The 72,089-nt window shown below is 44.8% G+C and overlaps 2 protein-coding genes and 1 long non-coding RNA gene across 8 annotated transcripts in view; all 3 read left to right on the top strand.

Annotated features, from left to right (window-relative positions):
• The window catches only part of LOC143299059 (protein furry-like), a 119,819-nt gene extending 106,018 nt beyond the window's left edge, over positions 1-13,801 (top strand). For all 6 annotated transcript variants that reach the window (XM_076612159.1, XM_076612158.1, XM_076612157.1 and 3 more), the window contains 4 exons: positions 1,717-1,827; positions 7,882-8,081; positions 8,559-8,656; positions 8,929-13,801. In XM_076612159.1, the coding sequence (XP_076468274.1) occupies positions 1,717-1,827; positions 7,882-8,081; positions 8,559-8,656; positions 8,929-9,188 (669 nt within the window). In that variant the 3' untranslated portion in view covers positions 9,189-13,801. The remainder of the gene's footprint in view (positions 1-1,716; positions 1,828-7,881; positions 8,082-8,558; positions 8,657-8,928) is intronic.
• A 6,752-nt stretch (positions 13,802-20,553) lies between these two features.
• LOC143298700 (ATP-dependent DNA helicase Q5-like) lies at positions 20,554-50,328 on the top strand. Its single transcript, XM_076611596.1, has 14 exons — positions 20,554-20,705; positions 22,096-22,559; positions 24,149-24,337; positions 25,524-25,741; positions 27,165-27,327; positions 28,516-28,598; positions 29,522-29,743; positions 30,299-30,431; positions 38,153-38,266; positions 41,009-42,111; positions 45,392-45,443; positions 46,045-46,377; positions 48,080-48,152; positions 49,834-50,328. Exons 1-14 carry the CDS (start codon positions 20,588-20,590, stop codon positions 49,923-49,925), a joined length of 3,357 nt encoding a protein of 1,118 aa, XP_076467711.1. The 5' UTR covers positions 20,554-20,587; the 3' UTR covers positions 49,926-50,328.
• Positions 42,840-45,230, top strand: LOC143298699 (uncharacterized). Its single transcript, XR_013057429.1, has 2 exons — positions 42,840-43,767; positions 44,287-45,230. It is a non-coding gene; the product is annotated as an uncharacterized LOC143298699 (long non-coding RNA).
• Positions 50,329-72,089: the final 21,761 nt, after the last annotated feature.

The following is a 72,089-nucleotide window of genomic DNA, read 5'->3' as shown; positions in this document are numbered from 1 at the left end:
CTGTGTTCATGTCTCCCTGTGTGTGTGTGTGTGTGTGTCCAGTGTTCATGTCTCCCTGTGTGTGTGTGTGTGTGTCCAGTGTTCATGTCTCCCTGTGTGTGTGTGTCCTGTGTTCGTGTCTCCCTGTGTGTGTGTGTCCAGTGTTCATGTCTCCCTGTGTGTGTGTGTGTGTGTGTGTCCAGTGTTCATGTCTCCCTGTGTGTGTGTGTGTCCAGTGTTCATGTCTCCCTGTGTGTGTCCTGTGTTCATGTCTCCCTGTGTGTGTGTGTCCTGTGTTCATGTCTCCCTGTGTGTGTGTGTGTGTGTGTGTGTCCAGTGTTCATGTCTCCCTGTGTGTGTGTGTGTGTCCAGTGTTCATGTCTCCCTGTGTGTGTGTGTGTGTCCAGTGTTCATGTCTCCCTGTGTGTGTGTGTGTGTCCAGTGTTCATGTCTCCCTGTGTGTGTCCTGTGTTCATGTCTCCCTGTGTGTGTCCAGTGTTCATGTCTCCCTGTGTGTGTGTGTCCAGTGTTCATGTCTCCCTGTGTGTGTGTGTGTGTGTCCAGTGTTCATGTCTCCCTGTGTGTGTGTGTGTGTGTCCAGTGTTCATGTCTCCCTGTGTGTGTGTGTGTCCAGTGTTCGTGTCTCCCTGTGTGTGTGTGTCCAGTGTTCATGTCTCCCTGTGTGTGTGTGTCCAGTGTTCATGTCTCCCTGTGTGTGTGTGTGTCCAGTGTTCATGTCTCCCTGTGTGTGTGTGTGTCCAGTGTTCATGTCTCCCTGTGTGTGTGTGTGTCCAGTGTTCGTGTCTCCCTGTGTGTGTGTGTGTGTGTGTCCAGTGTTCATGTCTCCCTCTGTGTGTGTGTCCAGTGTTCATGTCTCCCTGTGTGTGTGTGTGTGTGTGTCCAGTGTTCATGTCTCCCTGTGTGTGTGTGTGTGTCCAGTGTTCATGTCTCCCTGTGTGTGTGTGTGTCCAGTGTTCGTGTCTCCCTCTGTGTGTGTGTCCAGTGTTCGTGTCTCCCTCTGTGTGTGTGTCCAGTGTTCGTGTCTCCCTCTGTGTGTGTGTCCAGTGTTCATATCTCCCTGTGTGTGTCCAGTGTTCATGTCTCTGTTTGTGTCCAGTGTTCACATCTCCCTGTGTGTGTCCAGTGTTCATATCTGTCTGTGTCCAGTGTTCATATCTCTCTGTGTGTCCAGTGTTCATGTCTCCCTGTGTGTGTCCAGTGTTCATATCTCTCTGTGTCCAGTGTTCATATCTCTCTGTGTGTCCAGTGTTCATGTCTCCTTGTGTGTGTCCAGTGTTCATATCTGTTGTGTGTGATATTGACATGTTCTTATGCCTTGATCAGTGGGTTTTTCTCACAAGAGTGATTGCTTATTACTGTGAATAATACAATACAAAAATTAGGGTTTCATGTTTGATTTCATGTCAAGAAATTAACAGAATGACTTTCGCAGTACTGACATGAACACTTCTTCTACTTCTTTGAATGTGGGCTGCAACTCCCATGTTCAGTCATATGTGCAAGTGAGTTTTTACATGTATGACCATTTTCACACCACTATTTTGGTAGCCATACTCCATTTTGGAGGGCATGAAAGCTTACTATCGTACAGAACACATAAAAAAAATTGAGAGCTTTGTGTATAATCTCATATTTGGAGTGTGATAGAAATTCCTTCAGCAGTGCGGACATGACAGGCCTGTTAAACTCTGTGTACTGCTGTGTGCTGTCTGCCAGAAACTGGACGTGTGTCGACGACTCTACAAGTTGATCTTCCAGCTGGTGTTGCTGTTCGAGTCCTACCTCAAGCTGCTGGAAGTCTTCCAAACAGTGACCTCCTTTGCTCAGGTAGTGTTCTGCTTAGGCAGTGTGGGTGTCAGTCAGTCAGTACATCTGTCTTGATTTTCTTTGAAAAATTACTCATCGGTCAATACACAGCATGTGGGAGTAGTAGTATATTAGTAATTATTACTTTTGTAGAGCAGAGCAGCTGTGGTGACTTGTGGTAGATGTTGGAGTATTATGTCGCAGACAGTTATATCTGTCTTTTCTGATTGGCTATTTTTTTGCTTTGTATGCATATTTTATATAATTTTGTTAATTATGTATAAAAGTGTTGTTGGTAAGGTTATGTTTTTTCAATCCTTTGTTGAACAGTTGACGGAATGATGAATGTCAGAGGCATGATGTAGGTTTATGTGCATGAATATGACTGTGCTTGTTCCTGATTTTCTCCCCCCCCCCCCCCAACCCCCCTCCATTGTTTTTGCTTTGTTTGTTTGTTTGTTTTCCTTCAGGTTCTATTGGATTGGTGGTTACAGTTTTTCAGCCTAGATATGACCCAGCTTGGTCAGCTGGGTTTTAAGCAAGCAGGAAAGTACTCCACAGTGGTGTGTGGGTGCAGGACATGATGCAAGAAGTTTGTGTCAGTATCAGTATCAGTATCTTTAGCTCAAGGAGGCGTCACTGCGTTCGGTCAAATCCATATACGCTACACCACATCTGTCAGGTCAGGTCTCTACCTGCCACAGGTACCATGTAACCCTGTGCTACCTGTCACATGTGGGCAGATGGAGCTCGACAGCCTGGGAAGGCAGTCCATCTAAGACAAGGAAAAGTCTGAAGTAAAACCCATGAAGTGCTAAGGAATGCAGGACAGTCTCGACATGCATTGACCCTGGGTCCATGGCCATGTCCCGACTTTCAGTAGCCGCGCCCCCGTGCCTCCGAGGAAGGTTTTTGAGCCAGAGGCTAGGACAAGGACAGTCTGATATAAAACCTACGACCTGAGGACCTCACTGTCACCGTCCCAGCTTGCTAGGCTATGGCAGATGAACCACGGGTGTAAAGGGTGGGGCCAGTACTGCGCACACTGCACTCCACCTAAAAATTCCATTGCGCAGGCTTGAAGGACATGTCCACGTCCGCGCCACCAACTATTCCAAGTCCTGCAGCGATGGGAAAGGGGCGAAAACGGCAGATGGAAGATGTCACTGGAAGCCGCAGTTCCAATCCTGCATGCAGGCGGTTCAGGATATTGGTCGCCTGATTGTTGACCCGGAGGTGACAGCATCACTCGGCAGCACCCTGAACGACCAAGCAGCCTTTTCTAGGGACAGCACTGCTTGCTCCACACGGAGAGGGGCCTAGAAAAGGTGGTCCAAACAAATGCTCATCTCCATACCCCCCAGTTGGCTAGCCGCGGTCAACGGGCATCTCTAAACGCGGTCGAACAACAATAGAGAAGAAAAGGCCGGCACCTGCCTCACAATTAGGTGCAAAAGGACTAAAGGTAGCATGCTGGAACATCCGAACCATGCGTGACTCTGCAGACAGCAACCACCCAGAAAGGCGTTCCGCTCTAGTCGCACACGAACTTCAGAGACTGAACATTGACATTGCTGCCGTCAGCGAAGTCCGCTTTGCAGGGGAAGGCAGCCTCCAGGAACACGGCGCTGGGTACACCCTCTACTGGTCAGGCAAGCCAGAGACCGAGAGACGCCTTTATGGCGTAGGCTTTATGGTCAGGAGCACCATTGCCTCCAAGCTTGAAAACCTGCCAACAGGACACTCAGACCGAATTATGTCCATGCGCCTCCCACTACGGAACAAACAGCATGCCACTCTGTTCAGCGTGTACGCTCCAACCCTCCAAGCGGACCCCACAGAAAAGGTCAAGTTTTACACTGATCTGCGCAACCTCGTTCAGAACACCCCTGCTGATGACAAGGTCATCATCCTTGGCGACTTCAATGCCAGAGTTGGCCAAGATTCAGAAGCCTGGAAAGGAGTCCTTGGTAATTGCAACGACAATGGGCGCCTTCTTCTCGAGTTCTGTGCAGAACAGCAATTTACCATCACCAACACCATTTTCCAGCAGAAGGACAGCCTGAAGACAACGTGGATGCATCCTCGGTCCAAACATTGGCACCTCATTGATTACATCCTGATGCGCCAGAGAGACGTACGAGACGTCCTACACACCCGAGTGATGCCCAGCGCGGAGTGTCATACTGACCACCGCCTCGTCCGCAGCAAGCTCAGGCTCCACTTCAAGCCCAAACCAAAGAAAGGAGGAGCTCCTAGGAAGAAATTCCAGGTCGGCAACTTTCAGTCAGCTGAAGTGAAAGCTGAATTCCAGGCGAAGCTTCAGGACAAACTTGAAGACCCCATTGCCTCCAAGACCCCAGTTGCCCCACAGACCCCTCTCCAGAAGCACTATGGGCACAGCTGAAATCAGCCATCCTGCAGTCCTCTGAAGAAGTCCTAGGGTTCTCGTCGAAAAAGAACAAGGACTGGTTTGACGAAAACAACCAGGAGATCCAAGAATTGCTGGCGAAGAAGAGATCAGCCCACCAGGCTCACCTTGCACAACCGTCTTGTCCGGTGAAGAAAGCAACCTTCCGGCTCATATGCAGCAACCTCCAGCGCAAGCTTCGTGAGATTCAAAATGGGTGGTGGACCAACCTGGCAGAGAGGGCTCAGCTTTGTGCAGACACTGGTGACTACCGGGGCTTATACGAAGCCTTGAAGGCGGTATACGGTCCCTCATACCAGGTCCAGAGTCCTTTGCGCAGCGCAGACAGCCAGGCGCTCTTCACAGACAAGACGTCGATCCTGAACAGGTGGTCGGAACATTTCCAGGCCCTCTTCAGCGCCAACCGCACGGTTCAAGACTCGGCAATTCTCCGCATCCCACAACAGCCAGTGAAATTACAACTGGACGAGCTACCAACCCTAGAAGAGACTGTCAAGGCCATTGAACAGCTGAAATGTGGCAAGGCAGCAGGGGTTGACGGAATTCCGCCGGAGGCGTGGAAGAATGGAGGCTCAGCACTACACTCCAAACTCCACAACCTCTTTGTCTGCTGCTGGGAGCAAGGCAAACTACCACAGGACCTCCGTGACGCAGTCATCATCACCCTGTATAAAAACAAGGGAGAAAAGTCGGACTGCTCCAACTACAGGGGGATAACTCTGCTCTCCATCGCAGGCAAGATCCTCGCCAGAGTCCTCCTAAATCGGCTGGTGCCTACTGTCGCCGAAGAACATCTCCCAGAGAGTCAGTGTGGCTTTAGAGCCAACAGAGGCACCACTGACATGGTCTTCGTTCTCAGACAGCTACAAGAAAAATGTCGGGAACAGAACAAAGGACTGTATGCGACATTCGTCGATCTCACGAAAGCTTTCGACACCGTGAGCAGAAAAGGTCTGTGGGAGATCATGAAACGTCTAGGATGCCCCCCTAAATTCCTCAGCATGGTCATCCAACTACATGAGGAACAGCGTGGACAGGTCAGACACAGCAACGACCTTTCGGAGCCCTTCCCAATTGGAAATGGAGTGAAACAAGGTTGTGTCCTCGCGCCGACCCTCTTCACGATCTTCTTCAGCATGATGCTCCAACAGGCCACTGAAGATCTTGGCGACGACGACGGTATCTTCATCAGATACCGCACTGATGGCAGCCTATTCAACCTGAGGCGGCTACAGGCCCACACCAAGACACTGGAGCAACTCATCAGAGAGCTTCTGTTTGCCGACGATGCTGCCCTCGTCGCCCATACAGAAGCGGCCCTGCAGCGTATAACGTCCTGCTTCGCAGAGGCTGCGCAGCTCTTCGGCCTAGAAGTCAGTCTGAAAAAGACGGAAGTTCTCCACCAGCCTGCCCCACGGGAAGAATTCCACGCTCCTCACATCAACATCGGTGAGACAGAGCTGAAGTCGGTCCACCAGTTCAGCTACCTAGGCTGCACCATCTCGTCTGACGCCAAGATCGACAAGGAGATCGACAACAGACTTGCAAAGGCAAACAGCGCATTCGGCAGGCTGTACAAGAGAGTATGGAACAACAAACACCTGAAGAAAGACACAAAGATCAGCGTGTACAGAGCTGTTGTACTGCCCACCCTGTTGTATGGCTCCGAAACCTGGGTCACCTACCGGCACCACATACGACTGCTTGATCGCTTTCACCAGCGCTGCCTTCGCACCATCCTCAGCATCCACTGGAGTGACTACATCACAAATGTCGAAGTCCTGGAGCAGGCAAAGACTATCAGCATCGAGGCAGTGCTGCTAAAGACCCAGCTACGTTGGGCAGGGCACGTGTCCAGGATGGAGGACCACCGCCTGCCCAAGATCGCGCTGTATGGCGAACTGTCCACTGGCCACCGTGACAGAGGAGCACCCAAGAAGAGATACAAAGACTCCTTGAAGAAAGCTCTCGGTGCCTGTCACATTGACCATCGCCAGTGGTCCGCAGTAGCCGCTGATCGAGAGACCTGGCGACGCACCATCCACCAAGCTGTCTCCTCCTTCGAAAACAACCGCAGGGCCAGCCTTGAGGACAAACGCAGAAGGAGGAAGAACCACGACGCTGCAGCCGCGAACCCAGACCAGACTTTCCCTTGCAACCGCTGCGGCCGACTCTGCTTTTCCCGCATTGGCCTTGTCAGCCATGAGCGTGCCTGCATCAGACGTGGACAACGCCCTTCCTAGATCTTCGTCAGCGAAGCCAGGCCATGATGATGACACCACATCTGCCAAGCAGATGCCTGACCAGCAGCGTAACCCAATGCGCTTAGTCAGGCCTTGAAAAATAAATAAATAAAAAATAAAATAAAATAAAATAAATAGATAAATAAATAGTATTAAAAAAAAAAAAAAAAAAAAAGATAAATACATAAAAATACTACTACTACTAATAATAATATTTATAAGGCGCAAAATCTTGATGAAGTCAACTCTAAGCACACACACACACACACACACACACACACACACACACACACACACACACACACACAAATCACACACACACACACACACACACACACACACACACACACACACAAAAATCAATCAAACCCAGACTCAATCCACCTCCCGGTAGCAGAGGAAGCCCAGGCAATACCAGCAGTTGTGCAGGTCGTTGAGGAACCAGGAGTAGGTCTGGATCCGGGTCTGGACCCGCTGCGTGGCATTGTGGGCCTGTGTGAACATGGAGTAGGTGACCTGCTGGTCCGTGTTGCTCAGCTCTTGCTTCAGCAGCGCCGCCGTGCACACCTGGTACTCCTGCACGAAGCGCAGTTTGTGTCAGCCTGATGTTGTAGTGACGGTGATTACAGGTGACAGACATGTCATCTTCTCTCAAGGCCTGGCTAAGCATGTTGGGTTATGCTGCTGGCCAGGCATCTGCTTAGCAGATGTTGTGTGGCATGTATGTATTTGTCTGAACGAAGAGACTCCTCCTTGAGAAACTGAACTGAACGTACATACCAAGACAGGTGAAAATAGTATCAGCCTGACATTGTAGTGACAGTGATTGCAGGTGACGGACATAGGACAGGTGAAGGTATTATGATGGTGATTGCAGGTGACGGACATACCAGTACAGGTGTAATCAATATCTGATGTTGTAGTGACAGTGGTTGCAGGTTACAGACAAACCAGGACAGGTGTAGTTAATATCTGTCTGACATTGTAGTGATGGTGGCTGCAGGTGACGGACATATCAGGGCAGGTGATGTCATAAACAGCCTGACCTAGTGCCGGTGATAGGAGGTGGCAGACATATCAGGGCATGTGACAGCAGTATGATGGTGATTGCAGGTAACAGACATGTCAGGGCAGGTGATGGCAGTATGACTGTGATTGCAGGTGACAGACATGTCGGGGCAGGTGACAGCAGTATGATGGTGATTGCAGGTGACAGACTTGTCAGGGCAGGTGAAAGCAGTATGATGGTGATTGCAGGTGACAGATATGTCGGGGCAGGTGACAGCAGTATGACGGTGATTGCAGGTGACAGACATGTCAGGGCAGGTGATGGCAGTATGACGGTGATTGCAGGTGACAGACATGTCAGGGCAGGTGATGGCAGTATGACGGTGATTGCAGGTGACAGACATGTCGGGGCAGGTGACAGCAGCGCGGCAGGAGCTGTGCCAGGCCATGGCAGAGCTGGAGTCAGGCCAGGCGTCGCCCTTCAACGTGGACAGCAGCAAGGCGGTCAGCAAGGAGGAGGCGGTGGCCAGCCTGACGGAGTACCTCCACTCCCAGCAGCAGCTCAAGGCCATCCAGATCCTCCGCTCCTTCAGGTCAGGGCTTGCTCCACTCCCTGTGCAGCTGTCGCATGGAGCAGTGAAACGTTCGCATACCATCCACTGTGAAATGATTATGATAATTATCATCATCATCATCATAATCATAATAGTAATGTATTCAAAGTTGTTGGGTTTTTTCTGTATTATTTTTTATTTGTAGTATCATATAAAATGTTGCTTAAATGTGAGGCCAGATGTGCTGTAAGTGTTCAGCTATGAGCAGTTTAGCTTAACATGTTTTAGGCATTACACAGTTCCTGACCTTTACTTGGACTTATTTCCATTTGGTAATTTCAAGATAGTGAAAATGAAATAGTAAACTGAACTGACAGAGCTTTCCATCTTGGGTGTAGTTGGGGAAAGTGATTAAGTTACGAACTTGTTGGACATGCTTTTAATTTACATTTTGTAACAATCAGGTTCATATGCTTTTTGCAGTGTGAATAGTTCTGTTATGTTCAATGTCTGCAGGTCGATGTGGCAAAACGACATCTTCGGCATGACGGCGGAAGACGACGTCGTCACTTTGCTCAACATCTACAGCAGTAGCATGGCTGAGAAAAAGCAGGGTGAGATTCTTTTACATTTATGCTTGTGTTGGATGACTCATCAGTCCTCATCCATCGTCCTGGAACAGTCTTCACTCCAGCTGCACATGTATGCACAATCCCAAATTCAGGATGATGCAGAGATACAATTTGCTGTGTATTTTTGAAGAGGTTTTGAATTGTGCATGTGTGTTTGTGTGACAAAAGGGAGATAGCGTGTGTGTGTTTTTCCTGTATGTTCATGTCACAGATGTGTTCATGTGTGTCACATTGATCCCTCTGTGTGGTTTCAGGCCTGTTCGCGCTGACCCGTGCGGACATTGACCTGGGCTACCTCTACGCCCAGATGATGGACATCAACAATCACATCAGTCATGCCAGTGCCGCCGCCACCGCTTCAGCCGCCGCTAGCGCCACCAAGGAATGCGGTGGAGGGGATGAGGGGGCAGAGGGTGGAGGGAACAAGGGGGGAGGGGGAGGCAGTGGGGGGAGCCCCGGGCCCAGTCGTGGTGGTCAGCTGGTCATCAAGACGTCAGACTCCAGTGTGCTGTAGTTGTGAACCAGCAGCTGTCTTGTAGGAACTCTAGTACTGTCATTCAGCTCTTTCTTCCTTTCTGATTTTTTTCTTTTGTAAATTGAAAAGACTGGAAAGTAAAAGGAATGTAATAAAAAATTTTTTTTAAAACAACGAAAAATCCATCTACACACAGTAAAAGCCAACAGAAAAGAAAAGGAGAGTGAGAAAGACAGACACACAGAAACCTTCCACCCTCATCACAACAAACAAGTGTTCAGTACCTCACGTCAAGGTTTTTGTAGACCTTAGTTCATTGCAGGATGGCTGCCTTCGAATCACAGTACCTGGAAAACACTGTTCACTTCACAGTGCGTCACAAGACTGAACATTTCTCAGAAACCTTGTTGACTGTGTAAATTATTGTATCTTTATCTTGAAGGAGTGTGAGACCATAGTATTTGCTTTTACGTCATATTCCTAAATCTCCACATGTATTTTGCACATGACTAACAGTTGTCTTTAGTGGTTTGTTTCCGTTTGTATTCATCTGTTTTGCTACATGTTTCTGAGTTTGTTGATTTTTTTTTTTTTTTTTTTTTTTTTTTTGTTTTTTTGACAAACTTGACAAAGGGAATATTGTGTTGTCAGTCAGTTCTAAGATTTTATTTTAGGAATGTTTTTTGTTGTTGTTGTTGTTTTCTTTTTTGCTTGACAGTTCTTGAACAAACTTAATGTGTGATCATACAAACGTATTTAAAAAAAATCTTTTTGTTAGTTGGCCTGATGCTGTGGTCATTATCACCACCATATATACGAAACAGATGATAGCTGTAACAAAATGTCAGGTCTTCCCTCACTGGAATTGGGTTTGGAAGACACAGTGTTTGATGTGTTTTTATTTCACAGTGTTTGAGTTCATGGCAATAGTTGCTACATAATGCTTGTGTCCCACTCCACTCCACAGTTTTGAGGAAAGTGACGCCTCACAGAGGACAGACTTGCTGTGCACTTCGACTAGGACATATACTGTGATGTTGGTTAGAAGCTTTGTGTACCTACAGTCCATCACTGTCTTCTCCTGGTCTGAACCTTCAGTGGTTGTTTTCCACACATTTTCATTGGCCTATTAAACTATTTGTGATGCAGTTTCAAAATTAATGGGTATTAAAATTATTTTTGTGAGAGGATTGAAGATTTATCTAGTTATATATATTTTTTCTCCCACCGACAACATTTAGGAATTGAATCAGATATTTTACAGGTGGATGAATGGAAGTGGTATTTACTTTGTAATGATGTTCTAATGCTCAGTTCTGAAAACAGCATTGCATAATTGTTAATATCTTCTCATCATCATAATTTGTGTTTTTAATCACATTTTTTGAGAACTTGTACAGTTAAGTAATGTTATGCATTTTGTGCTCTTTCTCTCACTGTCTGCAACTGCACATGTGTTGGTATGAGCGTGTGCTTGTGTATGTATGTGTTCATGCACATCTTTGTTTGTGTAACATCTAAGTGCTAGATATTGGGGTATAGCAGGGTGTTACAAATTGTAGAAATATACAGTGTTGACTTGCAGTGTTTCATTGTTACACCTTATCATCAGTCATGTTTATCTCCAAATAAACCACTATCTCATTCTTCTGACTGGATAGTAAGTTGTGGCTCAGTTCATTACACATGACAGAAATTTTGTTTACAGTTGTAACAGTTGAACATTAAAAAAAATTTGTGTTGGTTTACTGCTATTTGATACGCTTGCTACATATAGCTTGTTTACTTTGATAATCTGGTCATTCCTAAATGTTTAGCATTTTTTGCTGTGCTTTTACTATATTTGTAGAATAATTCAAGTTTGTATTTGACATATTTTGCCTTTTTCTGTTTCTCCGAATCTCCAAAGAAAGTTTGCTTAAAACCGGTCTTCCACACTTGCTTAAAGAATTAACAAGTAAATAAAATTGCAAGTAATTAGAGATATTGCATCACAATCATTTTTGATTTGAAAATATAAACTGCAAGAGCTGCCATAATATGAAATGAGCATGTTACCTTGTAGAATGTGTAAATATCTGTTCTCATCAGCCAAGCATTGCACCATAGTGTAAATATTCACTGCACTGCTAGCTGCTAGTCTGGGTCTGACAAGAGTCATGAGGCTGACTGTTGTGTAAGATGGCTGTTGATGTGTTCAGCTGTGTGCATGCCAGCTGTGGTACGGTCTGTTGGTCAGTTCGACAACTGTCCACTTGCATGGTGTGACCTCTTTCCTGCTGGTCTCTTCACGGAGTCTCTATTTCTGCCCTCCACTCATTTTCCTCACTGTAAGGAAGAACTGTTTTGTGGGGGAGTGCAGAGGGTGAAAAGTAACTGATTTGTTGAATTTTAATTCTACTCGGCATGAATAGACAGCGGACGTTTTCATTAACATGCAGTGTGTTTTGAGACCAGATAAAATCTGTTTGCCATCATTTCTTTTCCTTGCTGCACAGTTCATGCTGAGAGTTTCTTGGGTCCATTTTGTGTTGTCTTTGGTGTCCACTTGAGTACACAGAACTGCTTGTAAAATCTTTTGAGTATGTTACATGGTTTTTGTTGCTGTAGGTACCATGACTCTAAATACTCCAGTGCACAAACAAGAACAACAAAACAAAGAACAATAGATGGAAAAGGACAGAAATGACAGCTGTTCTGGCCATGGAGACTTATAGAGAAGGCCATGACAAGCATTCCATTCCTCCAGTGCCATCCCCTCTTGATATCTTCAGATCTAAGTGAGTGGCATTTATCCAGGGCATAGATCATTCATCTTTCCTCAACAACGTACGCTGCCTTTTCATTTTACAGGTGATCTGGGGAAGCTAGGGATTGCAAACTTCTCAGAAAATCCTGGCATTATACTTCTGTTATTACTGAGTAGGGTAATACATTCTGAAAGGTATTTGTCAACATTTTTCCCCCCTCTTCCTCTGTGTGTGTTGGCTGCAACTCACATGTTGGCTTTTGTTTTTTTAGTGGCTTGTTATGTGTATGACTGTCTTTATTATGTAGGCAGCCATACTCCAGTTTAGGAATTACTGCATGTTGGGTATGTTTGTCTTTCTGTTACTCGGATAACTATAGCATGGATGATGGGATCTCCAGCATGTGTATTTGATCTTGCACACCCAGCACAGGAGTTCAACACCAGCAGATGTAATGTGCACATTTCACCTGGAAGCTTGGAGGAAAAGAAAGAAAAAAACACAGAAACACACACACACACGCGCGCACGCGCACACACACACACACACACACACACACACACACACACACACCTCAGAATGGAATTCCTGTACACAAACCATAGGGTCATCACTGGTCACTGTATTATTATGACCGTGATAATGTGGTGTGTGGTAGACTACTACTTGAGGACATACTATCAGCTGTGACAGTAAAACTATCATCAGTCCTTCCCATGACCAGTCACCTTGACTCTTAGCCATTTTGAATAGCCCAGTGTTTGCTTCTCTTTTTTTTTTTTTCTTTTTTTTAACATTTCCAGGGTTTTTCTGTCATGCTCCAAGGTAAAATTTCAGCTTTAAAAAAAAAGAAGAAGAAAGTTTTTTAATGGAATTACTCTTGATATTCACCCCAGGCGAGAAAATCAATACATCCTTTTCTACATGTAAGTTTTGTTAATGTATTGCCATGAATGATGTGATTTGGTTTTTCCTGTTTTGTTGGGCATGAATGGGATACAAATTTATTGTCCATGTGGTTTACACACATACATGGAAAAAATATGTACTATATTTTTCAGGTTATTATCTGCCATATTTCATTGCTGCATTATCGCAGCAGCTTAAACAGAGTTATACTTGCCTTTAAATGCTATAACTTAAAAAAAAACAAACGCCAGCCAGAGTTATACTCGTCTTTAAATGCCACAACATTTCTTTAGAAAGCCAGCAATTGCAGAAACAGTCAACAGATGTGATTTCAGCTCACAACCCACAGACTATGATGTCTGCTGCTCATCAGGTGCTGGTTCTATCAGTGTCATGTGAGATCCAGGTTTGTTCAACACTGGCAGTAAGTGAATGCAGTACCAATAGAATTATTGCGATGAAATTACAGACTGCACTGAAACGCGATCCTGTGTTATTTTCATCAAGTTATTTGTATATAAACTGTATAAAGTAGGAGTGTTCTTTTGTTGTTTAAGGGGCATGGGGGACAGTTTTCTTGGTTTTCTTTTGGTGGAGCTTGAATGAGGGGAGAGCAGTCTGTTATTTTGAAGGTCATGCATGTCATCATAGTACATTATTTATCTAAACAAACTTTATTCTGTTGACTGCGCAGAATTTTGATGATGAAAAGATCATAATTTGAAGCACTGTAGCTGTACAAAGAGACAGTGCATACAGTATTACAATGATTCCAGATAGTGTGTGTACATAGACTGACTTGAGGTATTGTGTATACATGTGTTTGTGTGTGTACTGATGCGTGGTCTCATTGGTAAAGCTGGAGAGGATAGTGGATCATTGATTGTGCTAAGTTCTTCCCCGGTAATGTAAATCTCTTTGCTGCTTCAGAGTGCTTCTTCCATTATGCTTTGTCCTGTGAACATTTGTGCAATAAACTAGCAGGCATTTTCACTTCTTGTGTTTTCTGAGAGAAAGTGTGTGTGTTAGAGAGAGAGAATTATCATATAAACTAAACAACTGCTTTCTGTTTGTGATGAAGTCAGGACTTCACATCTATGACATGAGTGCCACTTCTCATTCCAGCAAGAGAGAGAGATCATTATTATAAATAAAACATCTGCATCAAAGAAATATGTCAACAAAATAAAAGTGCACTTCACCATTAAAATGGAACATGAAAAACACATTTATTGTGTGATTACCGCTTTTTCTTCTTCATCACAACCCTGTGAAGGATCACTGGGGTGCCACATTGAAGAACTGTTCATCAGATTCATTTAACTCATTGACAGTGTGCCAAACTCAAAGCCTGGGTCTCTTTGCAAGACCTTCAAGACTCGTGAGTTATAAACCATTTTCAGGGGGATCCAGGCTTTGAGTGCCACAATCCTCACTATAACTGAAAATTCCATTGGGACTGCCAGCACTAGAACTGTAGTGGAATGAGCCCAGGGGTGGGGGTGGGAGGGGTGGGGGGGAGGGTTTAGGGATGAGTGGCATGAGGGTGATAGCACTGAAATAGCACACAAAATAGTGCAACAAAAAATTCACCTATTAACTCTCTCCATACGAACGGCGAAAGAGACGACGTTAACAGCGTTTCACCCCAATTACCATCATCAAAATATTGCAAGCGGAAGGCTCTTATACTGAAGAGGTGAATGTTGACAAACAATTCTGATGACGGAAGCTAAAGGTTGGGTCATTCAGACACCCACTGGACATCCGAGGGGTCTGTGGAGAGGAGAAGAGAGGACTGGCCGTACTGAGTGAGTTAATACTGCCAAAGGACTCCTACACTGAGTCTCCCTGATCTTGCTGACATGTGATACATGTGAGGAAATCTGTTCATGTGAGCTTTGTTTTGTTGTTATATTTTTATGAAGAAATGATGCACTGTATTCAGATTACAGTGTGTCCCAGCTGCTGTCATCGAAGGTTTATTTTCCAACCCCTCATATATGTTTTTTTTAATGATGATCTTAAGTCTTCTTTCTTCGCACAATGGAAAATTCATGTAAAAACTGAACAATGCAAAAACTCAACATTTTCATTTACATTCACCACCATCGATTGCTGTATCCACACCAACCAACCACACTCCCTGTGATGAATATCTGCACCCACAATAAAGAAAAAAAAAAAAAAAATTATAAAAGAGACAAGGCCTTCAAGACTTGTATGATACCCACTTAACCCAATGCAGAAATTCTGAAATAGTTTGAATGATGTGTCAAAGCTTGCAGATTGGTCCAAATACGCCACACATCATCTGCATAGATTTTATTATTTTAAAAGCAAAAACAAAAAAGGCAAAAGGCAGATGACTGATCTATGGCTACGCATAAACCAAATGTGCTGGCCGGGCCTTGAGGAAAAAAGAAAAAGCCAAGTAGAGCAGATAATTTTAAGAAATCAGTCACCAGAACATGGTGTACTGTTTCTCACGGAAAAATCTGTCATCTCTCAGTCTGGACTGCTGCACAGCAGCAATGTCCACATTCACCCTGTGGAACAACATTTTATGGGGTCCATGCATCAGTCTGTTGAAGATCATCAGAGAAACCATGACATAGACAACTCACTGCATCATACATGATTTGGGATGCAATCCAAAGAGCAAAGGCAGAGAAAAAGAACCTTGACGTGGTATGGCTTGATCTGGCAAATGCGTATGGGTCAGTTCCTCATGAGATGATCCAACTGGCTCTCGAGATACACAATGTACCAACGAACACCAGGGAAATGCTGAAGAAGTACTTCCATGGCTTCTCAGTGCGGTTCACCACCAAGGAATACACGACAGATTGGATCAATCTGGAAGTGAGCATAGCCATGGGCTGTGCAATTTCTCCAATCCTGTTAGTGCTGGCAATGGAGGTGATCTTGAAGACTTCAATGAAGGGAACGGATCGAGCCGACCTCGGTAACGGACACCAGGTACCTCCTTTGAAAGCCTTCATGGATGACACAACAGTCCTTTCAACAAATGAGGATGACACCCGTGAAATATTGAAGCGGCTGAACGAGCTAGCAGCCTCAGCCAGGATGAACTCCAAACCAAAGAAATCACGGAGCCTCTCTCTGCGTAAAGGAAAGGTAGCTGAAACGGTAACACTCACTGTAGCCAACCAAGCCATTCCAACGGTGTCAGATGAACCAGTCAAGAACATTGGAAGATCGTATGATGAATCCCTGAAAAACACAAAAAGAGGAAAGGAAACCAAGCAGACAGCAAAAGAAGGCCTGCATATCATAGACCAGTGTGGCCTTCCTGGCAAATTTAAAGTGTGGTGCCTACAGTCCATGTTGATACCAAAGCTCCTGTGGCCTCTCCTGATATATGATATCAGCTGTCGCACAGTCGAGTCGATTGAGGCAAAGATCAACAAGTACACACGCAAATGGCTCTTCTGAAGGCAACTGCCCATGGTATTACAGGCAAGGTTCTGGGGTGGATAGACGCTTTCCTGAGGAACAGGCGCCAACGAGTAGTCGTCAACGGCTCATACTCCAGGGAGGCAAACGTCTCAAGTGGCATTCCTCAGGGGAGCGTGCTTGGTCCCCTCCTCTTCGTCATCTTCATCAACGACCTACCACAAGGCATCAGTTCATCCGTAAAAATGTTTGCGGATGACACAAAAGTGTACACAAGAAGTGACGAGGAGGGTGCCACAGAGCTCCTGCAAGATGACCTGGGCAAACTGGAAGACTGGTCACAAAAATGGCTGCTGAAGTTCCACCCACAAAAATGCAGTGTACTCAAGCTGGGTAACAGAAAGTCAGAGGCGAAGTACCACATGACAAGAAAGAGCGGGGATGGAAAGGATTGCACTGTTGTATTGACAGAAAGCGAAACAGAAAAAGATCTTGGGGTCGTCATTGACAACAAGCTCAAATTTAAGCAGCATATCGCTCAGTGCACATCCAAAGCAAACCGAACATTAGGAGTGATACGGAGATCCTTCGACCACCTGACAGAGGAGACATTTGTCATGCTTTTCAGAAGCATGGTGCGACCAATCCTGGAGTATGGACATGCAGTCTGGCAGCCTTACCAGAAAACCCTCAGCGCCGAACTGGAAGACGTTCAGAGAAGGGCAACACGATTGCTGGCGTCAATGAAGGACAAACCGTACCCAGAAAGACTGAGGGCCCTTCATCTACCATCACTGGAACACAGGCGTCTCAGAGGGGACATGATTGAGGTCTACAAATACCTGCACGCCTTCTACAATGTAGACAATCCCAAATTCGAGCTTGCCGACAATAGCAGAAGAGACCTCCGAGGCAACCCCTTCAAGCTGACGAAATCCAGATTTCGCCTGGATATCAGAGGCAACTTCTTCTCAAACAGGGTAGTTGCCGGATGGAACAGCTTGCCAGACAGTGTTGTCACCGCCCCTTCCCTGAACTCCTTCAAGACAAGGCTAGACAAATATTGGGAGAACCATCCAGCTATGTTCTCCCCTTCCTGTCTAGAGTAATGGACTCACAAACCAGTGACCAAACCACAAATGCGTGAAGTCGTAGGAACAACGAACAGGCAAATAAGCCTCAATCGTTGATCAAGTCAAGTCAAGTCAAGTGTCCCACCTGGTCTTACTGACGTTGCACTCTACTGTCGCCAAGCAAAGCTGAGGCTACCCATTAAGTCCCCTATCGAAAAATACAAGTTAGGGAAGGCAAGACTTCTCAGCGTGCTCGAAGACTCATGTGACAGTATTGTGAGATCCAACCAACCGATTTGTATGTATTTGCATTTGTACTTCTTTTTTATCACAACAGATTTCTCTGTGTGAAATTCGGGCTGCTCTCCCCAGGGAGAGCGTGTCGCTACACTACAGCGCCACCCATTTTTTGTGTGTGTTTTTTTCTTGCGTTCAGTTTTATTTGTTTTTCCTTTTGCAGTGGATTTTTCTACATAATTTGCCAGGAACAACCCTTTTGTTGCAGTAGGTTCTTTTACGTGCGCTAAGTGCATGCTGCACACGGGACCTCGGTTTATCGTCTCATCCGAATGATTAGCGTCCATACCACCACTCAAGGTCTCGTGGAGGGGGAGAAAATATCGGCGGCTGAGCCGTGATTCGAACCAGCGCGCTCAGAATCTCTCGCTTCCTAGGCAGACGCGTTACCTCTAGGCCATCACTCCACCAACCCAAGCTGAAGACTGATAGAAAATGGAAAGTCAGGAGGCAGTCAGTGCAGCGAAAGAAAGCCATAAGGCGAAGGGAATAATAGGACACACCCAAACCAACAGACAGGGCCTGGGATCGACAAAGATGGAATGGTTGTCCAAGGCAAGGGGGAAAGCAAAAAGAGACATGATCATACAGGAAATCAAGCAGGAAGAGGATGATAAAAGAGTCCAAAAGGCAGTCCAGCAAGGCCAGCAGGGGCAGCGGACAACATGGGAAAATGCATTCCAAAGGAGCCTCGATCAGCTGGACTCGGAGCGACATGTCACGTGGAACATGGCCCCTTTGAGGATCAGCTTCAGTTTCAGTAGCTCAAGGAGGCGTCACTGCGTTCGGACAAATCCATATACGCTACATCACATCTGCCAAGCAGATGCCTGACCAGCAGCGTAACCCAACGCGCTTAGTCAGGCCTCAGTTTAGAAAAAAAAACAACTGAATAAATAATAGATAAATGCATTAAACTACTACCACTACTAATAATATGTATGAGGCGCAAAAACTTGATGAAGTCAACTACTAGTATAAGCGTACATAAATAAGTAAATAGCTGTGTACGACCTCCTTCCCTCGAATACTTGGTGAAATGGGGGAAAGCAGATGACCGTGCGTGCCCAATCTGCCATGGCAAACAAACAGCGGAACATGTCCTCAGCTCATGCAAAGTGGCGTTGAGCCAAGGACTGTACACATGGAGTTACAACCAAGTGCTAAAAGAAATTGCACACGTTGTGAGCACTGTCTAAGGAGCGAGCACTGTCTAAGGAGCACCAACTCCACCAGAAGTTCCAGTAGAGTTCCGCTCGGCAGAAGGCAATACAGTCTGGCCAGGAACAGCATCCAAAGTTTCCAAAGATGGAAACGTGGGCTGTTTGATGGTGCCGAAGATTGGGAAGCACAGCTGATCTACCAGAGGGGAAGAAATTAACACCCAGAAATCATCAGCAAGAGCAGCATGAGACCTGACATAGTACTCCACTCCAAGGCAACGAAACAAACGATTCTGATTGAGCTCACTGTGCTATACGAAAGCAGAATGGAGAAAGCCCACATCTACAAGACCGAGAAGTATGCTAGTCTAGCCAGCAGCCTGAGAGAATCTGGCTTCCAAACAAAAGTCCTCGCCATAGAGATTTGTGGGCGCATCTGCCTACAGCCTCATGAAACAGCTGTCGATTTCTGGCAGAGAGAGGACATGGGCTCTCAAGGCAATGGCAGAAGCAGCAGAAAAGGGGGGCTTCTTCTCTGAAAACCTTGTTGTACTGCCCAGCTCTCCCTAGAGTTTCTTATCATTGTTCTCCATGTTGTAATCACCGTGGGTGATCATTCCGTGACGTCACTCCTCCGGCTTTCCACCCCGTCTGTAACCGTGTGTGTGTGTGTGAGCCGTGTTCAAGTTTGCATAATCATGGGTTGAAAGAATGGAACTCACGCCGGCACACAAACACACGTCACACACACACACACATTCAGAAGATGAACTCAGCACATGATATGTTTATTTCGATATGTCAGTTGCTTGAGAGAGAGAGAGTGAGAGAACATGTATTCATCAAGTGAACCTTGTTGGTTCGATATGAGCAGGGCCATTGCATTGTTGTCAGAACACGCGCGCGCGCATTTGCATGGGGGAGAGAAAGAGAGAGAAAAAAATCAAAAACAAAAAAAAACCCATTAGTTAATTCAGCACGTCAATCTTGTTAGTTTGATTTTAGTACCGGCCATAGCACTGTTGTCAGTACACACACACAAGACACACACCCACACACTATAATTATAATTTATGGGGACTGTAATCTTTAGTTTGAAGATAGGTAGGCTATAGACTTAAGTATGATGAGTGTCCTCGGGAAAGGCAATTTACTCGGCCGATTTTCCTCTCTCCACTCAGGTATGAATGAGTACTTGTGATGTCCGTAGAGGAAGCTTTAAACAATGGAAGGAGAGGACTGGGCTCCGCTTTCCAATGTCGCCGAGCTCCGACACAATGGATATACTGATGCCACTGGCACGACGGCTGCGTGAAAAGCTATAGAAATGAAATTTAACCTTTAATTTTCAGGACTTATCATGCACATCAGCCGGGTCTGAGGCAAGGTTGCAGACGCCTGCAGTGTTGGAAAAATTGACGCACATGTAAAATCAAATGCTCTTTACTGTATGGTTCCAGTCTTCCATTCAAACCCCAACAGATAGGTAGAAGCTGCCGTGAAGATAACCACAGTTGGGACTTCTTTGGCTTTGTGGGGATTATTGTTCCAGAGTCGTATTACGGATATGAAAAACCACATGTTATTGATGTACACGTGTATGGTTTTATTGCTCAGATGACGTGAGCACGTAAATGGTACACAACTGGTGCCGTGTTTGACCCGAGGCATGTTTCTCTGCATGCGGTTTCCCTTTGGACTTTGGCTGTCGTCTGCTTTCAAAGGGAGATCACTAAAAACGAACTCTTCAAGTAGAAAAATCAGTGTGCCACACGTGTGAACACACCAAACAGAAGAAAAACAAACTGGTTCAGCAGTTTCTGAAAATGGACGAAGAAAACAATGAGCCGATAGCACAGGCTCTTCTTACACTCCATAATGTGTTCGGACACAGTGCCTTCAAGTCGGACTTGCAGAGACAGGCTGTGGAAGCGATTGTATCAGGTTTGTTACGTGGCCAGTCATTCAGTCATTATCACTGCCTTCTGACGCTTTCTCTCTCTTGTTACATCACATGTAGCATGCTGCACGGGTTTAAGTTAGATTTGACATGAAGACTTGATAGGCCACAAGTTTATGTTTCTAGCTGAATCTCACCCAGCCTGTCTGTGGTAAGAATCACCCGTTTCCATTTGAATTTTATTTTTTAATAGGTCCACATTCACGTTCTCTGTCTCCGCGATCTGACTTTTTCAAGTTTTTGTCTCACTCTTGTCACTCTCAGCCTAGGCCTATCTCTGTCTCGATCTTGCTCACACACACACACACACACACACACACCACACACACACACACACACACACACACACACACACCGGCAGAATGCAGTCCAGACTTATGAAAGTTAGCAAGATTCACAGTGCTCCAGAATATGCACCATGGCCAAGTCCAGGTGAAACACAACAAACTGCAGCCAGCTACGTGGTGCCGACATGTCGAGCAGCTTGGGCTAATCCAGAGCAGGATAGACTACTGGTGCTTCTCCATCTTCCTAATCACCATCAGTGACTGGAACACCCTCAACATGGATGAAACAGCTTCCATCAGCACCACTCTTGCCAGCATCCTGTTGTCAGGCATGAAAAGTAGAGATTAACTGCCAGATTCCCCTCTTCCCCCCTCCCACCCCTTCCAGTCCCTCAGTCCATCCATTCCTATCCATCCCCACTTCCCCACCCATGCCTACCCAGGCAAAAGCCCTTTTTTTTTTTGCTGTTGGAATTGTGATATGTAGGCCTGACAGAGCGTTAGGCTATGTGAGTCCATTCTAGGATTCCCATGCCAACACCTGAGATACATTTCCTATTTGTAAACATGCTCGCATGGTAGTGGCGAGAGAGCGAGTGACAAGGGCGAAATTCATGTGCAAAGAAATGGATGTGAAACAGAAAGTAGATTTTATCTTTACCTCATGCAAAGTTGATCTGAAGGCTACCTAGCCTTGACTTGCCACTCTTGCCGCAAGGTGGAAAAAAGAAACACACCTTCCATGCTTGTATCATGAGAACCTCACATAAAAAGCATGTAACTAAAGACACACCTCAGCATTGACTTTTAAAAAGGTCCAGAGACATGCTGTAAAATGGGTTGTCCAGTAAATGTTATTGGTGGTTAAGTACACTGAAAACTTTCTTGCTGTTTTATCTCGCTTTAAAAAGAGGATTTTCATTCACTCCAGTTGATCTCTTTTGTTTTGTTTTTTTAGTCATTCAATTAATGTGCACATACTTCTGCCAAGTTGTAGTGTATACTAGTTTTTCTTCTCCATTACTTTCATTGTCACTGAAATATCAGTTTGAACATGCAGTTGTATGAATTCACATTACATTTTCAGGGAGGCAGGATGTGTATGTTTCCATGCCAACGGGTGCCGGGAAGTCCCTGTGCTACCAGCTGCCAGCAGTCATGCACCGGGGAATCACAGTGGTTGTGTCCCCTCTCATCGCTCTCATGCACGATCAGCTGGAGCACCTGTCGGAGATTGGCATCAAGGCAGACACCATCAACTCCAAGATGTCTGCGGAGGAGCGGAGGAGAGTGGTGGGGGACCTGCACTCCGCCTCTCCCCAGACCAAACTGCTGTACATCACTCCGGAACAGGCAGCCACAGACTTCTTCAAGGGTCTGACGGAGTCCCTGGTGGAGAGGAGGCTGCTGGGGTACTTTGTGGTGGATGAGGCACACTGCGTGTCCCAGTGGGGGCATGATTTCCGTCCTGACTACCTCAAGTTGGGCTGGCTGCGGCTGAAGATGCCAAACATTCCCTGCATTGCCTTGACTGCCACTGCCACAGCACAGGTAAAGATAAGAACAAAAAACCTTCTAATGTCTGAAGTTGAGTAAATTTGTATGGTATATTATGTAATCTAAATCTCTGTAAACGTTTGTGGTTATCTGTCAGTCAGCTTTTCTGTTTGTGTGTGTGTGTACATATGACCAATGATATGTGTATGTGTGTCTGTCTGTCTGTATAAGATAAGATAATTTAAGGTAAAATAGAATAACTTTATTATCTCCAACTGGAGAAATTTGGTCAGGTGCATTATCACAACATAGACAAGTAAACAACATGGGGACCATAACTGTAAAAGTCAACAACAGCTTTTACGAATATTACGAAGATACAAATGTAAAAAAAAATATCACATACACCGTTTCATACATACATCTACACACTGCAGGTAATAACTAGTATTCTTAATGTAAAAACAGAAAGAATTAAGAAACATTATTTGAATATAATTATAAACATAGCCCACTATACTGCACATTGATTATAATAGACAGATAAGATAAAAATAAAGATAAATTGCGGAAAACCGCAACCAGATAATCAGCACACACCCGCACCCACCCACCCCCCACCCACCCCACATATGCAGATTACTTGATTAAAGAGTAATAAACATATGTTCTCAAATAAAAGCATTTCACATATTCGCTTTTAAAAACATTGCAGTTAATTATTACATCGTAATTATCAACAGAAATATATTTAGAATATGGACGTTAGCATTAGACATATTCCATTGTACATTCATCCTGCATATTGCACATTATTCATCCTACATATTGCACATTCATTATAACCAATTGTCACGTTTTTAAGCTCAGTAAACACACACACACACACACACACACACACACACACACACACACACACACACACCACAACTAGAACAAGATACAACCTATCATGCACGGACTTTCACACGTCTCACATGAGACACACACACACACAGTTCTCAAGAATTTGAAAGGTGGATTGAACGTGGAATAAAAGTCTTCAGGGCTCTGGATTTCAACTTAAAAGTTCTGTAGTTCTGAAATTATAAAATGCTTAGACGTTATATTCACTTAGTTACGTACTTTATGCACGATGTGTTATAACTTGCTGAGCAGTGAATTCCCTTACAGACTCTTATTCACACTCTTTCCATTGCTCCTTTTTTTCTCTCTCCTTCCCTCCATGTTATAGTGTATAGAGAATGTTTTTGCACACAATTAGGGTAATCTCTTAAGAACACCTGATCAGTGCATCATATTTATGTGTGTGTATTTGTTCCTTTTAAAAAAATTTCATAAAAGATAATAACAGCAGATGTGGTGTAGCATGTATGGATCACTCCACACGCTTTGATACCTTGAAACTGAAAACTGAAACTCCTTTCCTCCATTTCTCTCTGTCGTTTTTTGTTTTTGTTTGTTTTGTTTTGTTTGTTTGTTTGTTTTTTGTTTTCCTTTTCACTGACATGAAGTATATGGACTCTAGAGGACTTTTTTTTTTTGTAAATAATGATAATTCATGCACTGTTTATATATCTTATTGATTAAACATTAAATTGCTATTTCATTCCTTAAGGTAACATTTGTCTCTGTGCATACAGGTGGTGAAAGACATCTACAAACAACTACGCATGAAAGAGCCAGTGTTGAAGTTCAGCTCGTCCAGTTTCCGCAGTAACCTGTACTACGAAGTGTGCCTGAAGGAGACATGTGGTGACCCCTATGGGGATCTAGCCAGCTTTGCTATCAAGGCTCTGTCCGGTGTGCCTGATTCACCTGATGATTGTTGGGTAAGGTCATGACCCCTACGGGGATTTTTCCAGCTTTGCTGTCCAGATCCCGGTTGGTGTGTGTCGTGTTTGTCGAGAGGAAAGTGACAGAATGGTTAAAACGCTTACCTGCTAGTGCTGTGTCCGTGAGGGTCTCGGTTCAATTCCTGCTCTCTCCCTGTCTCCCAAGTTTGACTGGAAAATCAAACTGAGTATCTAGTCATTTAAACAGGTCCTGCGTGCAGCATGCACTTGGCGAAGTGAAAAAGAACCCATGGCAACAAAAGTGTTATCTGGTGAAGTTCTGTAGGAGAAATCCACTTGTGGTTATGCTGCTCTTGACGACGCCTCCTTGAAAAACTGAAACTGGGTGTGCCTTCTTCACACAGTGATATGGAAAGGCACACTGAAATGTCATATTGTCACACGGTGGTATGGAAAGGCACACTGAAATGTCATATTGTCACACGGTGGTATGGAAAGGCACACTGAAATGTCATATCGTCACACAGTGATATGGAAAGGCACACTGAAATGTCATATCGTCACACAGTGCTATGGAAAGGCACATTGAAATGTCATATCGTCACACAGTGGTATGGAAAGGCACACTGAAATGTCATATCGTCACACAGTGGTATGGAAAGGCACACTGAAATGTCATATCGTCACACAGTGGTATGGAAAGGCACACTGAAATGTCATATCGTCACACGGTGGTATGGAAAGGCACACTGAAATGTCATATCGTCACACAGTAGAAAGATTCATTCAGGAATAATGAAAAAAAAAAGATGGTTTTGTTTGGTTGGTAATGTCTTGAGTTTTAGATTTGACTTGGTGGAGTTTTGATTTTAAGATTTTGAAATGTCATCTCATATAATGCATGAAAGGGACATGTAAATGCAGGTGTATTGTTTTAAAACTTGATTTATAAATAAAGTTTCCCTGAATAGTTGGACTTGCTTTGCAGCTAATGTATTTTTCTACAGGTGATTTGATTTTGGTTTAACGTGTGCAAACAAGTGAATCTAATCAACAAGTGAGTGAGTGTTTCAGTTGTGTGTGCGTATGTTTGTGTGTGTATGTGTGTGTGTGTATGTTTGTGTGTGCGTGTGTGTGTATGTCAGTGGTAAACTACAACTAATGCTTGCTGCTGTCAAGTAACAGTGTGACATGAGATGACACAGGGGATGTTGTGTCACAGGCTAACCACGGCTCCGGTATTGTGTACTGTCGTACACGTGATGGCTGTCACGAGATTGCCAGCCAGCTGAGCAGGAAAGGCGTGCCGTGCAAGGCGTACCACGCGGGCCTCAAGCCGGCGGAGCGCACAGAGGTGCAGGAGGACTGGACGACAGGGAGGACTCCGGTCATCGCCGCCACTGTCAGCTTTGGCATGGGAGTGGACAAACCCGACGTCAGGTCAGTTTCACCTTTTCTTCTTTTTCCTGTTTTGTTATTGGAAGTTAACAGTATTAACAGTTGTTGAGCAAATACTGAAATTTTATATGTAGACTTGTTTATTTTCTCTTTCTCAGATTATTTTCCTGATCACCAGTGTGTAGAATTGATGCTTTGTCATACACCTACAGCCAGTAGAACCAACCAAGGCTGACTCCAGGCCCTGTTGTGTGTTTGTGTATATTGTTACAGTACTTACTGGGTATGATATTGTCTGTGGTATCTGTGGGTTCCAAGGCTGCACTGACAGTTTCTCACTTTCTTTACTTTGTGATTTTATATAGTGGTTGGTGGTTTTGTATATATGTGAATGTGTTCAGATGTCTACATGGATTAAAGGAAACATGTATGATAGTCAGTTGTGTCTGACAATGACCACCAGGACAGCAGAGGAGGCATCAGCTGTTCTGACTATCTCGGCTAGAATTTGATTATTGTGGGGAGTGTCTTTCCCTAGTTACATTCTCACTCTCTCGGCCAAGGGGGTTTTGGATAGTCGGTGTTGGGATGGTTCCCAAAGGCTGACTGGCCCCCAAGACCGACTGGCCCCCAAGGCTGCATCACTAAGAGCCAGAGCAATCTGGCCTCCTAATTTCAGAGTCATAGTTCTTAACAAAAGACTAAGCTGTAAATGGCTTACCATTGCAGTGGATAAACCATTGGCCATACAGCTCTCACTTTGCTGTTGGCCCAACTGAAAGCTTATTTCAATCTGTGATATAAGTACATGACTGCTTTTATAAAAACGAAAATCATGGATGATTATGATGCTGTGGAAATGCATTTTGTTTTGGACTGCATGCCAGTGCTTTACTTCTCCTGTTGTAGCCCTCTTCACCATGCTGAGAGGAGGTCATGCTGAAGTAAATCATTTGGGGACAGTTGTTCCGCAGTGGAGTGGGGGCCCAGTGGCAACACGTCCACCAAGGGAGCAAGCGAATCTGAGGGCACGGGATCGAATCCCACACTTGCTAGAATTTCTTCCCCTCTGCTAGACCTTGAATGGTGGTCTGGACGCTAGTCATTCAGATGAGTCGATAAACCGAGGTCCCTTGTGCAGCATGTATTTAGCACATGTAAAAGAAACCACTGCAACAAAAGATTGTCCCTGGCAAATTCTGTTGAAAAAATCAACTTTGACAGGGAAACAGATACACTTACAGAAAGAGGAAAAAAGGGTGGCACTGCACTATGGTGATATGCTTTACCTGAGAAAAGCTGAATTTGACACAGACATTAAATAATAAAATTTTGTTGTGACAAAAAGCAATACAACACAATACAACACAAGACAATACAATACAAGACAAGACCAGACAATACCGTACCACAGCACAGCACAGCACAATAGAATACAGTACAGCTGTTGGTGTGTTGTGGACAGGTTTGTGGCCCACTGGACATTGCCCAAATCCATGGCTGCCTACTACCAGGAGTCAGGGCGTGCTGGCCGGGACGGTCTGCCCTCCCACTGCAGGCTGTACTATTCGAGACAGGAGAAGAGCACTGTGTCTTTTCTGCTGGCAACAGAAGCCAAGAGATCAAAGGTGTGTAAAGGAAAGAAGTGTCTGCTGTTGGTGATCAGTGTGTTGTAGATTGTTTGGTTTTAGTTTGTTTGGTCAGATGTGTGAAGAGTGTGTTGTGAATTAGGGTTGATTGGTTTTAGTTTGATGTGTGAAGAGTGTGTTGTGAATTAGGGTTGTTTGGTTTCAGTTTGATGTGTGAAGAGTGTGTTGTGAATTAAGGTTGTTTGGTTTCAGTTTGATGTGTGAAGAGTGTGTTATGAATTAGGGTTGTTTGGTTTTAGTTTGATGTGTGAAGAGTGTGTTGTGAATTAGGGTTGTTTGGTTTTAGTTTGTTTGGTGTGATGCGTGAAGAGTGTGTTGTGAATTAAGGTTGTTTGGTTTTAGTTTGCTTGGTATGAATTCTGATGTGTTGTGCTGGAAGAATCTGGTGAAGAGTTCTTCAGGACAGCACCCCAGTGACTCAGAGCTAAGGGTGATGAAAAAGATGTTAAAAGGGTGATGAAAAAGATGTGAAAATTTTGGATCATAGTAGCTTTCTGTTATTGTATTCTGTTTGTGAAAGTTTTGATGGTGTGGACAGTTTGAGCTGGCCCAGCTGAACAGCTTTCCTTTTGCTTTACGTTTGCAAGGTCTTCAAAGGTCTTCTGTTTGCATCTTCGGTGTGTGTTCATTGTTCATTTTCTCAAGGCCTGACTAAGAGTGTTGGGTTAGGCTGCTGGTCAGGCATCTGCTTGGCAGATGTGGTGTAGCGTATATATGGATTTGACCAAACGCAGTGACGCCCCCTTGAGCTACTGATACTGATACTTATTGTAATGGTTGGTTATAGTTATTTTCATCTGAACTGAAGTTTGGAACACAATTTGTGGACATTGACGTGAGAAGTTAGTGACAATAGCAGTGTTGTGATTTGAAAATATTGATGACACACAGATGCGCGTTGTACATCCAGACATGATCATGTATGCTTGTTATTTTACACAGACACACATACACACACACATAGATGAATACATACACACACATAACACACACACACATACACATACACACAAAACAACACTTGTAACACAACACACACACACACACACACTTCAGTAAATGAAAAAAAAGAATGTTTGATTTAAAAATTAAAAAACAACAACCATGTGTCTCAAACCCAGTTATCGATGAGGAAAATTTGATTTCCTTCTTTTCCTTGTCACCCAGAAAAGTGTGGAAGCCATGAAGATCCAGAAGAAAGCAGCAGAGGAAAGCTTTGGTGCCCTGGTGATGTTCTGTGAGAGTCTGAAGTGAGTGGAGCAATATCAGCCATTGCTTGGCTCTCAGATTCACTGTGGTAAATTAGAGGTGGTGTTTGTTTCCCACCAGACAAGTATTGCATTGCATTGCATTGCATTGCATTGTATTGTATTGTATTACTTTTTGCCACAACAGATTACACTGTCAAATTTGGACTGCACTTCCTCATACAGGTTGACCATATTATGAGCAAGAGAGTTTAGATCTTTGTGTGTGTGTGTGTGTGTGTGTGTGTGTGTGTGTGTGTGTGTGTGTGTGTGTGAGACAGATGGCTGAAATATAGGGTGGGGAGTGGAGAGTTTGCTTTTTCTGTTTTGTTATTTTTGTGTGTGTTCTTCAAGTACTTCTTTTGTTGTTCGTGTAGAATTGAGTTTAACGATCTATCAGCAAAAAAAGGAAACAACCCACAGAGTCAAGTTGATCAGGTCTAGGTTTGGTGAAGATTGTGTTGTTTTGGGGAAGGGGAGGGTGAGGGGTGGGGGGGGGGTCATGGATGTCTGTCTGGATGGTAGGTCCAGCAGTGGATTTAAATATTATGATTTTAGATATATGAATTTCAAGCCCTGTGGATGTAAAATGCACTGCTATGCAGTATCAGGTTATTTTTTGTGTGTGTTTCGTGCCACTGTGGCACATAATGTAGTACTCATTTTTTATTGTATATAATTATAATGTTGTGCATCGCACATTTGCTGTGTAACATGTACTCTTTGAAAGGGTTTTTTAGTCTGGTTGAATTCCCATTACATTTTGTCAGAAAATGATTCCCATTACAGTTTGTCAGAAAATGATTCCCATTACATTTTGTCAGAATATGATTCTGACTTCCGTTGAAGCCTTGTACAGATAAACCTGAGCAGTCAGCATTTCTTGTTTTCTTTACTGACAGCGGAGTCGTGGTGTTTTGCTTCAGGTGTCGTCACTGGAGCATTGCTTCGTTCTTTGGGGACGAGAAGCCAGCGTGCGATCGGGCGTGTGACGTGTGTCGCGACCCCAAGAGGGTGGAGCTGAACATGAGGAACTTGCAGGCGGGCAGCTATGGAACGATGCGCAAGGGAGTGAAGGGCGGCGCCATCATGCGTGGGGCCGACGATGACAGCGACATGTATGGAGGGGGCAGGAGGGGAGTGAAAAAGTGAGACAGTTTTGTTACAGCTGTTTTGCTGGCAGTAATGCTGTAGAGATGTGTTTGTTTTGATAATGGTAAAAATGCATGCATACAGACTACATGCATTTTTAGCTTGTTACATTTGTTTTTTGATGACAGTACTTATACATACATTGATATTTGCCTAATCATACCATTTTCATGAATGACAAAAGACATTTTGTTTGGAATTGATGATTCAAAGTTATGAAAGAATGGTTTGAACTGATTTTCAGGACTTTTGTCTCGAAACATGTATTTAATTACACATACTTAACTGTGACCCACTAGTAACATGACAGTTTCATGGGAGGTAACTTACTCCACCAGACCATACCTCTGCTTTTCGTTCATGGACGAGGTTACTGCCATTGTCATGATCAAGCATTGTGGGAGAACCTTCTCATAAACAGAAATTTTAAAAGAATTTTTCAACATTTTAATTTTTGAAGTCAAACGTGGATTATTTCATCATGTCCTTCAGCTTCGCATACTGTAAACTGGAAGAAAAAATATGCTGTGATATTGATTTGTCTGTTTCAGGGAGAATGATGACTATGGAGGAGGGGGGAGTGGTGACGAGGAGGGGGAGTACCACTACAACAAACGTGTGGAACAGAAAGAGAAGAGCAGCAGGGAGAAGATGATCAGCCGTCAGTTCAAAATCAGGAAAGGGGTGGGTTCTTTTTCATGCTGACCATTACCTTTCTGCTTTTGACTGGAGAAAGAAGGTGGCAGAATGGTTAACTCACTCGGGACAAGTTTTCTCCCTTGCTTTTCCCCACAGACGGCCCATTTGTAAGGGTTTGGAAAAAAATTACAAAAAATACAAAATACTGTGTAAGAAAATGAAACTTTCAGAACTGGTTTATTACGTGTTGAGCTATTACATATAAAAAAAATCAGATTTAATCACACATACTTAACCGTGACCCAACTAGTGCAGACTCCGGCAGGGGTCTGACATTCCTGTCCTGTGCAAACTACTATCCGCCTATGCGGAGAAAATGAGAGAACTACGGCCGATAACCTCCCGGAAGTAGGTAACGTCCCCTTTGTCCCCCTGGTTATCGCCCTCTTTTTCCGGCAGCCATCTCGACACCTGTACCTGTGCACTTCATACGGCTAAGTTTTTCGCATTTTCTACCTGTCTATCGATTCTTTGGCGTTTCTGTTTTGTGTCCGATTATGTCTTCAAACAGGTCGCACAATTATGTAGCCCGATTGGGAGATCGGGCTAAAATTAAGGCACGATCGCAATCGATTCGCGATCAGTCTGGGCCCTCTACCTCTGCCGCTCTCAGCAACGCCAACCCTACGCCACCCCCACTTCCTCCGCTACCTCCGGTCGACTCCAGACCACCACTACCCACTACGCCTCCTCCGGCGACTTCTACAGGTTTGCTTACCAATACACAGGTCAGTGGTGCCATTCACAATCCTTTTTTCGATTCGCGATCGGACTCGTCGCGATCCGCGATTTCTCGGCTCTGCCAGTCGGCAGTACCCGAGTCGACCTCCTCTATCCCTTTCCCCATGCCCTCAGTCTCAAGGGATTTTTGCACAAACCCTTTGGGGAAACAACGCAAGTCACTTGCTCTGGATCCGCACACTAGTCTGGGCCCTACGTGCGATGCGTCCGTGGTGGCGGCCGTGACATCGGATCACGAGCCCCCCACGCGGCATGCCTCGACCGTCTCGGATCCTTTGGCGACCGTGGCGTGTAGGGATGCCCTCCCATTGTGCAGGGAGGAAGGTGGACCACTAGGGGACACGCTTGCCCATACGCGTGCACCCCTCCCCTTGTCACGATTTTCCAATCCAAGGGAGGCAACTCCTGCTTCGGTCCCCTTATCGGTGACCGCCGCAGTTACTTCCCTTGCACCGTCACTGCCCCTTGCCTCCAGTGCAGGCGCGTGCACGGTTCCACCAAGCCATGCAGTGATGTCCACATCTGCCATTTCTCCAGCTGCTGCTGTTTCCCAGCCACAAACGGTCTCACAGCAAGCTGCTCAAACAAACAATCAGCAGCTCATTATCAGCTTGCTGCAGCAATTATGCTCCACTGTCCTTCCTGGTGCCACACCTTCTCCTGCTTCTGCTCCTTCTTCTAATGCAATACCACCACCCCCTGCCACCCACCAGCAGCTACCCTCCACTTCAGCAGGACACACTCAGAGCACCCAGGACAGCCACACTGGCCACGTGCCCAGCACACAGCCTGATCCATCACCCTATGCCACTGAAGAGACTTTTTCTGATGGTGACACAGACTCAGAGGAACCACCTTCAGAAGAAAACCAGTTGGTTTCCCTGCAGGAAGCACTAGGACACCTAGCTTCCTACACTCCAGACAGGGTGGAGACAATTCATGCACCGGGCACGCCTCAATCCTGCGGTGCTATGGAAATCATGGGCATCCACAGATCCTCCAATGGCCCTCACTATGCCCTCACACAGTCGCCCATGGTACTTGATGCCCTGCATAGTACGCTGGCACGCATCAGGGGCCAACCCATCAGCGAGGTCCCCTCTGATTCTGTACCCGATTTCCCTGCAGCAATGGGTCGAGGCAAATTCTTAAAAACCCAACCCAGACCCACTTCAAAACCCCCACTGTTAGCTCCGGGTCCTATCCCGCAAAGGCCCCTGCCTCTTTCTCAGGAGGACCTACTACTACTCCCAAACAATTCGCAGGCCAATCGCTCAGTCACAGTGACAGACAGATTCTTGATGGACCTGGAAGAAGCTGCAAGGTTGTCCCTTGAATCAACTGCAGCCATAGACAACTTCCTGGCGGGCCTTGCCACAGCACTGATGGAAACGCCAGCTGACCCACCAGCCGGCCTTGACATCTCGGTCTTCTCTCCCTTCGTACAGCAGATCGCCCAGCTCCTTATGCGCTCTGCCAATATACAAGCGCAGGCCTACATGAACGTGATTTTGGCCAGGAGGGACGCTGTGCTCGACCACTCTCCATACGTGCGTTCTCTGCCAGAACATGCTTCCCTCAGAGCGCTTCCTCCCGCCGACGGTTCCCTTTTTGGTCAAGGCTTCCCCACTGCGGCCATCAAACGCCGCGCAGACTTGGGTAGGGACCTTGCCCTCGGCGCAGGCCCTCTCCGCACTCAGGCACACCCGCGGCATGCTCAACGGCATCAGCCCTACACCTTAAGGCGTAGCAACATTACCTCCTTCCGACCGCGCCCGCGCCAATCCACAACCTCAAACGCCAGAGCACAACCCAGGCCACAACCCAGGGGTCAGCCCAGACCGTACAGGCGCCAGCCGCACTCACTCCGCCCTCCACGCAGGCCAGCAACCAACTCCACTCCGGCCCACCCCCAATGACTTGCCCCCGCCCTTCACCCGCCACTCGCGCACCAACAGCCAGCAGGAAGCCTGTCCAGGCACATGCCAGCGTGGCTGTCTCTCCCAGCATGCGAGTGGGTCCTCCGGGTGATAGGGTCGGGGTTCCGCCTGCCTTGGCTCTCCTCCAAGGCACCTCTCACTCTCTCTCCTCCTCCCTTCCCCCCCCCTCAGGGCGACACAGCCTGCTCAGCCCTGCGGGACGAAATACTCTCTCTTCTCCACAAAGAGGCCATAGAAGAAGCTCCTCCTCTCTCCCCGGGCTTCTTCGGCCGCATTTTCGTCGTTCCCAAAACATCCGGCGGATGGCGGCCAGTCCTAGACCTTTCGCCCCTAAACAGATATCTCCAGCACAAATCATTCCGCATGGAATCACCTGCGTCAATCAGGGACTCCATCAGACAAGGCGACTGGGCAGTCTCCATAGACCTCACAGACGCTTACTTCCATGTCCTCGTTCACCCCAGGGACCGCAAGTGGCTCCGTTTCTCATGGGAAGGCAAGTCCTTCCAGTTCAGAGCCCTTCCATTCGGCCTGGCTCCAGCCCCGTGGGTCTTCACCAGAGTGGTCAGGGAACTATGTTTGGCCCTCAGGAGCAAGGGCATACGCCTGAGGGTCTACCTAGACGACTGGTTGATCCTCGCAGAGAGCAAGGCCCTCTGCCAGCATCACCTCAACCTCGTCAGGACCCAGTGCCAAGCACTGGGCTTTCTGATGAACACAGACAAATCGGAACTGGAGCCCTCTCAACAGTTCGAATTCCTGGGTATGGCGATCGATTCGGTATCAATGACCATACGTCCGGCCATGCCTCGCCTCCACAGGCTACACAGCCTCCTTTCTCATCTATCACAGGCAGCCTCGGCGTCAGCCAGGGAGCTTGCCTCTCTACTGGGCTTCATGGAGTCTCTTGCTGCACTGGTCCCCTTGGGCAGACTACACAAACGCCCATTTCAGCGCCACTTCCAGAACAGGTGGTCCCAGTCTTCTCAGACGTGGGACACCCAGATTCCTCTAGGCACATGGTTCTCACAGTCGACCCAGCGCTGGATGGACATGCAATGGCTCAACGCCGGGGTTCCCATCTCGAACCCAACTCCAGATGCAGAACTATACACAGATGCCTCCAACATGGGCTGGGGTGCCCACATGGAGAACCACACAGCGTCGGGGACTTGGTCCCCACAGCAGCAATCATGGCACATCAACAAACTGGAACTGGAGGCGGTCTCCCTTGCCCTCCAGCACTTCCTCCCCCACGTTTCGCGCAGGTCGATCTTGCTATGCACAGACAACACGACGGTAGCATGTTATCTGAACAAACAGGGGGGAGCTCACTCTCACCAGCTGTCCCTGCATGCGGAGACAGTCCTCCTCTGGTGTCAGGAGCACAACATCCACCTGACAGCCACACATGTCAGAAAGATAAAAAAGAATGTTGACCTTAAAAAACCCCAACCAGTGTCTCAAACGACGTGGGACACTGACATTCACACTTCATCCTTGACTTTCACAAAAGTGTGGAACCTGAGCCCAAGTCAACTCCGCAACCACAGTCCCAGTAGACGCTGGCTGGCCGTGGCTGTGATCAGTGGAAGTTCGGGTATGACATTCCACCACTGCCAATTTCATGGGTAAAAAGTCCCAGAAAGGCATTGCTTGGAATTGCCGTTGATTGTATGCACACTCGGCATATGCACAGTGTGGTTTCCCACCAGCAGTATGCATTGCAGCTGCACTCATCGCCATTGACTTATTTGTAGTGATATTACTTTTTGCACACGATACACTGTCAGGCTCATTCCCAACGGTAACCAATTTCAAGCAACGTTGTCTTTGAGTGGTGCGGGTGCTTGTTGGTATGTGTGGCTCTCTCTCTCACTGCCCGGACTCGTTTGGGTACAATGCAAAGGGCATCAGAGGCTGTTTTATTTTTTGTCTTCAGACTCTTATGTGGTTCGTGGTGCGTTTAACGATCGTCATGCAACAAAAAAACACCAAGTCAAATGATCGGGCTAATTTTGGTTTTTTCTGGAAAGGCGTGGGGGGCCTGCAGAGCGTTCATGGTCCGCATGATTTAATATGATTGAACTAGGATTTCAGCCCTTTCGTGATGAAAGCCCTGCTTAGGTATTGTATTCTGTGTGTGTTTTCCACTAGCCACATAGTATCTGGTAGCACAGGGACTCATTTTTTAGGTAATACATACATTCGGGCATCACACTTGAGAACCTTGTACTCCTTTGAAAGGTTTTTTATCATGGTGAGACCATCTTTTGTCTAACATGCTCCCAACTTTGTAGATTGAGTCTGCTCCGTTGGCGTACAAGAAACCTGAGCGCACGCATTTCTTTTCTTTCTGACTTGGGTTCCTGTTTTTGCCTTCAGGGCGTCACTGAGACATCTTCATTCTTTCATCAACCGCGTCTCGCTTGCTTTCCGACCCAGAGGGACGATGAAGATTCTTGCGCAGGGCGCAGCATATGAACATCCAAGGAGTAGCGTCCATTCATGCGTCGGACGATGATGCAGCGCCTGTATAGGGGCCAGCATGGACGTGAATGAGCAAACGTCGCTGTCTCTGCATGGAAGTAATGCGTAAGAGTGTTGTTTTGAATGGTTTAAAGATCATGCACTCAGCACATGCGCATGAATGTTTAGATGCGTATTACACTACTTATTGCCCTAGTCATACCATTCGGAATACAAAGACATTTAGGATGGCGTTATGAAAAATTGCACTTTCAGGACTTTTCTCGAAGACGTTTAATACACTCGTGAATGACCACAGAAGCATGCGTTTCATGGAGTTTCCAGCAGGCTACCAGCACATAGCTTTGTTACATGGCAGCCGAGTGTACGCCATTGCTGCTCAAGCATTGGGGTACGTTAAAAGTATTTTAAAAGGAAATTTTTCATTTTAATTAAGTGAAAATACATCATACGTCCTTGCACCGCTACTAAATTAAGAACAACTCCTGGTCATGATTCTGTTTCACTGCTGCATGCGTGAGATGGCGAGAGATGACCCTCAAAAAGTGGGCGATAAGAGAGGACAAGGGGAGATGTCACCTCTTCCGAGGGTGGTTTTTCAGCGTAGTACATTACTTTCTGCTTTGACTGGATAGGTCAGATTCTCACCGGTGACATTTTCTGCATTTCCCACGACGCCATGTAGGTTGGAAATAAATTGTCAAAATAAATACTGTTAGTATTTAGAACTGTTATATTTGCTAATAAAAAAAATCCTTTTCTCATCATATTTTTACAGTTTTGCCATATGTAGAAAATACTGCCAATTTTTCACCCCGAATCACCATACCCATGCTCGCTTTCTGCATTAAATTCGCTTTCTTCTTCGTCATCATCCACCTCTTCAATGTCCGACCCCTCAGTTTGTAGCATTTCCAGTACTTTGGCAACCCTAAAACGTTGCCGTCACTGCCTTGTTCGCTTCACAACATTCTGAGAAGGGCCCGCTTTGCTAACAGGCTGGCACGCGAGCAGACGACCGGTCAGTGACTTTGTCAGCGTGTGTACGAGACAGGCCACACATCCCAGGCTGACCAATCATATTGTTCGATTGTGGAGTGACCCAGAATAGCGCACTCTGCTTGGTTAATCACAAAATCACGTGTACAGCACATGATGGAATTTTACTTTCGGAGAATGCTATTCCATTCCTTCGTCCGAATCCGAAAACGTTTTGTGTAGGAATGCATGAGCATTCCTTCATCCGGAAAGAGTTAAGATGCTCATCTGCCGGTGCAGTGTCCGTGAGGGTCTGGGTTCAATTCCTGCTCCTGCCTTTTCTCCCAAGTTTGACTGGAAAATCAGTCAGAGCACCCAGTCATTCGGATGAGGTGATAAACAGGTCCTGTGTGCAGCATGTGCTTGGCGCACTAAAAAAGAACCCACAGCAACAAAAGGGTTGTTCTCTGGGCAGAATTCTGTAGAAGTCCATACTGATAGGTACACATATGTGTATGTATTCCTTACTGTCTTGACGCAGTGTGTGTGTGTTTGTGTTTGTGTGTGTGTGTGTGTGTGTGCATTTTACATAAATAAACGACTTATTTGTTGGATGTTTTTATTTGTTTACGTTGTACAATACCTTGTTGTCTCAACGTGTGTGTGCATGTGTGCTTGTGTGTTTAAACATATACAATTTATTTGCTGGATTTTTTTTGGATTTTTTTTAGTACACTTTTGTGCAGTACCTAATTGTCTTACCACACACCATGTGTGTGGATTGTTGTTTGTTTTAGTCTATCATCAGCTACTGCAGGTTCCAGCATGACTTGTTTTATTGTCTTTTATGTTGCGTAGATTGTGTGTGTGTGTGTGTGTGTGTGTGTGTGTGTGTGTGTTTACAACAAGCCTGTGATTGCACACATTAATTTCCATGTGGATCAATAAAGTGTTTTTGAATTTGAATTTGCTTTCAAGGCCTGACTGATGTGTTGTGCTGCAGTCAGGCATCTGCCTAGCAGATGTGTAGCTTATATGGATTTGTCCAAACACTGTGATGCATCCTTGAAAAGCTTAACCTGAAACATTTTGATAGTGTGAACAAAACAAAGTGTTCATAATCACTCTGATTAAGCTGTCCATTTGTCTGTCAGTGTCTATATGTGTGTGTGTGTGGGGGAACTTCAACATTGCCATTTGAATTATGACTATGACTAGTTCTCAAAGATATACGGAAAGTCTACATATATCATCCTTTCCTTTATTACTTTTCCGTCAATTTCAGCGAATGAAAAATCTTCTCCATGCTTTATTTTCTTTACAGACAAGGTGACAGTTTATTGTCAGATACATGTCAGTGACATGCTCTGATTTTTCGTATTTTAGTGTATCTTTTTAAAGAATAGCAATCAAATCAAAATTGTTCCCTATGGATAGGTTTCTTTGCTGAAGGAAGTTCATCTGTTATCATCACTTTATCTGTCAACTTGTACTCAAAATTTTCTAACGTGTGTGTGTGTGTGTGTGTGTGTGTGTGTGTGTGTGTTATCTCCACAGAAAAAAGGGGAGGGCAGCGCAGAGCCGAAGAAAGAGGATGACTTTGAACCTCCTTCCCCGTGGTGCCCGCTGCGGGATGCCGACAGTCAGCGAGTGCCCAAACTGACCGTCAAGGTGGGAACTTTCCTCGCACACCCTTTGTATTGGCAGTCTTTGGGTCATTTCAGCCATCAGCACACATGTTCAGGAAAGCCCGTCTGGCACTCAGACATGCACTTAAACACAGGACAACGCACATGCTTCCTTGAATGCATGCGTGCCCATGTCCACACTGTCTCCCTCCCTCTCGTGTTTTTCTGTAGTCTGCCAGCTAGGTGTTTTGCATTAGAATCTAAAATTTTCGTATTTTTATTTTCATCATTCTTTTATCTACCAGTGGTAATAGGTTTTACTTATCTCATTCTTCCCCACAGCTACATGCCTGCTGCAACTTCCCTGGACCAGTGCAACATGAAACCACTGCAGAAAAAACAGGGTGGTTCACTAAGCTGTCAAAAATTGATGGAGAATAGTTATTTTTATCACTTAAACAAAGCTTCATTTTCATGCTTCTGGATTCTGTAAACGGTTCACTTTAGAATGGCAACTGTACCGAGCGAGAATGAATGAAATTAGAATGGTGTGTTGGTGCTAGAATACTGGCACCTGGTCCATGGGGGAAGTAATCCTGGTATGAGTTAAATCGTACCTGTAGTAGAATGAGTTGATAGAAGAAAAGCATTTTATTCATGCATACACACATGCGCACACAGACACACACACACGCACACAGGCGCACACACACAGACAAGGGTTAGGAGTGCTGTGCACTCCAGAGTTGGGAGCGCTGTGCACTGCAGGGTTAGGAGCGCTGTGCACTCCAGAGTTGGGAGCACTACGGACTCCAGAGTTAAGAACGCTGTGCACTCTAGAGTTGGGAGTGCTGTGCATTGCACTCCAGGGTTGGGAGCGCTGTGCACTCCAGAGTTGAGATGGGAGCGCTGTGCACTCCAGAGTTGAGATGGGAGCGCTGTGCACTCCAGATTTTAGAGCAGCGTGCACTCCAGAGTTGAGTTGAGAGCTCTGTGCACTCCAGAGTTGAGATGGGAGCACTGTGCACTCCAGAGTTGAGTTGAGAGTGCTGTGCACTCCAGATTTGAGAGCACTGTGCACATCCAGAGTGGACTCAAGTGGTAGGGATGTCTGCTTTGGGTGTCTGTTGGAGTGCTGCAGGTGTGTGTGGAAGTGTTGCTCTGATTTCATGACCATCACAACAGGTGTGTGTGGAAGTGTTGCTCTGATTTCATGACCATCACAACAGGTGTGTGTGGAAGTGTTGCTGTGATTTCATGACCATCACAACAGGTGTGTGTGGAAGTGTTGCTCTGATTTCATGACCATCACAACAGGTGTGTGTGGAAGTGTTGCTCTGATTTCATGACCATCACAACAGGTGTGTGTGGAAGTGTTATTCTGATTTCATGACCATCACAACAGGTGTGTGTGGAAGTGTTGCTGTGATTTCATGACCATCACAACAGGTGTGTGTGGAAGTGTTGCTGTGATTTCATGACCATCACAACAGGTGTCTTGTGGGAGTGTTGCTCTGATTTCATGACCATCACAACAGGTGTGTGTGGAAATGTTATTCTGATTTCATGACCATCACAACAGGTGTGTGTGGAAGTGTTGCTGTGATTTCATGACCATCACAACAGGTGTGTGTGGAAGTGTTGCTCTGATTTCATGACCATCACAACAGGTGTGTGTGGAAGTGTTGCTGTGATTTCATGACCATCACAACAGGTGTGTGTGGAAGTGTTGCTCTGATTTCATGACCATCACAACAGGTGTGTGTGGGAGTGTTGCTGTGATTTCATGACCATCACAACAGGTGTGTGTGGAAGTGTTGCTGTGATTTCATGACCATCACAACAGGTGTGTGTGGAAGTGTTGCTGTGATTTCATGACCATCACAACAGGTGTGTGTGGGAGTGTTGCTCTGATTTCATGACCATCACAACAGGTGTGTGTGGAAGTGTTGCTGTGATTTCATGACCATCACAACAGGTGTGTGTGGAAGTGTTGCTGTGATTTCATGACCATCACAACAGGTGTCTTGTGGGAGTGTTGCTCTGATTTCATGACCATCACAACAGGTGTGTGTGGGAGTGTTGCTGTGATTTCATGACCATCACAACAGGTGTCTTGTGGGAGTGTTGCTGTGATTTCATGACCATCACAACAGGTGTATGTTGGAGTGTTCCTCTAATTTCCTGACCATCAGTGCAGGTGTGTGTGCCTGTCAGGAGAAGAAGCTGGGTGTGAATGGATGATTTGGGATGAGTAAAGTTTGATATTGTATTGGGTGGTTATTTTTGGGTGTTTTTTTTTTGCCACAGCAGATTTCTCTGTATGAAATTCAAGCTGCTCTCCCTGTTGAGAGTGCATTGTGACAGGCAATGCCACCGTAATGGTGTTTTTGTCTTGTCTGCAAGTGTATTTGTTTTACTTTAAAAGTGGATTTTTCTACAGAATGTTCTCAGGGACAACTCTTTAGTTGCTGTGGGTTCTTTTATGTGCACGAAGTGCATGCTGCATGTGGGACTTTGATTTATTTTCTCATCTGAATGATTAGCATCAGGACCATCACTCAAGGTTTAGTGGAGCGGGAGGAAATCTTGGTGAGTGTGGCATGGTGCAGATGAAGGGGCAGCAAGAAAAAAGAAATTAAATTTACAATCTTTTGTATAGGAGAAAGGACTGTGTAAGTTTATAATGCTCTGGAAAATGTTAGCATGAGACAGTGGTATATGTTTGTTAGGGGTAGATTTATCAATAAATCAAAGATCAAAAACATACTTCTTTTTTTTTCAGACTCGGGAGCATTGTTTTGAAATGCTGGAGAAGTCTCTGTACGAAAACTTTGTGTCTGCCTTCCAACACGACTCGGAGCGTGTCCAAGGGGCGGAGTTTGAACCTCGGTGTTGTGCCCTGGACCTTGAGCATGGTGCGTTTGTGGGCAGCAAGCAGGCCATGATGTATAAGGTGTCGGTCATGAAGCTGGTCAGTGACATCAGAAAACTGTCACAGGACCACACCCCCCATGACTGCTTCTCCACACCACGCCCCCCAGCACACAGCTCGGATGACAATGGTGCAGTCAGTGCTGCTGAAGACCCCTCCACGGGGAGAAGGGAGATGGAGATTTTTGATGATTCTGAGGAGGACGGTGCAGACATGCAGGGTAGGTCTGGTGATGAGGATGCTGTATCTGGGTCCGACGGTGATGGTTACAGTGCTGTCAGAACCTCCCCTTTCATTAAAGCTAGCCAGCTGTGTGATTCCCGTAACGAAGGCTCTGACACTGTGTGTTCAGCGAATGCTGAAGGGAGACCACGAAGCCAGAGGGACAGTGCCGCTGTGGAAGGTGCTTCCATCAGCTCCTCTGCTGCCGGGAAGGAAACTGACAGCGACTTTTCACAGTCACCCGCAGGCAGCTCTGAAGAGGCGGTGGGCGGTGAGGTCCCCACAGGCAGTCCAGCCACACCTGTCAAACATGAGGAACCTCCAGCGTCAAGTTCCACCCACACCATGAGCCTTCAGGACCTGTTTGGTGATGATTCCGATGAGGAGGATTCTGCAGAGAGAGCTGGGATGGAAGAAGATTCTGGCATCAGTGTGAAACAGAGCTCAGGATCTGGCACAAGGAACACTGGGGAAGGCAGCAACAGTGCCTCAGATGTCAGTGGAGAAAACGCGGACAGTGCGGTAAAGAAAGCCGTGCCCAGGATTGTGTATTTCTGGGAGAGGGAGGACTACCAGCCAGAGGAGGAGGGGGGGGAGGAGGGGGGGGAGGAACCTGCACCTGACTGTGCTCCTCCTGTGAACGGTGTGCTCAGGTCGGACAGTCACAGTCATCCACACCACCACCCCAACCGCCACCACCACCACCACCACCATCACCATCATCCTTCAAGGTAAGGGGAAGGAAGCAGGCCTCAAGCTGATTGAGTGTTCAGGCTTACTGCCTGCTGGAACTTGAAGATAAAAATGTAAACATAACAAGATAATGGCTTCAAAAGGAGCCACACTCTTAACTGAGTAAGCTCGTCAGTGAAAGGCTGTCACCGTATTGAAATGAGACAGAGCTTACAGATCAGGTTGTCAGTGTCTGTTTTTGGTAACAGGACAAATGGTGTGTATTTCTTGCTGATGAGCAAGTATCACGTTGTGCCTACACACACATGCATGTACAGGCATGCACACACCACCCCCAAACCCACACACATGCTTGTTATTGTGAGATATGCAAATTGAAAATGAATGAGACCAAAAAAAAAAAAAAAAGAAAGAAAGGTATGCACATACCATTTGTTGATTGTCACTGCATAAAATTTTCAAGCAAAGCTTTGCATTTTTGCTGAGACATGTATCTATTGAAGTAAGCTAAAATAGACATATATATATAATAATCTTGAAATTCTACTTTCAGTTTTGATGTTGAAAATTATGGTATATTCATAATATATAGTGTACTTTTCTGAAAGTCTGTGAGCCTTCCATGTAATGGATTTTGATGTTTTGAATCTAAGTATTAGGTGCACTTGAATAATTGGTTTTATTTAATGTTGGATATCTAATAATAATAGAATTACTAATTTCCAACAAAATGGCTGCTGCATTCCTGGGAAGACACTATTGAAAATGATTAAGGGGGGACTTGGCGTGCATTTTTGATGAAAAATCACTAGAAAATGTGTTTTGGGGTTATTGTAAATTTTGAAAGAATAATATATCTACAAACACTTTTTGGGTGTCTTTTGCTTTAATTTTGCATAAAAGTGTGTGTAATTGTACTTTTTTTAATGTAGGTGGCCTCAAATATTTATCGGAAATCGAAGTCGAATCACAAAAATCGCTATCTTCAGACCCTAGCAACCACCACTTTCGTTTTACCAATTGAGGTGTGTGACCGCTCGTTTGAAAGCTAAACATACGCTCTTTCCGGTCAACCTAATTTCATATGCAAACAACCTCAGTGCGAGAGCTCCGCGAAGCACGAAATGGCTCACCCAACAACAGTGCATAAACCGTTGATTGGGCCTAAGCTGTCACCTGGGTAAATCCATGATTCTGATTGGCCGAAACTCCAGTCAGCGGCCATCTTCGTTCATAGCGTCGGTTTCGAAGTGAGCGAACTAGGACATTCATTTTGTCAGTTTTAGGCACAGTTTTGCCTTTTTACAATGCCAAGAAAGTTTGGAAAGAAGTTTAGAGTACTCCATAAGTTTGGTACAAAGAAGAGAAAAGGGAAATGTGGAAAAGCCAGCCGCCAATCACAGCAAACTGAGGTCGAATCGACAACATGTGAGCCGACTCCATCAACGTCGTCTGCTATGGAATACCCGTCCTCTACTTCAAAGAAAAAAAAAGAGGACCTTTTCTAAAAAAAGAAGGCAGTGTCTGATTCTAGTGAAGAAGAAGAAGAGTCTGGACCCAGCAAAAAACAAAGACTGGAAGAGGAAGCTGTAGAAGAAGTGAGAAGTGACGATCTCAACATCATCATGAACCTGAGCTGCCTTCAGTCTCTCATCGCTTCCAGTGGTGCATTGTGTCCAGAATGTAAAGAACCGGTAAGTCGATCGTTGATTTCTTTGTTTATTTTTCGTTTTCTTTATCATTCATACTTCTTCCTGGTCCTTGTGAAGTGTGAGAGGAGAGAGATTGAATTAGATTGTGGTGTGAGGGGGTGGGTGTGGGGCTGTGTGTGTGTCGTGGGGTGTGTGTGAGAGGTTATGTGTTTATTCAATCAATGTGTGTGTGTTCCAGGTTGTGTTTATTCAGTGTGTGTGTGTGTGTGTGGCTGTGAGTGTGTTCAGTGTATTAGTGTGTGTTTCAGGTTATGTGTTTATTCATAGTGTGTTTGTGTGTGTGATTATTCTGTGTGTTTGAATGTTTCAGGTTATGGGTTTGTTCATTGTGTATGTGTATGAGATGTGTATATTCCATGTGTGTGTTTCAGGTTATGTGTTTGTTCAGTGTGTGTGTGTGTGTGTGTGTGTGTAAGACTGCTTGTACAGATGTGTGTATTTGTTACAAATGTATGAAGCTGTGCAAAAAAAAAGTGTACTGTAATGTATCATGTGTTTCAGAGCCTGAGTGTGACTGAGGGAGGTCAACAAAGGGTCCTCGGCCCTGCTGGATGTGATGCTGGAACTGGAGCTTGTGGGAGGAAGCACTCTGGGTGACTTTGTTTTGAAAGAGGACACTGCCAGGGTGGTGAAATCCAGCAGAAAATCATCAGAAAAGGAGAAAGAGAAGAGAAAGAAAATAGAGAAGGTGCGACGCATGGAACGCCAGGAAAGACAAGAAAGAGAAGGGGAGGTGTATGGGCCTGGGCAGTTCTGAGTGTTTGATTTCCAGTGCCACATAGAAAAAACTGTACAGAATGTCTTGACAAGCTATCATACTTGATAATTATTGGAAAATGATAGTAATCCTATTGAAAATTGTTCCTTTCATTTGTCCACATTAAATTCTATCTTTGGAGTCAAATTTCTCAAAACGACTTTTTATTCCATACGTATGTACTGTCCTCCTTTACTGTACAAGTTCTACAACAGCTATTGCCTTGAAATTTTGCATATAGATGGAAAAATGGCTTCTGAGTGCAATGAAACCATTAGAAAGTATGGATCTTGGACAGTTTTAGTGTTATATTAGGTTAAAAATAATTATTTACATTTGTCAATTTTCTCCAAAGTCTTGGTGATGGTATTTACATTTATGTACATTTATACATACTAATTTATGTCTATTGCACTCTTCTATTCATGTCCTTTGTATTGATTATGATTTTAGCTTCAATACTACCTAACTTTGCAAACTGTAGAGGAGGAGCAGACGTACGTGTTTTCGACAGCACAAAAACAAGAAAAAAAATCATAAAATTATTTCTATGTAACATGAACTTTTGAAACTTTGTATTCTAGCTCCAAATCCACTTTGCTGTCTATGTGCAAAATTTCATGGCAATAGCTTTAGTAGAAGTCGAGATACAAAAATACTAGAAAAATGCACGCCAAGTCCCCCCTTAAGAACTGTTTGGGATGAATGCTGATCCTTTATTTTTGTTGTTGTTGTGGATGATGTTGAATTTGCTTCTTCTGTTGAAACTCTAATGGTGTTTTATATTCCAGAACATTATGTCTTCCTGAATACAGTGTCCTCATGGTGTGTATGTGATGTTTGTTGTAGCGACAAAAACAATAAAGACCATAGAAAAGATTCAAGAAAGACCACTAAAAGGGTAAGTGACTCTGTGTGTGTGTGTGTGTGTGTGTACCCTGTATGTAGTTATACATGTGAGACAAACACACTTCTTTACATAGTGGTAATATGTATATATATTTATAACTTCATAAGTGAAACAGGAAGACTTTACTCAGACACCAGAATCATTGAGGTTTTAGGTTTACATGATTTGTCCTTAAAACAGTGAAATCTTTATCTGAATGAGCAGCATATGCTGGTTTTTCAGTGGTAACATTTGATATCAGAAATGTGAATCATGCTGTTTGCACTGACAGAGTAATTGGCCTTGAAAATATTTTGCTGTGATGGGAAAGAAACCACACAATCTTGAAAAAAAGAAAACAAGAAAGATTGATTGGATGATTGAAAGATGTGTGTGTGTGTGTGTTTGTATGTACCGTTTTGTACAGAACAAACGTTTGTGAACTTGTCATCAGTTTCAACAATGTAACCAGGACAAAAAATAGGACCTCATTTCTCGCAAGCACATGGTTGATCATGTCACTCTAAACATGTTACACTTCAAGACTACCTGTGTCCTTGTAGAAAAAAAAAAAGTTTTACCAACCCTGCTTGTCAAGTCTGTGTTCTTTCAGCCTGGCTGGGAGGACCTGGTCAGACCTGACAACCCTCACAAGAAACCCAGGACCGATGCCTGCAGCAAGGCAGCCAGAAAAGACGTCCCAAAGAACCCAAAGAAACCCACAACCTCTTCCTCCAGTCACTCCTCAGAGAAAAAAGAGCGGAGCAGTCAGGGTGACAAGGGAGGTCACTCCAGAGGCCGGGTGGACAGGAAGGGGGAGGACAAGGGGGTGAGGACCAGTGGTGGGGGGGAGGTGGAAGGCATGGAGCGCCACAAGAAGGAGGTGGCGGACCTGGTGGTCAAGTACCTCACCCCTCACTACAAGGCCGGCCGCTTTGCCAACAAGGTGGGCGGTTCGAGTCCTCTGAGCCACAAGCAGTGGCTTTTGTCGTGTATTGTCTTGTGTATCTGCAGGTATTTCCGTGTGCCTGTTACATTGCTTATGTGTGGTGCGTGTGTGTGTGTACATTTCTTCAATGTTTTGTTCAGTCTGCTGAATCAGTGACTGTTTTTTTTACACTGGTGGCACACTTCACTTTATGAGCGCACATGTGAGTACACCTCAATGATAGTGATATGCGTCCATGCAGGAATGCAGATGTAAGTGGTGTTTCGGTGAGTTTGCATGTATGTGTTGATCATCTGCTTTAAAGGGTGGGTTTGATGATATGGGAGATGCAGTTGGCTGCCACTGTAAGTTACATCACATAGAGATACTTCAGTCAGTTTCATCTGTCACATGCTTTTTATTATTACTATGATCTGATTTATGATTGGTTTTATATCTCAGATACAATTTACAATGTTCTCACTCTGAAATACATATTTTTTCTGTAATTTTTAGTGTTATGATTTTATCACTTGGAGTTAGACATATCTTATAATTTCATTACCTACATGTATTTTACAATTTCATCACTTCGCTATCTCTCTCTCTCTCTCTCTATATATATATATATATATATATATATATATATATATATATATATATATATGTGTGTGTGTGTGTGTGTGTGTGTGTGTGTGTGTGTGTGTAAACTCTCTTTCTGTCTCTCTGTATGTATGTATGTATATATATATATATATATGCATGTTTGTATGTATGCATATACTAGATATGTATATCTATAATTTTGTGACTTGTATATTTCCATGACTAGGAATATCTTGTAATTTCAGCTCAAATTTATAATTTCATGACTCGGGTATATACATGTTAATTCTGTGTTTCAGATATCATTTCATGACCCACATTTGTTATTATTTCATTACTCAGATACCTGTTATAATTTCACATCTCCAATATTTATTATATTTTCATGATTAAGATATATATATATATATATATATATATATATATATATATATATATATATATATATATATATATATACATCTTAGTGATATAAATTAAATACATATCTGAGCGCTGAAATTGCAATATATATATATATATATATATATATATATATATATATATATATATATATATTGCAATTTCAGCGCTCAGATATGTATTTAATTTATATCACTGAGATGTATGTTACACTTTCATTACTCAGATATATGTTTCAGTTTCATCACTTGGCTATTATATGTTGTAATTTCATTACTGAGATGTCTATGCAATGATATAATTACTCAGATAAATGCTATAATTTTCATTACTCAGATATATATGTTATAATTTCAGCATTCCATTGTGTATTGTACTGTAATGACTCAGATGTAACAATCTCAGCACTCAGTCATATGTTACACTTCCATCAGGTGGAAATGCAAAATACTAAAAATGAGTGACTCAGATGTAGTTATGATTTCAACACTCAGAGGTAGATATATGCTATGTAAGATATTACAAGTTAGTGACTCAGATGTAGTTATGATTTCAACACTCAGAGGTAGATATATGCTATGTAAGATATTACAAGTTAGTGACTCAGATGTAGTTATGATGTCACCAGGTAAGACATGTCATGATATTCAGTGGTCAGCACTATTTGAGGAGTAGTTTGATGAGCCTGTTGCCTGTGACCTGTTGTTGGCAGGACCTGTTCAAGAGTGTGGCCCGAGCCATTTCCCACCATGTGATGGAGACCACCAAAGGCTTGCCCACGTCGGGTAATTGTATGTGAAGTTTTCGCCTTTTTTCCCCTTTTTCGACTAGCCGTGTGTGCGTAGTCCGTGTCTTCTTCTCTCACTGCTCACCGTGTGGTGCTGGCTAGTCACGTGACCTCACTGGGAGCGGTGGGCTCTTGTCGTCATCGGTTTCTGTGCCGTGTGTTTGTGTCAGCACTCTGCACAGGCGCATGAATGAGCACACAGTCACAGGCTTTTTGTTGTTCATGTTATTGATTGCTGTTACGCTTATTTTTATTTTTATGGATTGTTGATCCCACAGTTCTAGCTTATCCTTTCTCTGTTTATGACCCTTTAAACCACCATTCCCACCTCACCACCACCTCCCACTTTGTCCAACATGTAACTTAAGTTCTTGGCAGGTCTGCACACACTTCCTGCCCCACCCCCACCCCCACCCCCTTCCCAAACCTTCACGCTCACACACACACACAACTCCATCTTTTAGACTGTGAATGATCCTTAAAAAAAACTCTGGGTTTTGAGTACTGTTGTGCTTTGTTTCTTTGCTGTTTCTGTGTGATGATTTCTTTTCGTAATCAGCTTAACCAAACTGTGTGTTGCTTCATTCTTCCTTTCCTGTTCCCTCCCCCTCCCCCTCCCCCACACACCCCACCCCAAATCTGTGAAACGAGCTGATTGTTTTGTCTGTGCTTTGTCTTATGTGTAGCCTTGAAGTGTGTCACATTTTTCGCTTATTGTGTACGTTCTGTGCTTGGTGTGTTGTGTTGTGTTTGCGCTGTATTACTTCTTCAACAACGCAGTGCTTTGCTCCGGATTTTAGTGGCATGGCGTGGGGAGAACAAAGATCGCATGTTTCTTGTATCGGTTTCTTTGCTTGTTTTCCTTGCATGTTTGTTTGCTTGGGGTTCTGTGGTTGGTTGTTTTTGGTGGTGTTTTTTTTTTTTGCTTGTAGAAAGTAGTGTACACAGTGAGTTCATATTTCATAAAAGAGTTAAGATTTAAATCAGTGGCTGTGGGTGGCTTCAGGCTTCATTCTGTGAAAAAGAAAATGGACAACCAACAACACCCTGGAGTGGAAAATACAAACTGCAGTTTTTCTTTTTGTTTTCAGTTCTGTTGAGAATGATCATTATTCATGAAAAAAAATTTCCTTGCGAGATTCGCTGTTAATCAAGGTTTATAATTTTAGCCCCGAAAGCTGGCTTTTGTTGATTTTTTAATGGCTTGAATACTAGGTTCCAGGTAATCTTACATGAATCTTACTGAACATATTTGTGAGAATATATGTATATATGTGTGTGTGTGTGTGTGTGTGTGTGTGTGTGGAGAATTTTACCAATTAAACCTTTCAGTCGGGTAAATATTGTTTTTGCTCTGGCCTCCTTAGCCCAGTAAGTATATTTGGAAGGAAAATGCAGCACTGATATATAAATTTATCTATAGGTTTAAGATTGTTGTGGCCATTCTTTAGTTGCTGTAAGAGAAATGGATAGCTTAAAGATATGAGATTATTATGGCCATTCTTTAGTTGCTGTAAGATCAATGGATAGCTTAAAACAATGCGATTATTGTGGCCATTCTTCAGTTGCTGTAAGAGAAATGGATAGCTTAAAAATGTTTTTTTTTTATTGTTAAATTCAGATAGGTGTTGAAAAAATGTGATTAGCAATGCCTGTATGGTGGCTGTTTGTTTGTGCAGGTAAAGAGGAAGCCAAACGTCTGGTGCGCGAGTTCATGGAAGAGAACAAGACGGTGCAGACACACGAGGCGCTGAAAGGGTGGCGGGTGTGAAACAGCTCAACTGTCACGAGGCGCTGAAGGGGTGGGGGTTGTGAAATGGACAGTGTCTCATGAGGCTCTGAGAGGGTGGGGGTTGTGAAATGGACGATGTCTCATGAGGCTCTGAAAGGGTGGGGGTTGTGAAATAGACTTTTTCTCATGAGGCCTTTCACTATTTATCATGAGGCACAGAAAGGATGGGCTGACTTGCAGCACTAAAAAGGTGGCATATGTGAACATTTTCTGCTGTCATGAGGCACTGAAAGGGTGACATTTGTGAGGCAGATAAAAGCTAAGGCAAGGTGCAGTGAGGAGGACTGTTACATCATGAGGCCCTTGAGCAGTGTGTCTGCAAGGAATGCTGCTGCACTGTTGTAGGCTTTTGTCTTTAGAGTAATATAGAACTCTCCAGTGTATGTAACTTCTCTGTCTGGAGAGGAATATTAAACTATCAAACTTCTCTGTCTTCAGAGGAACAATAAAACTTCACTGTCTTCAGAGGAACGAACATAAAACTTCTCTGTCTTCAGAGGAACGAACATAAAACTTCTCTGTCTTCAGAGGAACTTAAAACTTCACTGTCTTCAGAGGAACATAAAACTTCACTGTCTTCAGAGGATGGAACATAAAACTTCACTGTCTTCAGAGGAACATAAAACTTCACTGTCTTCAGAGGAACATAAAACTTCACTGTCTTCAGAGGAACATTCACTGTCTTCAGAGGAACATAAAACTTCACTGTCTTCAGAGGAACATAAAACTTAACTGTCTTCAGAGGAACATAAAACTTAAAACTTCACTGTCTTCAGAGGAACATAAAACTTAAAACTTCACTGTCTTCAGAGGAACATAATACTTCACTGTCTTCAGAGGAACATAAAACTTAAAACTTCACTGTCTTCAGAGGAACATAAAACTTCACTGTCTTCAGAGGAACATAAAACTTAAAACTTCACTGTCTTCAGAGGAACATAAAACTTAAAACTTCACTGTCTTCAGAGGAAGGAACATAAAACTTCACTGTCTTCAGAGGAACATAAAACTTCACTGTCTTCAGAGGAAGGAACATAAAACTTCACTGTCTTCAGAGGAACATAAAACTTCACTGTCTTCAGAGGAACATAAAACTTCACTGTCTTCAGAGACTTCACTGTCTTCAGAGGAACATAAAACTTCACTGTCTTCAGAGGAAGGAACATAAAACTTCACTGTCTTCAGAGGAACATAAAACTTCACTGTCTTCAGAGGAACATTCACTGTCTTCAGAGTAACAAAAAACTTCACTGTCTTCAGAGGAACATTCACTGCCTTCAGAGGAACATAAAACTTCACTGTCTTCAGAGGAACATTCACTGCCTTCAGAGGAACATAAAAAACTTCACTGTCTTCAGAGGAACATTCACTGTCTTCAGAGGAACATAAAACTTCACTGTCTTCAGAGGAACATAAAACTTCACTGTCTTCAGAGGAACATTCACTGTCTTAAGAGGAACATAAAACTTCACTGTCTTCAGAGGAACATAAAACTTCACTGTCTTCAGAGGAAGGAATGTAAAACTTCACTGTCTTCAGAGGAACATTCACTGTCGTCAGAGGAACATAAAACTTCACTGTCTTCAGAGGAACACAAAACTTCACTGTCTTCAGAGGAAGAAACATAAAACTTCACTGTCTTCAGAGGAACATAATACTTCACTGTCTTCAGAGGAACTTAAAACCTCACTGTCTTCAGAGGAAGGAACATAAAACTTCACTGTCTTCAGAGGAACATAATACTTCACTGTCTTCAGAGGAACTTAAAACTTCACTGTCTTCAGAGGAAGGAACATAAAACTTCACTGTCTTCAGAGGAACTAATATAAAACTTCACTGTCTTCAGAGGAACATAAAACTTCACTGTCTTCAGAGGAACTTAAAACTTCACTGTCTTCAGAGGAACACTCGGGAACATGAAGCAGGAAAGTCTCTTCAGGTTCAGTGGAAAGTGGAAATCTTTGACATCAGCTGTGTCCAGGAACTTCTTTATTCGACTTGCAGATGCAGAGTGGTGCACCATTTCCAGATGATCAGCCTCTGACCCAAACAGCTTGCTTTTCCCATGAAAATATTTTTCGTTTGTTTTTGCTGTATCATCAAGGATCAGGACGACTTAGTACCCAAAGTATTATTCATGATATTTGTGTTTCCTTGAGGCAGTTATAAGAGTCATTGGCATATCAGAGCATCACCACTGCTGTACCTAGTGATCGTCTGGTGCAGGGTTAGTGCTGCATTGACATACGTTGGGGCGGACCTGAGAGATTTTACTTGGTTTGAGCTTTTGTGCGTTGTCTGGGGCGTCCAGTCAGAGGTGTCACACTGTGTTGTGTTGGCTTTGCATGACAATCTTGTTTGTATGACTTTTGCTGCACTGTAAGAAGGGACAGGTTGGTTTTGACAAATATGTGTTCTTGATTGTGTTGGTTGTCATGGTTGGTTTGGTTTGTGTGTGCAAATAGAAGGTGTGTAAGAGTGAATTGAAAACATGGTAATGGTGCTGTTCTTGGATGTTTGGTTTCATTGTTCAACACTTGAGTGTAGACTGTACGGTTTTCTCTCTTTGTTTTTTTTGCTTTTTTTAATTCCAGCAAAGTTTAAAAGTCTGATTCTGTTTGATGTATTTTTTGTTTTCTCGTTGTGTCCTGGGCACCTTTGTGGTGTGTGCTGGGCCATCGGCGACCTGATTTGATTTGATTTGATTTGTTTTGATTTCTTTGTTTCTTAGCAGTTGATATGAACTGTTATGATAAACTTTGGTTTTGTCTTTGATTAACAACATGAAGGGCCAGTTTTCCATTGCTTTCAAAATGTCTGTCCTTCTGTTTGACTTTTTCTTTCTTTCTTTCTTTCTTTCTTTCTGTCTGTCTGCCTCTTTTAACAGTTACAAAACCAAATGCAATAACTTTAGAACGCAGCTTGAATGCATCATGACAGAGGTTTTTCAGCCTCTCACTGTGAATATGAGGCATATCATAATGTAGCTTACTCCTGAAAACAGAGTATGGCTGCCTACATGGCAGGGTAAAAATGGTCATACATGTAAAAGCCCAATCGTGTACATACAAGTGAACATGGGAGTTGAAGTCCATGAACGAAGAAGAAGAAGAAGATAATGTAGCTCATGTTTTCTTGGCTAGGTTTCTGTAACTTGTGTAAGGCTTTTGGTTTAAATAAACTTTAATTATTCAACAATACACATGATTACAATGCATTGAATGACAAAAGAGCATCAACAAGCTTAAAGCTTATACTGTGCTCACAACGTTGCACTTCAATTTTATCATGACGGCAGATGAACCATATTATGACTTGTATGAAATAACATGCATAAACAGTAAGTAATGTAATAATGAAATAAAACAAATAAACAAACAGTACATAATATAGTAAAATAATGCTAATATCAATATTAACATGAGATTAAATTTATTATCACCAAAGTAATTGGCCTAATAGAAGAAAAACACGAAGAAGAAGAAGAAAATTTAGTAGAATGGAGGGTAAGGTGGTGGAGGAGGGGGAACAGAAGGCTTTTCAAGAACAGCGTTTCTTGGAACATCTTATTTTCTTCAGTTACTGAAAATGTCCTCCTACATAGAGTTTAAGAGAAGTAACCAGGAGATGAAAATTCAAATCATTAGCACTGTCAGTAACAAAACTGTCCATAAAAATGTTTGTTGTTTTTTATCCTTGTATTGCTCTGACAGGTTTGTATACAAGCTGCCGACTCTTGGGGGGTGCCATGGTTAAATCAGTGAAGTGTTGACCGGTGATCAGGGTTTGAGGCCCTGTTTCAGCATGGTGTTGTGTCCTCAGAAAAGTCTTCACTCCGGTTTTCCACACTCTGCACAGGTGTGAATGACGTATTTTGGGGAAGGTTAAAACAGGGGAAGGAGACGACTGGGCCTTGCTTTCACATGTCAAACTCCAGACATTGTGGATATGGGTCCACCACCCGATGGTCATAAAAAACTGTGGGACCTTTAACCTTTAACCTTTAACTTGTGTTTCAGTGAGGAAAGCGTGTCATGTGAGAGTAAACATCAGCACTGTGTGGGCCCCAGTTTGGATGGTGGGGGCTTTTCCTGTTTTAACATTACCTCCGCTTGCTGGAAATTCAGTGTTAGAAATTTCCTCTTTTCTGTCTGTCTCTCTGATTCTGGCCATTTCCTTTTCTTTCTGATTTCTCTTCCTTTCTGTCTGTCTCTCTGATTCTGGCCATTTCCTTTTCTTTCTGATTTCTCTTCCTTTCCTCGTTCAGCCTTGCTGGGCCATTCCCCTGTATTTATTTCTGAAAAGCCCTTCATGTTGTATGCCTTTTTCTGAACTGGATGATTGGGCATTCTGTCTTTGTTTTTTTTGTGTGTGTGTGTGCACAGGACGGGTGAGATGCCCACTGGCTTGTTTATTTTTTTGTTTTTTGTGTTGTTGTGTATAATTTCATGTATTATGTATAAATATCTTTGTGTTTCATTCCATTCTGACGGTAAAAAGTTTTTTTTTCCAAATACCATGAACTGACCTGCGTGCTACTATCACTGTTGCCAGAATCATCGTTATCGACAGTCATGTTCAGTCAGACCCACAAGATTTGATTATGATTCAAAGTTTGCGTAAAAGACAGTTGAGGAGCACAAGAAAGATGCTTTATTAGTCATTTGAGGTGTATGAAATTAACTTCCTGGGTACTTTTGCACATGAAAAACCAGCCACCATCACCATCATCATGGTGGTGGTCATCATCATCAAGGTTGTCATCCTCTTTCTCCTCGTCATTCATCAAAGCTTCAGGACACACACAGCATTGAAAGAGAACAGATCCTATCACCGGGTAGTTCTGACTTCAGAGTACTGACTGGGCAGTACGCAGCATTGTGGAGTATTAATTGCTCCTGGCTGGCTTCATTTTGAAGTGCAGAAGTGTGTGAGGGGCTGCCTGTGTTTCCAGTGTCTTCCAGTATTACATTGACACTCTGTGTGTGTGTGGGGAGGGGGGAAGGGGGGGGGGGGGACTGTGATTGCCCTTTCTCTCCCACCATCCCTGCTACGCTGTGCCATTCCTTTACCATCAGTTAAAGAGTTAAAGGGATGGGGGAGTAACATTGGCGACTGAATATGTGTTTGTGTGTGTAGTGTGTGATGTCTGCATGTGTGTGTGGTGTGATGGTGGTGGTGGTGGTATGTGTATGTATGTATGTGCGTGTGTGTGTGTGTGTGTGTGTAAAACCTCAACTTGCCATGTACAGGTTTTGTAAATAAGATGCGACAGACGAGTTTGCAGCATTCCATTGCATTTGAGATGTCTTGCCGGCATTCTGGTTTCGTGGAAGAGAAATCCTGTTCGTTCTGAATTTTTTGGTTTGCTCCTTTTTTTCCCCCTCCTCCCTTTGTTGGTACCAGTGGTGGCAAAGGACAGAAAATTGTGATTTTTGTAATACTGATTTAAACATGGCCGATCTAGATATCTTTAAAAAAAAAATTTAAGTTAGTATCATGTGTTCATTGCTAGAGATTCCAAAAGAAACAGCACAGATTTTTATGGCCACTCAGTGTGTTCTGCGGAGACGTGCTGAGGCCAGAGTTGACAGGAACACAGGATGAGGATGAGAGAGTCTCACTCAGAAGGTAAAGAAGGGGACACCATGGTGGAATTAAGCACTGGACTTCCGAACCAGTGTTCACCGCTGACCACAGGTTTAGGCCTCTTTACCACAAGCATGGTGTTGTGCCTTTGGAAAGGCACTTTATTCAGGTTTTCCACACTCCACCCTCGTGATGATGAGGACCCGACCATGGTCGGGGAAGGTTAACTCACTCCATGCCAAGAGTTTTTGCCCTTGCCAATCCCTGAAAACCCAGGGTTTGTATAGGATGGGGAAAAAATTGTAAAAAAAACAAATAAACACCCAGACAATTGATATTTAGTATATGTATGCAAGGAATGTTGTCCGCATATGCGGACATTGGCATCCAACGCTTTCTCCGACGATGTCTGCATATGCGGACAATGGCAGCGAGTGAGTTAAAAGTGTCGGAAGGAAATGATTTGTCCTTGCCGTCCTGTGCCGAGCCTTAGACACAGTGAACATGAATTCACTCCCCCTGTGGCAGTAAAATGCTTTGGGGCTTTTAACCTTTGACCTGAAGAAACATTCACCCCCTCTGATTGACCTTGTTTTGTGTGACCCTAAGGCAGTGCATGTGATTAACCATGTTTTGTGTGACCCTAAGGCAGTGCATGTGATTAACCTTGTTTTGTGTGACCCTAAGGCAGTGCATGTGAGATTCCTCACCTGGAGTCAATGTGACCCTAAGGCCGTGCATGTGATTAACCTTGTTTTGTGTGACACTAAGGCAGTGCATGTGATTAACCTTGTTTTGTGTGACACTAAGGTAGTCCATGTGATTAACCTTGTTTTGTGTGACCCTAAGGCAGGGCCTGTGATTAACCTTGTTTTGTGTGACCCTAAGGCAGTGCATATGATTAACCTTGTTTTTTGTGACACTAAGACAGTGCATGTGAGATTCCTCACCTGGAGTCAATGTGACCCGAAGGCCGTGCATGTGATTCACCTTGTTTTGTATGACCCAAAGGCCGTGCATGTGAGATTCCTCACCTGGAGTCAATGTGACCCGAAGGCAGTGCATGTGATTAACCTTGTTTTGTGTGTGACCCAAAGGCCGTGCATGTGAGATTCCTCATCTGGAGTCACTGTTAAGTATCCCTGAAGTATCATGAGCACATGACTGTGAGATGTTTAACTGTGTAATTTTACTGTGCTTCAGCCTTTGATCATTCATATTCCCCTGATTCCTGTTAGAATGTATGACTGTATCAGTCTACGAGATGTTGGGGTTTTTAGGCATAGATGGTTACAGTGTCTCTGAATATTCTGAACATGTATCCAGGAGGTGTATGCTCTGAGGCTTTAACTGTTTACATATCGTTGCCTATTTGGAGTGTCAGAGATGTCTTTTGAAGGATTTGTTCATCATGGTGTCATAAAATGTTAGGATTGTGTGTATGGAAGATGGAGTTATTATCCAGACTTTCACCATAACATTACTCTTTCATGATATGGAGTACTGATTTGTAAGTGTGACCTGTTAAATGTTTTCTAGGGTCTGATCATTAAAATAACACAGTGTTATGGTTTGATTTGTCTCCAAACTCATCCTGCTTCAGGTCTCACACAAACACTGTTCGGGAAAAGAATCAGTGATTTATTTATGTGAGACTAGTCTGGCAGACAGGTAGGTTTTTTGTGTAGTGCTGTTGGTTTGGGATTCAGTTAGTAACAATATTTTCAGTACATGTATGCATTTGAATATGGTTTGGTCTGTGAGTCATTCCCAGTTAAAAAGCTGCATCTTGATCATGGAAATGTGTTGTCGGTTCAACAGTTTTCTGGTTGACATTGCCTGCTACACATAAGCATGTTGTGATTGTGTCAGTTCTGCCCATTCGTTCAGCAAAACTTTGTATCTTGAGTATTTGAAGAGCGTTTTTAATTACACATACTTAACTGTGACCCACTAGTGCAGACTCCGGCAGGGGTCTGACTGTTATTTCCATGGTCTTCCTATTGACAAAGCTGTTGATAACTGTGAGCATGTTGTGACATGACATGACATGTCCAGGCTTCCATTGTGGGGACAGGGTGCTGTTCCGTTCACTGTCTTCACCACAGTCACTGGCTGTCTGCTGACTCCTTCACATGTTAGCTACCTGTGCAAAGCGCTTTTCCATGGCATAGATGTGCTTTTGCCCAGGTGCTTAGTTGGCAAAAGGTTGGGTTTTTTGTTGTTGTTGTTGTTGTTGTTGTTTTTCCATCCATGACTCTGCTTTATTGTGGAATTGTTCATATCTGCTGAAGTGAATGTTGTTCAGTGTACACATTGTTGTGTGATGACAACATGGTTGTATGGTCAGTCATGAAGTTTTTTTTATCGTTTTCTGTGACAATTCATTGTGTGGATTGCGAACCAGTTAAACACTAAACCAGACAAAATGTGGTAGGGCCATGATATTGACTTTCTAGGCTGTAACGTCACTCAGAAAATAATTGTTTTCAGGTTATCACAATCTTTTGTGTGTGGATAGAATGTTCATGAACATGTGACATGACATGACCAGGCTTCCATTGTAAGAAGTCTTAATAAATACAGTGTTCTTGTGTGTGTTGGTAACAGTAATGCTGTTTGTTCTTTCATGTTTTTTTTGTTTGTTTACATTGTTTTGACCAGATCTGATCAGATCGATATGGATACTTATATTACAGCGCCTATCCTCGGTCGAAGACCAAGCTCTAAGCGCATTACAAACACGGGGTCTTTTGCACAACAGGCTGCCTACCTGGGTAGAGCCGACTGACGGCTGCCACTCGGCGCTCATCATTCGTTCCCTGTGTCATTCAATCAGATTTCAGGCACGCACACATACATGCTCAGACAGACATGTCACATTTTATGTGTATGACCTTTTTTTAAAATTTTCTTTTTTCTTTTCTTTTTTTTTTTACCCTGCCATGTAGTTTAGTCACCATGAAGGAGGCATCTTGGCAGAATCAGGTGTAGGACTTGTGAATCAGTGTTCAGCATTGATGAGGGTTGGAGGCCCAGTTTTGGCGTGGCGCTGTGACCTTTGGAAAGGCATTTCATTCTGATCTTCCTGGCTCCATCCTGGTGTGAATCGGTACCCGACTTTGGTAGGGGAAGGTTAGAATGGCGGAAGGGGAGGATTGGGCCCTGCCTCCCTATGCAGAGCCCCACACATATTTAGATATACCTGGTGGTAAACGAAAGCTATGGGACCTTTAACCCTTTAGTCACCATGAGGGTCCTGTCCTGATGATTGATGGGATGACTCAGCTGGCTCTGGTGAAGTGTGCGGATGGCCAAAGGAAGCACACCTTCACTTAGGGCCATCACAGATTCTAAATGCAGCTAGCTCTAGTGAAACATGGAATCTGTTGGTCACTTCGAACAAGAATGTTTTTAGGGCCCACTTAATGGCTAGAGCCCACTGAATCACAAAGGCGATCGGCTCAGCTTTAAGCAGGATAACATCTTTAGTCCAATCAGAATGCTTTTTTTGAGAGCCCACACAAAAGAATAGCTAGAATGACTATCTTGTACCTTAGCAAACAGCAAGCTTGTGATTAATCAAATGTTACCCTTATATTTAACAATTTTTTGTGTGTGTCTGTGTGGCTAGAACAGCAACAGATCACTGAACACCAAATGCAACAATCATTTGTCCTGATTGAAAAATGCCGTTGTATTTTGTCCTGATTGAAAAATGCCGTTGTATTTTTGTGTTAATTGATGGTAATGCTTTACAAATCAGCTAGTCATAACAACAGTAGGCTCTGCATGTCTTTAAAACTTGTATTCTTAAAAAGCAGCTGGTCACACACACACACACATGCACACATGCACATACACACACACATATATATATATCAACAACAACAGTAGGCTCTGCAGGTACTCTTGCTGTTTTTACAGCAAACATTTGCTGCTTTTCAAGAATACAAGTTTTAAAGACATGCAGAGCCTACTGTTGTTGATATTATTATATTTTACCAGTCTTGGTATTTACCTCAGTGCATTCTGCAAGGAGCTGAGCCTAGGACACGAAGAAAGTGTGAACTATTTGTGTGTGTGTGTTAAGAAACTCTAGGGAGAGTTGGACAGTACAACTACCAGGTCTTCAGAGAAGAAGCCCCACTCAGTCAAGTGTTTCGGCCCTTAACTCCTTACACTCTAAGGAGGCCGGTCCGCACCCAGGTCATGACTCCTGGATGCCCTTGTATTGGCACCTTTTAATTTTTTTCCCTGGTCCGAACCCACGCCTCCAGGGTGATCACCACTTCAGGATTGAGTCACCTCTTCTGGCAGATGTTTTAACCATTGAGCCATCGGACGCGTAGTTTGAGTAGGGAAATTTAATCCTTATGAAGTTTATATATATATATATTGAATTCCATTGTCTTAGAAAACCTCTACCATTATGGGTGTTTCATGGATCCTTTTCATTTTATTTATGTTTGTTTCCCAATTTCTGTGACCCTTTTCCTTCTTTTCTCTCTTCTCTTATTTCTGCTGATGCAGCATTCACATGCATGTTATTAATGCATCTGCCGATCACCCTCATTTCTGGTTTTTGTTTGTTTGTTTCTATTTTAATTTAAATCATAGGTCATGGGTGATGCCACCACCTATATTGATGGTTCAAAGTGTTAAGCCACTACAAAGAGAAATAAAAAGGGAAATAATGAACACAGCCTGTGGTTCAGAACAAAAGAACTATGCATCCAGTGAGTGATTGTCAGTGATTCTCAGCGCTCACAAAATCACTGACTGTACAATGCACATATATGTGTATGAAACATTATGTGATCTTTGTTTTGTACAATTGATGATCAGCATTAACTACATGATGAATATCTTTTGTTTGTTTGTTGGATGCCTGTTGCTGTGTGCTGGCTTACAGTGCCAATGATAAGAAGAAAAAAACACCCTAGATGTAAATAAAGTGTCCTGCACACTGTTCCAGTGGCTCTCATTATTATTATTATTATTGTTATTATTTTTATGAGCATTTACACCTAATCTTGAAAATAAGCCCTAGGCGTTTACGAATAGAACACATAGATAGCATACATCATTGAAAACTATTCATCCACCCCCACCCCTGACCCCCCACACAATACACACAAGCACACGCGCATGCACACACACAAGTCATAGCACGCAATCGTAAATAGCACACAACCAAAAATACCACCAACAAATCCTGAAACTATCAAAACTCACTCACTCACAAATAGTCATTTTAGATCATACTGGAAACAGATGATGATTGTTTCTCAGCTCCAGCTCAAAATTCCTGTCGACAAGCACAGACTCCAGTGGTGGAGGTGAACAGGTGGTCAGAAAGGAAGACTTCAGTTGTGGAGGTGAACAGGTGGTCAGAAAGGAAGACTCCAGTGGTGGAGGTGAACAGGTGGTCAGAAAGGAAGGCTTCAGTGGTGGAGGTGAACAGGTGGTCAGAAAGGAAGGCTTCAGTGATAGAGGTGAACAGGTGGTCAGAAAGGAAGACTCCAGTGGTGGAGGTGAACAGGTGGTCAGAAAGGAAGGCTTCAGTGATAGAGGTGAACAGGTGGTCAGAAAGGAAGACTCCAGTGGTGGAGGTGAACAGGTGGTCAGAAAGGAAGGCTTCAGTGGTGGAGGTGAACAGGTGGTCAGAAAGGATGGCTTCAGTGGTGAAGGTGAACAGGTGGTCAGAAAGGAAGGCTTCAGTGGTGGAGGTGAACAGGTGGTCAGAAAGGAAGGCTTCAGTGGTGAAGGTGAACAGGTGGTCAGAAAGGAAGGCTTCAGTGATAGAGGTGAACAGGTGGTCAGAAAGGAAGGCTTCAGTGGTGGAGGTGAACAGGTGGTCAGAAAGGAAGGCTTCAGTGGTGAAGGTGAACAGGTGGTCAGAAAGGAAGGCTTCAGTGGTGGAGGTGAACAGGTGGTCAGAAAGGAAGGCTTCAGTGGTGGAGGTGAACAAATGGTCTGAAAGGAAGGCTTCAGTGGTGGAGGTGAACAGGTGGTCAGAAAGGAAGGCTTCAGTGGTGGAGGTGAACAGGTGGTCAGAAAGGAAGGCTTCAGTGATAGAGGTGAACAGGTGGTCAGAAAGGAAGGCTTCAGTGATAGAGGTGAACAGGTGGTCAGAAAGGAAGGCTTCAGTGATAGAGGTGAACAGGTGGTCAGAAAGGAAGGCTTCAGTGGTGGAGGTGAACAGGTGGTCAGAAAGGAAGGCTTCAGTGGCACGTGGTGGAGGTGAACAGGTGGTCAGAAAGGAAGGCTTCAGTGGTGAAGGTGAAGAGGTGGTCAGAAAGGAAGGCTTCAGTGGTGAAGGTGAACAGGTGGTCAGAAAGGAAGGCGTCAGTGGTGGAGGTGAACAGGTGGTCAGAAAGGATGAAGCCCAGGTTCAGAATAAAACCCGGGAAGAGTGGGAGACAGGGAAGAAACGTGACACTCTATCGGGTTGTTAGTTTGGAGTCCTTGTTTTTACTCTGTTTCATTAGTCTTCAGGTTAGGATTCAAACAGGGGAAAAGGTGACACTAATTTTTTTTTTTTTACATATATTTAAAAAAAATCTCTTTTATCGGACTTGTGTTTTCTTTCAAATCATATTTTTTAAACATTGCCTTTTCACTTTCGCTGTGTACTGTGAAGTGGCTAAAAGGACTCTTGAGATGCAGTTGACAGTGTGTGAGAGTCACTGCAACAGATTCCATGGGGAGTGAGTTTCTGTTCTGGTGCAGGACAGGAGGGGATGGAGCACTTGCTGTTTCTTTGAACCTTTGCCGTTTGTCGTGGGTCTTTGCTGACCCACAGTCAGGATTTCATCTGGTAAACTGAGTCAGGAGTTTAAGCCACATCCACACACACACCCACACACACACACACACACACACACATATATATATATATATTGTTTTTGGTGGTGACTATCAACAAAGCAGGGCCCCGCATCTGTTTACTTACTTACTTACTTAGGCCCATCACTCCCCCTGGAGCATAGGCCGCCGACAACAGTCCGCCAGAGTCCTCTGTCCTGGGCTATTCTCTCCAGCTGTCTCCAGGTATATCCCATCCTCTTGGTTTCTGCCTCAAGGTCACGTCGCCAGGTGTTTCTTGGCCTTCCTCTTTTTCGTTTTCCTTGGGGGTTCCATGATAGTGCCTGCCTTGTGATTTGCTGGCTGGCTTCCTCAGGGTGTGCCCGATCCATCCCCATCTCCTGCGCCAGATTTCATCCTCGGCTGGCAGCTGGTTGGTACGTTGCCACAGGTCTGCGTTGCTGATGGTGTCGGGCCAGTGGATCTGGAGAATTCTTCTCAGGCAGCTGTTGATGAAGGTCTGCACTTTCTTGATGGTGGTCTTTGTTGTCCTCCATGTCTCCGCTCCACACAGTAGGACTGACTTGACGTTGGAGTTGAACAGCCTGATCTTTGTGCGAGTCGACACCACCTTGGAGCTCCAGATGTTCTTCAGCTGCAAGTACGCTGCCCTCGCCTTGCCAATTCTTGCTCTGACGTCTGCGTCTGTGCCGCCCTGCGTGTTGATGATGCTACCCAGGTACGTGAATGCCTCCACTTCTTCCAGCTCATTCCCGTTTAGTGTGACTGGGTCCTCACTCGCTGCGTTGATCTTGAGAATCTTGGTTTTGCCTTCATGGATCTTGAGGCCAACTTGTAATGAGGTGGCTGCTAGTTCTGTAGTCTTGTCCTGCATTTGTTGGCGGCTGTGGGAAAGCAGGGCCAGGTCGTCTGCAAAGTCGAGATCATCTAGTTGGTCCCACAGTGTCCAAAAAAAGAAGAAAAAAGAACCAAACAAACACAAACACAAACTCCCAGTGCTTCATGAGTCCGAGCAACCCGTACTCTCCAAGAAGAGACCCATGACGTATAGCAAAGCTTTATTCCTTCAGAAAACAACAACATGGGTCTCTGGAGACCCAGAACATTTGGCGCACAAACTTTCATGCCACCAAAGAGCGGCGAATGTTGATGCCATTGATGTTTTGAGTTTGATACAGCGTGATCACGGACAGCATTTCACTGGTGAACGTGTGCTTGTTGGGTGTCACGTTTTGGTGACACTTTCTTTGTTTGCAAACTGTCACGTTGAACTAACAATTTAAAGAAAATATATTTAAAATGTACACTCTGAGGGTGTTGTGATCTTGTGATTGTCAGTTTGTGTCAGAAGAGGAAGGTGGCAGAGTGGACAGAGCGCTCATCTGCCAGTACAGAGTCCGTGAGGGTCTTGGTTCGAACCCTGCTCTCGCTCTTTTTCCCCAAGTTTGGAAAATCGAACTGAGCGTCTAGTCATGGAATGAGGCAGTAAACCGAGGTTTGCAGCACGCACTTGGCGCACTGAAAAAGAACCCATGGCAACAAGAGTGCTGTCCTCTGGCAAAATTCTGAAGAACAAAGTCCACTCGGATAGGTACACATACACATGCATGCACTCAGGGCCTGACCAAGCGCGCTGAGTTAGGCTGCCGGTCAGGCATCTGTGTAACAGATGTGGTACCGTATAGCATGTATGGGTTTGTCCGAACGCAGTGATGCCTCCTTGAGAAACAAACTGTCAGTGTTCCTTGGAGGATCTTCATGGAGGCGTCAAAGCGTTCAGACTGATCCATGGGACAGGTAGGCCAAACTGCGAACGATCCAGTCCAAGCGACCAGCTCAACGTGTGTATTGTACAGATAACAGGTCGCACGGTCGTCAAATGTAGCTCTTCTGGTTTTGAAGGCTTTCTCCGATTGGTTGCACCAGGGGAAGCTCGTTAAGTCCTTTTCAACGTTTTCTTTTTTCTTTTTTTCTCCAACGGTTGAAATTGCAGGGGTGCCTGAGGGTAAATGCGAACGGACAAGTCGAAGTGGAGCGGTACACGAACCATTCGCGATTACACACTGTTCACAATTAGGCCTTCCCACGCTCTTACACCACTTGGGAAAAAAAAAGTGTATTATATTTTTTATAGGAAAAAAGGAGCAGATGCCTGACCCAAACATGCCTTGACGGCCTACCAAAGGTGTGGGGAAAAAAGAAGGGAAAAGAAAGATGAGGCTAAAACGAAATGAGATAAATGAACAGAACACAAGACTGGAAGATACACAGAAGGCATATGATGAAATATAATAACAAAAAGCGAGGAAAGTGTCTGGGGGTAACTCAGACCTTGAGAATAAATAGACTTTATCTTCTACAAGGTTTGCTCCAGCAGTTCTTGGATCTCACCAGATAGGCTATCTTTTTTATGGAGAGGGGGGAAGAAGGGGGCAGGAGTTATTTATTTTTATTTATTTATTAAATATTTTCAGTAATGGATGTTGGGTGGTGGGGTGGGGTAACCTGTTCTGATTTAACGTATTTAAGACACCACCAACTAAGCCGCATACTGACGACAACAGTGGCGTAGTTGCGGAGCGGAGCCTGAGTGAGTGAGTGTCCCCCAGAGTGGAGACCGCTACCACGTCCCTCCAACGGCAGTCCCCCATGAATCCGCCGACACAGAAGACCTTGACAAGCAGCGCGAAGTGGAGGGGTATCACTGAGGTCACCATGAGAGCAGGGCATGAAAAGCCACATCATTTGGGACACACACACACAGGGAGATCTATGTATATATATATATATATATATATATATATATATATATATATATATATATATATATATATATATATATGTGTGTGTGTGTGTGTGTGTGTGTGTGCACAGGGATATACATCTCTCTCTCTCTCTCTCTCTCTCTCTCTCTCTCTCTCTGTGTGTGTGTGTGTGTGTGAATATAAAGAGAGAGAGAGAAGCTGATGATGAAGGAGGACGATGCTGCTGTGCAGGTTCACACAGGTTTGGCACTACGTGATAAGGCTGTACTCTACGCTTCCTGTCATAATGATATCCCGGCCTCAACCAGGCCCGACAGATACAGACATTTGCAGTGTTTGTCAGGAAATTGAAGCAACACACCCAAAGACGCATCCGTGAAGTGGATGATAATCGACTGTGTGGTCCCAGTCTTCCCGTTTAAGCCCATAGCACACAGTGGGTAGGAGCCGGCCGCGTGCCGAGAAAAGCCACCTCCGCTGGGATTGGAAACCGCCGTCAGTCCGCGATGCTAACCACTTCGCCACGGCGGCTGGTGAATTTTCTACTTCTTCCTTTATGTGTCTCAAAGGCTTCATCACTTCCAACATCATCATCGTTATCATCACCATCTTCATCATAATCATCCTGTTCTTGCTCTTTCATCCGTGACAGACAGTCTTCCATACAACACGCCGCAAAGACTACTACTTCTTCATGGACAGTCTAGCCGCAACAAAGACACAGGGACATCTATACATTATTCATAAAGAGCCTTTCATGTATGTCTCAAAGGCCTCACCTTTTTCCATCTTCTGGTGTCCTCTCCACCCCATCCCCTCCTCTTCCTCTTCGTTGATCCTTCTTTTCCATCTTCTTCTAATGCTCCCCTCCCCACCCTCCCTTCCCCTCCTTCCTCTTTGTTAATCCAAACACCTACGTCACTGGGAGTCGGAAGGCGCCAGACCAAAGGAAACCGAAGCATCTGTGTGTCTTGCAAAGACCGTGGATTTCCCACCCAGCCCTGTTGGCCGAGTCTGGCCGCTAAATGGCGTCCGCAGGGGGCCCAGTGAATGGCAGAGCAGGAAACAGCGCCACGCTGCTAACGACTGGCTGGAGACCCTGCCATTGATCCCCGCTCGGCCCTTCCCCGCCCTTCTCACGTCATCAATTGGCCGCTTCACTGCCGGGGACTTGGAGTCTGTCCTGCCCCCCCTCCCCACACCCCCAAATACCCCCTCACTTCCCTCCGCGATCCTCCCCTATTCTGCCCTGGCCTTGCTTTGCCAGCAATACTGCAGGAATTCAGAGGGGGCCATACAGTGGTGGGGAGGAGAGAGGGAGGGAAACATTTTCATTGACGGTGTTATTCAGCTTGGTGCTCCATCTCAAAACTTACCGAAACCAATTCAAACAAATAACAAAAAATACATGTGTCTTCATTTTCGAAGCGAACTCAGCAGTCACCAGAGACTGCAAATGTGAACATAATTTTTACATTTAAACTTTAGATATCTGAATGTTTGTCTCATCACATGCTTTTTGTTTGTCCTGAGATGCTTTTAAACAACATGCATTGTACGTGTGTGGGGGTGGGGATGGGGGGCGGATGGGGGTGGGGGAAGGATGCCGGTGAATGGTGAAGTGGTGAGGAAAAGGGGAGACGGTGAAATTTTGCACCAAACTGATAGACCTGTGTTTGCAGTGCAAAGGATTTGTTGCTCCAGTATGCACCAGAATAATTTAGAATTATTCGTGAAATCACCATGAGGATTATCATGTTCCCTTCGTCCATCTTGCAGTGAAACGTGTCCTGAAAACCAGTAGAACCCGTGTTTTATAACTGAGAGAGAACGGTTACTTTTAACGTATGGACAAAGAGGAAGAGACAAAGAATTCCTTTCGCTGATATTAGAAACACAGGAAATTATGAAGTCTTAATATGGTCCCAGTTTTGCGGTTACTTTTAATATCCTAATATTGTGTATAACGTTTTCCGGAAGGCAATGTAGCTTTTTGTTCACATCCTTTTTTTTGTTTTTTTTGTTTTTTGTTTCTGACATCGGTTATGTTTTTAGGTCACATTGCGTGACATTTTCGTTCTTGGCTTCTTTTGCACTGGTGACTCAAACACGGGAGTGCATTGCTGGCTTAAAGGACTGGATGACTCAATAAGCTGCAACTAAACGACGATAAGACTAAATTTATGATAGCATGTCCAAAGAAGTTTCGTCAACATCCTTCCTTTCCTGACTCTGTTCTAATAGCACACCTGTTTCACTTTCTCCTGTTCGCAGGCTTGGTGTAATCCTAGACCAGTCTCTTTCCTTCCAACAGCATATTTCGAATATCTTTAAAGTTGCCTATTTGGAAACTGCGTAGAATCAGTTCTATCCGCCACTATCTCTCAACCGATGCAACCAAGACACTTGTATGCGCTGTGGTGCTCTCAAGGTTGGATTACTGCAATTTTCTTTTGGCCAGCCTTCCCAAATATATGTTAGACAGACTCCAACGAATTCAGATTAGCGCTGTCAGACTCATTTGCAGAGCTTCTAAATTTGACCATGTTTCTCCTCTCCTTCAGTCTCTCCACTGGTTGCCTGTTTCTGATTGAATAGACTATAAGCTACCCACTCTGACCTTTTCTGTAGTCAGCGGATCTGGCCCCAAGTATCTTTCTGAACTCCTCCATGTCTATACTCCGTCTCGCCGTCTTCCTCTGATACTCAGGATACCTCACGTGAGAAGTAAGACCTATGGACACAGATCATTTTCTTTTCAATCGCCAAAGACGTGGAACAAGCTCCTTGATAACCCCCGTCATTCTGATTCCCTTGCATCTTTTAAGTCTCGTCTCAAAACTCACCTTTTCCCTCAGCAATAAGTTCAGTTGTGGCAGGTCTACTTCCTTTGCGCGCTTGTTAATGTATGTTTGTGCGTGCCTATGGGTGCGTATGTGTTGAGGGTAGCTGTTAGGTACATATGTATGTATGTGTGTGTGTGTGTGTGTGTGTGTGTGTGTGTGTAGTCAGTGTGTATGTAATATTGATGTAAATTGTTATGTCAGAAGAAGAAGAAAAATCCAAGGCGAGACAGTTCGTCATGCGAGTGAACTATTCTCAGTTTATCAAGTGAGTCCTAGTGCCAGTGCGTGCTGTCCATAATTTACCTGGCAAGCAGAGTTCACAATCATTACACTCTGTGTGTGTGTGTGTGTGTGTGTGTGTTCGGTAGGATGGAGTGGGGGAGGGAAGAAACATATATTGCCCAAACAGAGGTGACAAGGGAGACTCCCACATACTGGTCCGCACTGAACTGACACCATTTTGTGGTAGTTTATCTGCATTCAGTTTTACCGATTTTTATTCGTCTGGTTTTTGTTGTTGTTGTGTTTTTTTGTTGCTGCTGTTGTTCGTTTCTCATCTTTTTGTTCGTTGGTTTTTAAAATTAATTTTGATGTCGAAGAAGCATCACAAACACACACACACACACACTGGATGCAGAGTGGATAAGGGACTGGATGGAGAGGTGGGGGGGGGGGGGGGGGGGGGAAGTCGGCGGAGGTGTGGACGAAAAACGACCAGCAAACAAACCACAACCTTTTATACCTAATGAATTTGTGGACAAACTAGTAGGAAGCGCAAACCAGCATTGGTTCGTTTGGAGTTGAGTGCCTCTGGGGGAGGAAAAGCTGTGTTGTGTTTGTTCAAATGAAGGTTTGATTCACAGTTCACAGTCCTGAAGCCTTACGCCTGTGTTCAAATGAAGGTTTAATTCACAGTTCACAGTCCTGAAGCCTTACGCCTGTGTTCAAATGAAGGTTTGATTCACAGTTCACAGTCCTGAAGCCTTACGCCTCTGCTCTGCTTCCTTCGTGTGTGGCATACAGTGACCGGAATGCAGAGTTGGTTCTGTATAATCTGTAGTCAGAGCGTACTGTGGTCAGCTCTTTTTAATTAAACCCTATCGATTTCATCTTCGATCTACTCTCTCTCTCTACCAACCCCCACCCCTCTCTCTCTATCTCACATACATAGGCAAACACATGTACATACGCACACACGGGCGCACGCACACGCACACACAAAAGCACACACACAAACATACATGCATACACATGAGCGCGCACGCGCATGCACACACAAAAGCACACACACACACACACACACAAACACACATTGGCTACACACACGCGCGCACACGCACTAATATCCACACGAAAATAACACGCACACACACATAAACACACACACCACATACACGAGCGCACGAACACATATACACATTCAGAGGTAAAGTCTCTCTCTCTCTCTCTCTCTCTCTCTCTCTCTCACACACACACACACACACACACACACACACACACACATGGAGACAGAAAGCAACGGCAAGTGAATGCTAATAACCTGGCCCCTCCTAAACTCAGCCATAATGGAAACACCACCACTGTCATCAGCTATTCATGAATGTTTCTCTTCACAGCTGGCACTATACACTGTAATATATAAAATCCACCCTCCACAGTCCCCCTGTCCTGTCTCCACCCTCCTCAGTCCCCTGTCTCCACCCTCCTCAGTCCCCTGTCTCCACCCTCCTCAGTCCCCTGTCTCCACCCTCCTCAGTCCCCCTGTCCTGTCTCCACCCTCCTCAGTCCCCTGTCCCCACCCTCCTCAGTCCCGCTGTCCTGTCTCCACCCTCCTCAGTCCCCTGTCTCCACCCTCCTCAGTCCCCTGTCCCCACCCTCCTCAGTCCCCTGTCCCCACCCTCCTCAGTCCCCCCTGCCCTGTCCCCCACCCTCCTCATTCCCCCTGTCCCCACCCTCCCCGGCCCCCCCCTGTCCTGTCTCCACCTCTCCTCTGTCCCCCTGTCCTGTCTCCACCCTCCTTCCCTCCTCAGTCCCGCTGTCCTGTCTCCACCCTCCTCAGTCCCCCTGTCTCCACCCTCCCCAGTCCTGTCTCCACCCTCCTCAGTCCCTGTCTCCACCCTCCTCAGTCACCCTGTCTCCACCCTCCTCAGTCCCCTGCCTGTCTCCACCCTCCTCAGTCCCCTGTCCTGTCTCCACCCTCCCAGTCCCGCTGTCCTGTCTCCACCCTCCTCAGTCCCCTGTCCTGTCCCACCCTCCTCAGTCCCCTGTCCTGTCCTCCACCCTCCCGTCCCCCTGTCCCCACCCTCCCAGTCCCCTGTCCTCCACCCTCCCCAGTCCCCTGTTCCCACCCTCCCAGTCCCCTGTCCCCCACCCTTCCCCAGTCCCCCTGTCCCAACCCCCCCAGTCCCCCTGTCTCCTCCCTCCCCAGTCCCCTGTCCCCCCTCAAAGTCCCCCTGTCTCCACCCTCCACCAGTCCCCCTGTCCCCCACCCTCATCAGTCCCGCTGTCCTGTCCCCCACCCTCCCCAGTCCCCCTGTCCTCCACCCTCCCCAAGTCCCCTGTCCCTCCACCCTCCTCAGTCCCCGCTGTCCTGTCCCCCAACCGCCTCCGTCCCCCCTGTCCCCCCCCCTCCTCAGATCCCCATTGTCCCTCTCCCCCACCCTCCTCGTCCCCCTGTCCTCTCCCCACCCTACCTCTGTCCCCCTGTCATGTCCCCGCCCTTCTCACTCCCCCTGTCCTCTCCCCCACCCTCCTCAGTCCCCCTGTCCTGTCTCCACCCTCCTCACTCCCCCTGTCCCCACCCTCCTCAGTCCTCCTGTCCCCAACCCTCCTCAACTCCCCCTGTCTCCACCCTCCTCAGTCCCCGCTGTCCCCACCCTCCTCACTCCCCCTGTCCCCACCCTCCTCAGTCCCCCTGTCTCCCACCCTCCCAGTCCCGATGTCCTGTCCCCCCCCCTCCCCAGTCCCCCTATCACCACCCTACCTCAGCCCCCCTGTCTCCACCCTCCTCAGTCCCACGTATAGAAGTGATGTCATGGGTAAAAAAAAAAAGAAGAAGAAAAAATAAGAAAAAATAGAGCAAACAGCTCGAGGCGAATGCAATAGGCAGTCAAACGGTGATGTCTGTAACGTGCACAAACTGAACTGTTCAGTGGGCTCCGACCGAGGGATGTTGTAAACACAGCCACGAGGGATGCGTGAAACAGTTATTATGTCTTCTGCCCCAAGAACTGTGGAGGAAAGACAGGCAGAGCGAAAGAAGAAATCATTGTTGCAATTGTTTTCAAAGAACAATGATTGACCAGTGGCTTTTCATAGAACGTAGTCTTACAAGAATGGCGAAAAAGGAGAGGAAGGATTAACATACAACGTCACTCAAAGACTGCCCTGAACAAGTACACTGAATAACAACAGCAACAGCAAAACAACGGCCAACAACAAAGAGGGGCTTTGGTGCTGCTGTCACGTGTAATGGGAAAACATGTGTGAAGAAGTTTAAAAGCATGAAAGAACGATGGTTCACATAAAAAAAAAATCAAAAAAAATCGGGTGCCATTCTGCTATTTGCTGTGCAGTTAAAGTGGGTTCTGACTCCAGTCAAAGACCAGCTTCAGGGTGTGTGACACACCATGTCACGTGCAGCAGAGAAATCTGTTGTGACAAAAAAGACTAATACAATACAATACAGGCGGACGACGTGTTGTCAGCCATGTTGGAGGGGGAGGGTTCAAACCATGAAGGGTGTTGTGCTGGCTGCCTTCCTCTGCTTTGAAGTTTGCCATGTTTACTGTGTGAAACTCACCATTGGACTGCATCACACCCACACATTCACACACATCTGCACACATATACACCACACACACACACACTCTCTCTCCCTCTCTCTCACGTATCAAAACACACATTCACACCCAAACACCGCCCCCCAACCCCCCACACACATACTGTTAATTTATGTTATAATTCAGCATTCTTGTTGATTGTACTGTTCCAGTAACCCTCTTTTTCTTAGTGTATTCCCCTTTTATTTAGACACACACACCCTCTCCCCACCCATATTACACGTTTATCAGAACTGAAAATGAAAAGACGTTAAAATAAACAACAACAAC

The sequence above is a fragment of the Babylonia areolata genome, chromosome 24, assembly GCF_041734735.1.
Source record: "Babylonia areolata isolate BAREFJ2019XMU chromosome 24, ASM4173473v1, whole genome shotgun sequence".
NCBI lineage: Eukaryota > Metazoa > Mollusca > Gastropoda > Neogastropoda > Buccinidae > Babylonia > Babylonia areolata.
The sequence above is the reverse complement of the archived record's forward strand: the minus strand, read 5'-3'. Positions and strand labels throughout refer to the sequence as shown.

What these genes read in the sequence shown, in the direction of transcription:
- LOC143298700 (XM_076611596.1), top strand. Translation starts at nt 20,588, where the DNA reads ATGGACGAAGAAAACAATGAGCCGATAGCACAGGCTCTTCTTACACTC. An exon ending in CAGAAGCCAAGAGATCAAAG is followed by an intron (nt 27,328 to 28,515) that starts GTGTGTAAAGGA and finishes CTTGTCACCCAG; the next exon opens with AAAAGTGTGGAAGCCATGAA. An exon ending in CAAGAAAGACCACTAAAAGG is followed by an intron (nt 45,444 to 46,044) that starts GTAAGTGACTCT and finishes GTGTTCTTTCAG; the next exon opens with CCTGGCTGGGAGGACCTGGT.